Source organism: Pagrus major, chromosome 20, assembly GCF_040436345.1.
Source record: "Pagrus major chromosome 20, Pma_NU_1.0".
In the NCBI taxonomy this organism is placed as follows: Eukaryota; Metazoa; Chordata; class Actinopteri; order Spariformes; family Sparidae; genus Pagrus; species Pagrus major.
The window spans coordinates 8,282,511-8,354,599 of NC_133234.1; the positions used below are offsets into that span (position 1 = coordinate 8,282,511).

At 38.7% G+C, this 72,089-nt stretch overlaps 1 protein-coding gene and 7 long non-coding RNA genes across 8 annotated transcripts; 1 reads left to right on the forward strand and 7 right to left on the reverse strand.

Annotated features, from left to right (window-relative positions):
- The first annotated feature begins 237 nt into the window (after nucleotides 1-237).
- cox19 (cytochrome c oxidase assembly factor COX19) lies at nucleotides 238-2,152 on the forward strand. Its single transcript, XM_073489909.1, has 3 exons — nucleotides 238-401; nucleotides 1,626-1,737; nucleotides 1,863-2,152. Exons 1-3 carry the CDS (start codon nucleotides 320-322, stop codon nucleotides 1,954-1,956), a joined length of 288 nt encoding a protein of 95 aa, XP_073346010.1. The 5' UTR covers nucleotides 238-319; the 3' UTR covers nucleotides 1,957-2,152.
- A 1,464-nt stretch (nucleotides 2,153-3,616) lies between these two features.
- LOC141015414 (uncharacterized) lies at nucleotides 3,617-6,229 on the reverse strand. The gene is made up of 4 exons (XR_012180557.1): nucleotides 6,065-6,229; nucleotides 4,819-4,972; nucleotides 4,321-4,402; nucleotides 3,617-4,099 (listed from the first exon to the last, which is right to left on the reverse strand). It is a non-coding gene; the product is annotated as an uncharacterized lncRNA (long non-coding RNA).
- A 6,213-nt stretch (nucleotides 6,230-12,442) lies between these two features.
- On the reverse strand, nucleotides 12,443-14,723 carry LOC141015054 (uncharacterized). Its single transcript, XR_012180535.1, has 4 exons — nucleotides 14,612-14,723; nucleotides 13,846-13,993; nucleotides 12,939-13,017; nucleotides 12,443-12,669 (listed from the first exon to the last, which is right to left on the reverse strand). It is a non-coding gene; the product is annotated as an uncharacterized lncRNA (long non-coding RNA).
- Nucleotides 14,724-22,269: 7,546 nt separating this feature from the next.
- Nucleotides 22,270-23,499, reverse strand: LOC141015134 (uncharacterized). The gene is made up of 3 exons (XR_012180542.1): nucleotides 23,376-23,499; nucleotides 22,449-22,527; nucleotides 22,270-22,351 (listed from the first exon to the last, which is right to left on the reverse strand). It is a non-coding gene; the product is annotated as an uncharacterized lncRNA (long non-coding RNA).
- Nucleotides 23,500-33,273: 9,774 nt separating this feature from the next.
- Nucleotides 33,274-35,474, reverse strand: LOC141016060 (uncharacterized). The gene is made up of 4 exons (XR_012180573.1): nucleotides 35,389-35,474; nucleotides 34,622-34,769; nucleotides 33,700-33,778; nucleotides 33,274-33,434 (listed from the first exon to the last, which is right to left on the reverse strand). It is a non-coding gene; the product is annotated as an uncharacterized lncRNA (long non-coding RNA).
- Nucleotides 35,475-37,834: 2,360 nt separating this feature from the next.
- On the reverse strand, nucleotides 37,835-38,684 carry LOC141015102 (uncharacterized). The gene is made up of 3 exons (XR_012180540.1): nucleotides 38,539-38,684; nucleotides 37,993-38,071; nucleotides 37,835-37,895 (listed from the first exon to the last, which is right to left on the reverse strand). It is a non-coding gene; the product is annotated as an uncharacterized lncRNA (long non-coding RNA).
- Nucleotides 38,685-57,315: 18,631 nt separating this feature from the next.
- Nucleotides 57,316-58,276, reverse strand: LOC141015090 (uncharacterized). Its single transcript, XR_012180539.1, has 3 exons — nucleotides 58,130-58,276; nucleotides 57,584-57,662; nucleotides 57,316-57,486 (listed from the first exon to the last, which is right to left on the reverse strand). It is a non-coding gene; the product is annotated as an uncharacterized lncRNA (long non-coding RNA).
- A 4,323-nt stretch (nucleotides 58,277-62,599) lies between these two features.
- On the reverse strand, nucleotides 62,600-63,834 carry LOC141015136 (uncharacterized). The gene is made up of 3 exons (XR_012180543.1): nucleotides 63,744-63,834; nucleotides 62,817-62,895; nucleotides 62,600-62,719 (listed from the first exon to the last, which is right to left on the reverse strand). It is a non-coding gene; the product is annotated as an uncharacterized lncRNA (long non-coding RNA).
- Nucleotides 63,835-72,089: the final 8,255 nt, after the last annotated feature.

Genomic DNA, 72,089 nt, shown 5'->3' on the forward strand with positions numbered 1-72,089 from the left:
CTGAGACGGCCCAGAAACAATAAATTCATATTTAAAAAAAATATTAATTCATAAAGACAAAATGAAAAGCGAACTGTTAGGATTTGTTTTTTCTAATCGTGACTTGTGTCTTTGTAAAATTATTGGGACTTAAAATCGAAAACCTGATCGATGATCAGTGCGATTTGCTCGACTACTAATGTCTGTCTGCTGAGACGGCCCTGAAACAAAACGTCATATTTACGCGACACCAGGGTCAAGGCTTCTGCTGTTGACATCTCACCGGAGAACCACAGGACTAGCAGCTCGATAAAAATTGCGTCTTCAAACTCAGAAAAAGATGTCAACTGCCATGAACTTCGGGTCGAAGAGTTTCAAACCTCGGGCTCCTGATAAAGGCTCGTTCCCTCTGGATCATTTCGGTAAGCTAACACACTCGTCTCACGCCACATCTCCTTTATGTTTAGCAGGGCAGCAAATAACACTGGGTGATTAAAAAACTGCCCCTCTTATCTCACAACATTCGACATTTTTGTTATATTTTACTCCAGATATATCTCGCTTTTACCTAGCAACTGCTAATTGAGCCCCTGTTTGTTTCTCCTGTTTATTAGCATTACATTCAAGTGACATTGGTAACCACACGTTTCTCAAAAAAGATGTATACTGTTTAAAAACCAAGAAAGTGGTTTAATAGCACTTGGTTTACAATCCAGATTTGATGAGTCTAAGTATAGTGGTTTTTGATCTGGGCCTGTTCTCGTGTGGTCTAGACATGAAAAAGCGGTGAAATAGCCCTTTTTTTTTGTATTTTGACAAATAGAATAAAGGTTTTTAGGGCAACAGGAGATAAATGATACAGTAAAAATAAATAAAAGTCAGGATTATCAAACGCTGCGATGTCCCCTCTCATATTGGAGTATTGGTTTCTTGAGGCTTTTTGATACTGAGCAGGTAGAACCACAGCAAATGGGTAGGAATAGAATAAAAATCAGTTTACCATGAGCAAGGTCAATAAGAAAAAATAATGTTAAAATGATCAAAACTTGTACAAGTGAATCCAAATTTAAAAGGCAATATTATTTGTTTTATTATTATTAGTGATATCTTGCACTTTGTTTATACGTATGTTTTTCCTGTTATACAAAATGAGTAGGGGGACATTCCTGGACAGGACATATCGTCACAATTTTATGGACAGATTATTTTTTTCATCCGTATGGTTCGGAAAGTGTTTGAGGATTCTCGGTAAACCTTCAGAGCAGCAGGAAGTGTCTTTTAACTACCTTCAGGTCGTTATGTGTTTGGAAAAACACATGCTCGACTCTTTTATTTCCTGATGGAAGAATTAGCGAGAAACAGCACAAAGTTGTTTTTTTAATCACACAAAGTAAAACACAATAGTTTGTGTGGTACAATAGAATCAAACTGACTTGGTGTGTGTTGTCAAAGAAATTATCTCGTGTGGTTACAACCAAGCCCTGCTCAGGTAAATAACAATATCTTAACAATAAATTAGAAATGTAGTAATATTTTCAATTACACCTTGAGGAATAATGTCTGAGTATATGCCAAGCTGCGACATATCTAAGCATAAACCTATATGGCTGGACCTTCATGCTGAAAGTGTCTTGTTGATATTCCAGGAGAGTGTAAAGCCTTCAAGGAGACGTTTATGAAATGCCTGAGGGACAACAGCTTCGACAACTCCAAGTGCCGACTGCAGTCCAAAGAATACCTGCAGTGCCGCATGGACAAGTAAGAAACCTCATCAGTCATACAGCTCACACTCCTCATACTCCCTAAATCTATTGACTGGAGGGTTTTTTTATACTGCTTCTCATCAGATCTGGATAATTCCCTTGTTCTCTTGTGTTTTCCAGTCAGCTGATGACCAAGGAGCCTATGGAGAAACTGGGATTCAGGGACCTGATAGATCCTCCTCCCAGCCAAGCAGACGGGGACACTAAACCCTGACCTGCTATAGTAACGCAGCTGCTGTTTCAAAACTGCAAGGATGGTGTTGCTGTGGACTTGAAGTGTCATACAGTTTGTTGGTAATGAGCTGACGGCACAAGTCCTGCAAAAGCATATTAAAGGCAAAGTGCTGTGAGAGTGAAGCTGAGGATGATGATTGCTTCAAAGACTTTGAAGATGCAGGAGCTTCAGGAAGACATTGTGCTGCATTGTGGCCTTAGTTTGAGGTTTCTGAGTACTAATTGTATCAACCCTTTGTGTACATAAGATAAAATGTATAATATATGGAGATGCTATTTTGGCATTCCAATAAATATTTTTTATTTAAAATAAACTGCGTAGATGTATTCATTTTTTTCTCCCCTGCTGGAAGCTCAACACATTACGTGCATTGTTTTTTCTTATTTTGAAGGACCAAGAGAGTAGATCCAGTAAAGAGCTGGCCACTATTTAAAAATGAATTAAAAAACGGTTGTTTTTTGGATTAAAACAAGTTCTGTTAGCTGATGATGGGCCAACTGAAGCTTTCTGAATCAGGCATTTGAGCTGCAAACATTAATTGTTTTAAAGCATTTGATGCAGTCACAATAGCGCCATCTGCTGGCAAATTCTTGGTATTACGTCTGCATGAAAAGACTAAAGGGTAACTCATTAAAGTGTGTTTACAGGTCTTGGAGGTGTGCAGGTCTTGCATATGTGAAACATTAGTATAAATCCTTTCATGGCTCCTGAGGAAGCTGCATATAATCTAACAAATTGCCTCCAGAGATGTCACTCAGTGGCTAATTGCATTGTGGGTAATGTGGGAACCAGGTTTTAATAAGGAAAAAAATCATGGAATAAAAAATGTGATCTCTCTGGTTCTGCTGTATTCATTTTGATCATTTGTTGTTAAACTCTAACAGAGTCCAACAGTGTTATAGGAATGCAGTGCTAGACCAGTGGACTGCATTTCACAGCCTGTTGCCTACATTACCCACAATGCAACTTAGCCACTGAGTGATATAACTGGAGGCAATTTATTAATTTACTCTACTCAATTTGATCTGTAAAACTGGTGGAGTTACCCTTTAAATCCACTATGAAAGAGGCAGGAATTAAAGTGGTCTTAACTGCTTTAATTCTTTTGTAGTTTAATGTAGTTTAACACTTTTGTCCAAAGCGACTTACAGTAATTCATACACTGATGGCGGTGGCTGCCATGCAGGGTGCCAACCAGCACATCAGGAGTGGTTCTGGGTTCAGTATCTTGCCCAAGGACACTTTGACATGCAGACTAGGGGAATCAAACCAGTGACCTTCCGATAACAAGATGCTGGCTCTACCCCTGAGCCACAGCCACTACACCTTTTATAGATGTAAAATTAACAGCAATTTTTTTCATGCTCTGATCATGTGTGTAGTTTATCAATTTGTTACATGCCAATGTGTCAAAATCACATTTCTGTATCTCTATATCAAATCTCATTTTCAATGACTCATCTTGAACTCAGAGGCAGTAAATGTATCTACTGTAATGTGACTTGGTGACCGGCTAACCTGGGCCATCATGTAAAACAGTAGGTTACATGTCCATTAGCTATAGACAGTGTTGGGAACAAGCAGTGCTTAGAGCTATTTGGATGTCAGCTGGCAAAAAAACACTGAAATTTGCAAAGAATATGTCTGCAGTGTAATTTATTTCTTTCACCAACATGAAGGAACACCCAGTGCAACAGCTGGCCTCACTTAAGTGTCTTTAATAATTATAATAATTTTGGACAACAATAGATATTTCACTTTGTTTGTTTAAGGCACGATACACTAAAAGGCCTCTTTTGCAGTGAAAATGTTAAAACTTCTGCATAATCTGTCATCTAAACATTGTTTACTAAACATAACACATTTATTATACTTTACTTAATGTCAAAATCCTCCACAGATTTTCAAGGTTTGTGTAAATAGCTATATATCCACAGTAACATAAGTTCAAAGTCATAGTTAATATCTTGGTATGTAATAAAAAACAAAGTAAATAGAACAAAGTTGTACATTAATTTTCCAAAATGTGTAAACGTGAAGATTTCTGCTCCGAAGGTCACGTTGCATCATCTTCATGTTGGCTGTTAAAGGCCTTTCAGAGTTGGTAGCAACATATCTGTCTCTGTGGAGAGAAACAAGTTAGCTTCATCGATGGAAAATTAGAAATGAATTCACATTGACCCATTCATGCTTTATCTGATTTGCCACATATGTTAAAAGGGCTATTGTTATTATGGGAGCAGGGAATATAGAACTACAATAAAATAAATAAAAAGGAATATAAATAAAAAAACAAATTTAAAAAAAATGTAAAACAGAATCTGTACCATGACATTAGCCTACCCTTTGTAACTTTTCAAATCTTGTTCTGAGCCATGTGGCTGCTGGATCCACACAGTGGTGTGTTTTGTTCACAGTGGTGAAACTGTACAGTTAAAAAGACAAATAAAAGACACAAACAATTATGTTTTCTTATTTAAAAAAATGCCGATCATAAAAACAATATTTTGGGGTAATGACATCCTGTAAAGAGCATTGTCATCAGTGTGTTCTAAGACATGAAAAAAGCACAGTAGCACAAAGGTCCATGAACATCATCTCCAAAATGATCATCGATCAGTGAGGTCCTGAAGGTGCAGCCAGACTGGACTTCTCTCTTTGCAGCTGTAAGTCTATGTGACGCCGCCTAGAAAGATTGAGCAACTTAAAACTGCTTCATAGTCATAGCTGATTCCTGGTTTGTCTGCTCATGACGAGCTTTGCACGACACTCCGTTTGGCACGCAACACCCGAACACAGACAGAAAATGAGACATATGTTTGAGCGAATACTTTTCCTTACATGAATGCGTGTATTCTACAGTGACGAAATGTGCTTTCTCTCTGTTCCATGCAGGAAACAATGGGTTCTTTAATGTGGGCCTTTGAGACTCTCATACAGCAGGAGGGAGTAGGTCCCGGACCCCTGGGCATGAGGTTGTAACACTGAGGACGCCCTGAAATGCAACACAAACACACAGAATGAACAGAAATACATTAGTAACATATGGAAACCCATTTCTGCTAGTTAGAGGTCATACTGATAACATTTTGATGCAGACAAATCATATTTTGAAAAATAATGAGCTCATAAAAAGATGCAAGTTAAAAGTATCTCATCCCCCTTAAAACATTATTGTGATTGTTCATTTATTTTTTAAATATTTTATATTGATTTTTATAAGTATAACAGACAGTCAGACAAATTGACTGTTTTGTTTATGTCTGGGTTAGAATTCCGACAGTTGGTTCCAGCTTCCAACAAGGTTTGTGGGCCAATAGTGTAACTCACGCTGTTTGTATCACGTGGCGTCTGTGTTTCATCAGCAATCGACAGTCTGCCCTAACATGAGCTAGCTAGTGTTAGCAATGTTAACGTCAGCTAGCAGGCCTTGATATATATATATATATATGTATATATATATATATGTATATATATATATATGTATATATATATATATATATATATATATATATATATATACATATATATATATATATATGTATATGGCAGCAATGGGCTTCCATAGTAACATTAGTAACACTGCCTGAGGGGAAAACATTCTATGCAGAAACGTTTTGATTTAGTGGATCAGAGTTTTTCAGAAGATGAATATAAACAGGGAAAGTAATTTTTTAATGTTTACATCGTCGTCTACCCGAATATCTCCCCATGCTCAAGTGTGTTTAGTCTGACAAGGACATTTATTTTCACCCTGCATCATTCGTGCAAATCTGACCACTGGACCCTGTGTGTTTATTTGCCACAAACTGCCCAATGTGCCGACTGTACGGGCGTTGACTCTAAGCTAGTTCAGCTCAGGCTGTGGGTGAACTCATCAGAAACTCTGGTTCTTCCTGTTATGCCTATTTGATCTCCTTCATCATTTAAATTAGATGAGTTGAAAATGATGACAGTGATAACTGCAGTGATACAATGGTATTAAATCATATCTGTGCCTTAATAAATACTATTTCACACTCAGTTTACTTTTCTCAGCTGTCCTTAAATCACTCTAGAGGTCACTAGTAGTGAAAGTTACACTCACCTTGTTCAGGGAGGATCAGCAGTATAGTTAAATACATGAGACGCACTCCAAACCTAACGGAGAAAGGCATGCTGGGCACAGTTATGATAACGAAGAGCCGATCCTGGAAACTCACTGAACAAACTTTGGTTGAATCATGTGTATGAGGACAGTTGTAAAGGCGGAGTGTTTGTTATAGAGGGAATGTGTGCTCAGGGAGATGAGATAAGATGATCTGCAGGGAGCCACAGCGCAGCTGCAGAGAGGGATGGCCAAAACATCTGGATTAGCTGTCCTAGGTCCTTAAGCCTGAGCTTAAACAATATGTAACCCACCCCCAAAATCAAAATAATAAAAATAAAGACCAAACCAGAAGGTGTTCTGTAGCCTGACATTTATTAGTAACAGATATGAGATCATTTGTCTCACTATCATTTATAATACATTGTACCAAATACTAGAGAGGATTTGTTTCCTCCAGACAGATGTGCCAAAGTACACTGGTAAATATCAAAACAGGTTGGGGTCGTTGAAAGTGCTTAAAGGATAAGTTTCCCTAAAAAAGAAAATTCAGTCATTATCTACTCACCCCCCATGCTGATGGAAGGTGGGGTGAAGCTTCGTAGTCCACAAAACATTTCTGGAGCTTCACAGCAAAACAGCATTGCGGCGTTCTCCTAAACATCTGATGTAGATGGGGACTTGTTTTAAAATGTCAGGCTCAGGCCTTACAGAGACTTGGATCAGGTCAGACAAGCTATATGGAAACATTTAAGTTTTTTGTTTTGTTTTGCTTTGAAGCTCCAGAAATGTTTTCTGGACTACGATTCTTTACCGTCACTTTCCATCAGCATCGGGATAAGTACATTATGTCAGAATTTTTATTTTTGGGTGAACATTTCCTTTAAAGCCCTCTGTTTTGTGTTCCACTTGCCCACGGGCCAGGCTGTAGGTAAGTTATAGTTTTACACACAGCTGATCTGGCTGACTCTTATAGGCACAACAGGGCTTTGAGCTGAATGCTCAAGCAAACCCGAACCGATCTTAACTCCTCATGTCTTAACCTAACCAACCCAACCAATGACAGAGCAGGGCAGGTCTTAGCAAGAATCACCCATATGAAGTCAAAGTATCTGCTATTAAATGTACTGAATGTATAAAAAGTAGTTTTCTGGCATTAAATGTACTCGAGCATCAAAAGTAGCAGTCAAAGTAAATTAGACATACAGTATATTTACATGTGTATTATAGACTATGTAATTACCCGCCTGGCCGATTATCAGATTCAATAATTAGCATTTTTCTGATTAGCAGATATAAAAATACAGTATTTGCCGCCAAAATGCAGTGGAATGGAAGTATAATGTGGCAGAAAGTGATAAAAACAAGTACAATAAGTACAAACACCTTTAAATTGTACTTAAGTTGAGCGATTGAGTAGATATACTTAGTTACATTCTTGACTGTTAATATTTCAGATTACTGTGTTGCTAACAACAAGCTAACCCACAAACAGCACTACATACACAGCACAGTTTAGGCTGAGGGGAATGTCAGTATTTGTATGACCTGATGATGCTGGATGACAAAAAAAAAATGAGGAGGGGACATGAAAGTGCGTATCAAAGTTCATGGAAATCCCTCCCGTAATTGTTGTGAAATCGCGGACTATAAGTCGGGACTGACCGACGTTGCTATCTCTAGAGCCACACCAAAAAGCATGTGTCTATTATGAGACAACCAGAACACATGACTATCCAACAACCATGTCTGAAACAGTTTGGAAGACTTATGACTTTCAGAAGTCTGGTGAAATCTTCAGTCCTATTTTGAGTTACCGACTAAAACATTTTAAATTAATCTAAAAGTGATTTAAAACTTTACAAGGTATCGAGACATCGCTTGCTGCAGACATTAAGGCTTTTTTATTCAGTATTTTCCTTGACATCTATGAGAGATTTATACCCTAATATAAACTGTGAATACATTATTGGGACAGAGACAACAATGGTTAAAAAGATCGTAAAGATTCTTACAAAAATATTATTAACATAACAAAATGTACCTATAAACAGAGAAAGTTGATAATTTGCTCTACATTATTAGAGAAACAAAGAAGAAGACAGTGTCAACATTTCTGTGTAGAAGGTCGTGATGTGCTGTCCTTGGTGTGGCTGTCGAAAACCCGTCAGAGGATTATGCAACATATTCCTCTCTGGGGAGAAGAATTGAAGTTAAAAGTCCCATATTGTAGGAATTAAAATGTCTTTATTTATGCTGCATTTGATTTGAAGTCAAAACCTTGAGTTCCTAAATACTAAGAAGTAAGACAAGATAACTCACAACAGACTGTGTTACGGCATAAACTCATCAAGAGTATTTGTATTTGTAAACTGATAGATTAAAGAGGAAAAAAAATAAATCTAAAAATGAAAACAAAATTTGGACTTACTTGTTCTAATCTCTTGAGTCTTTGGGGGATCCACCAGGCTCCTGGGTCCACACAAAAATCACGTTCCTTAGTGCGAAGGCTGTAGGGTTGAAAAGACCAAAAGAACCCAACATTACAGCCAATCATCAGTCATGTGCAAGTGAAGTGCTCATTTAATGGCCTTCTATGTATGCATGCTGAGATTATTGTCAGAAAACTAATCCATCACTTGCGTAAATACTATTTTTTCAATCACTTTATTTAATAATCATCGTACACACTCTTTTTGTGATCTCTTCGGAAGTAGAATAATCTCAGTTTCCTTCCAGACATTTGGATGAGCCCTATTAATTAGACATTGATTTCAAAGATGACACAATGGAGTAATAACAGGGTTGACTAAAGGTTTGAGCATTTTGCTTATCCATGCCAGGGGAGACTTGTGACATAATTAATCCCATAACTTCCATTTCTCTGTTCGGCAGTTTTTGTCCTCTGTAACCCCTTTCCAAATCAATGTGTGTGATAGTGAGCCATCGCTGCATTGCATGCCACCTCTTCATGTATCAACTTTACTCTTGAAGGCAACGTTATTTAACTTTTCTACCTTAAAATAACAGCTTCAAAATCATGTTGATGGTACAGTGTCTTGTAGTAGAGTGAATGGTGTCTCTATCACTTGTTTCTGCACTATGTACCTTCAGTGAGAGCGTAGGATCACAGTGTTACATACATGTTTACTTTAAGATACAAGTTTTCAACACATAACATTGTTATGTTATAACAATCATTATGAGTTCCATCCCTCTAGCCATGGAGCACTTTTCCGCCTCACAGTACATTTTTTAAAATGCCCATCTGCTATTTCTATGAACACTTTCATAAATATGTCCGAGTGCTAATTCAGGATGTTCTTCATTGCACACAACCAACCAGTCTATTTGTTCTACTTCATTTACAAACACTTCCTTACATAAGTGTTTATACGATCTTCTAAGGATGTCCTTATTAACTCCTTTAGGGGTTTTGGTCTTCCTCGACAAATCAAACAAATTATGATCATTTAATCAGACTAGGCTAGGGAGACATCACCTCCTGACTTAGCAAACAAACATTAACTATTCCAATTTGCTAGCCCAGCTAAATTTCTCCTGGCATAAGCCGCACATTCAGCACACATGCACAAAAGTGATACTGATCTTCTCATCTAACTCTGAAAGAAAGCCAATAAGAGTCTTTCCCAGCATGTCAAGCTATCACTGTTGTGCCAAAGTTTCTCTCTCGCTCATATTATTCTTTGTTGTCTGCTCATGATCAGCTGTGTCGGCTAGGTGACACCGCCTAACACACCATGAGATAATGGACACCAGATAAAGCTTGTGTTAGTGTAATCTACTACCCTATACTTACATATAAGCATGTACTTTACAGCCCGGAATTGTGTGCTCCTTTTGTTCAAAGCAGGAGGTGACAGGTTGGTTAATGGTGGCTTTTGAGACATTCGTACAGCAGGTGGGAGCAGGTCCTGGACTTCTGGGCCGAGCCATGAAACACTGAGGATGCACTGCAATGAACAGAGCAACAAATGTTTTTAAGTCGTGGCAGAGATTAATATTCTTTCAGGACAGCTATATAGAGCAAAAATCTGTTAAATGTTGCTAGTTTTATTTCCCGCCAAAAGTTACATTTTCAGTATTCATAAAGAAATAAAAATAGAAGTCTTGAGTAGCAGTTAGGAATAAAGGTATACCATTGTAATTAGTGAGTTGTAGAGGTGCCAGTAGGCCAATTTAAATGGAGCCAGGCTAGCTTTCAGCTAGTTCGTGCTAAGCTAAGCTAACCAGGCTGCTAGCCGTGGCATCATATTGACTGTACAGTACAGACATGAGAGTGGTATTGATCTTCTCTGCCAACTCAGAGCAATAAGGTGAATAAACACGTCCTACAAAATGTTGAAACGAACCCTAATTAGCCATCATATAAAGCAACTGTTGATCAGAAATACCCACCACCACACATCAGCAGGTGTTCTCAATGCTCCCGCACTCCAAAGCAAGACAAAATGTTTTTTTCCTTGTATGTATATATTTTTCTCTGTGGAAGCCTGCACCCACTAACTAGTACAGTGCAGCTGCTAGCCTGTATCAGATATCCTTCAGCAGCATCAGATCTTCATTTGCCTCAAAGATCTTAAATATAAAGATGAAGGGCACTCCAAAATGCAAAGAAACAAAAAAAGCCTTCTCTAATAACATTCAATACAAAATGATAATTTCCTGTGCCCAAAATATTAACTTTTAGGAATAAGTGATACAACTTTCCTTTCGTCAGTGACCAGTGTATTATCCAATTTATATTCAGTTCAGTTCTAAAAGTCATTAGTAGTTGTAAACACACCTTGTGCGATGAGGAAAAGCAGCATGGTTAAAAGCACAACAGTCTGTCCACAGCGAATGGAGAAAGGCATCCTGGGTCTCAATATGACAGCTATGCAGTAGATATCTGGTTATAGCGAATAATTGAGAGTCTTATCCAGAACTCTCACTGGTCCACTCCTCGTAGTAAACAGTAATGCTCTGATCAGCAAGAAGAAACCTCCTTGGTATAAATGAGTCAAGCTTGTGGTAACACACACCCCCTCATTCCAGAGAAAGAGGAACAAGACACGTGTCATTTTTTTTTAATGGTTAACCAATTATTTTTTAAGTATCTTTTCTCCCTATGGGGATTTTAAAAAAAATGTCTGTAGCTGGATTCATTGTCTTCAGTACTTGTGTGATGGGATGAAGTCACTGAGAGACACATTAATCGAAGTCACAAGCAAACTAACAGATCGAGGCAGCGGCTCCCGCGTGCCGCTGAGATAAAATTAGTCAATGGAGTCTGGCAGCTTTTAAGAAAGCAATATAATGGTTTCAGTTCCCCATCAGAAGGGTGTAATGGCTGGGTAAAGCAGTGACAATATTCTAAATAAAGTGTACACTTCAGCTGATTTTGATTTGATTAATGACACAAAATGAAGTTAAACATCTAAGACTTTCCGTGCTCAGAAAAGGCTTATTATGCTCACATTTTTAGCAGAAATATATATTAAAATCTGTGTAAGTGAGCACTTCTTTATAAGTTAATCCATCCATGTAGCATATAAAGATTCTGACTGAACAACACGATTATTATAATGTCCAAAATTGAATTAAATATTAATTTGACTACCATACGCCATAACTGTCTCAACTGTTGTTTCTGAGAATTTGGCGGTACATCCAACTGGCCTCACATCCGGCTTCTTCACTTGCAAGATTGTCTGAGACAAGCCACCCAGACAGCTGTAGCAACAGTTGGATTGCAACACTAAAGAATACATGCACGACTGGCTCAGGCGAAGCCTATCTGCGTCATCCGCACCAGGGTCTTGACCTGACTGCTGTTCATTACTGGAACCAACTTGAGTGGGCAAACGCTCACCTTGAAGCAACGGCCTCTTTGGAGAAGCGTTCGCTTGTCAGAGGAATCCTGGTTTTCACTGTACCAGGCTGACAGCAGATACCATGAAGAGATCCAGAGGCCCATTGTTATGCATTTCATCCTCCGTCATCAGCTTGTGTTGCATTATTATGCACGGCCCCATGTAACAAGGATCCCCAACCCCCGGACCAGCCTTTTATTGTGACCAGTCCGAAGCCCACCTGTGTAATAATCATGCTGTTCAATCAGCATCTTGATATGCCACACTGTAGGCTTGCATCATCATCTGCTTTTGATTTGCCCAAAACAAAACAATAACATACTGAGCACTCCTTTTTGGACTGTATTACCCTTTTTATTTTGTATATGATTATGTCATATGATCTTCTTAATAATTTAAATTTAGTGAATTTAAAATGACCAAAGGTTTTCAGATGACAGTGATATAGCTGCAATGATTCGTTTTTTTTCACTTACTGTAAATACATATACAATACAGCGACAACAGTGGTCAAAACTCTTTATTAGGTTAGAAGACAGTAAAAATCCATACAAAGATATTATTACCATATCTAAATGAACCTATAAGCAGAGAAAGTTGATAATTTGCTCTAAATTATTAGAAAACAAGAGGAAAACATTGTCAAGATTTCTGCGTAGAAGGTCGTGATGCATTATCTTCAGTGTGGCTGTTGAACACCCGTCAGAGGATTTGGCACTGTATTCCTCTCTGGGGGAGAAGAATTTAAGGTGAAAGTCCCATATTGTAGGAATTAAAATGTTTATTTATACTGTATCTGATTTGAAGTCAAAAGCTTGAGTTCCTAAATACTTACTAAGAAGTAAGACAAACAAAACTCCCAACAGACTGTATTACCACATAAACTCATCAAGAGCATTTCTTAGAGAGAACTGATAGAAATTAAGGAGGAAAAAACAAAATATAAAAATGAAAACAAATATTGTGATATCATGAACAGGTTGTGAAATTGGACTTACTTGTTCTAATCTCTTGAGTCTTTGGGGGATCCACAAGGCTCCTGGGTCCACACACAAATCCTTTGTCTCAGTGCGAAACCTTTAGGGTTGAAAAGACAGGAAAGAATAAAAAATCAAACAAAGCAAAAACAGTATGTAGACCTATAGCAAGAACAGAAAAGACTTCTTTTTTTTTTATCAAATATGATCAATGTGCCTTAAACAAAAATATCTACAATAACAAAATGGTGAATTTAGTAGATGTCACAAAGGTCTGTGTTAATTTAAGGATCCCCATTAGAAGCACATGGATGTGACTCTTGTCTTCCTGGGGTCCCGAACATGAAAATACAATATTGACATGCAATTACAAAGTATTTAAACAATGCAGCTCCCACTTGTTATCCATGCTTGTTAGCCAATATGACGTTGTTACCTCCTTTCAGGATTTTGGTCTTTCTCGACAAAGCAACCAAATTATGATCACGTAATCCAACTGGGCTACTAGGGAGACCAGAACAGTGTTCCCAAGAGATGTTGAAAAAAAGGTCTAGACATATAGAAGAAGTAGCTATTTCCCCACTGCTACCAATCTTCATGAGAAGCATCACCTCCAGACTTAGCAAACAAACATTACCTAGCAAATAAGCTAGCCCAGCCAAATTTCTTCCATCATAAGCCACACATTTAGCACACATACGAAAGTGGTATTGATCTTCTCATCTAACTCTCTGAAAAAAAGCCAGTAAGTATATATCCCAGCATGTCAAAATATCACTGTTGTGCCAAAGTTTCTCTTTCGTTCATATTTTTCTTTGTTGTCTGCTCATGATCAGCTGTGTTGGCTAGGTGTCGCCGCCTAACACACCATGAGATAATGGACACAACATGAAGCTTTTGTGAATGTAATCTACTACCCTATACTTACATATAAGCATGTACTCTACAGCCCGGAATTGAGTTCTCCTTTTGTTCAAAGCAGGCGGTGACAGGTTCGTTAAAGACGCCCTTTGAGGCTGCCATACAGCAGTCGGGAACAGGTCCTGGTTGTCCGTGCGCGACCTTGTTAGAAATCACTGCAATGCACAGAACAACAGCCATACTATTATAAAGTCTAGGAATAGGAAAATATTCTTTCATGACAGCTTTTTATTAAGAGCGAAAATCTGTTAAGTGTTGCTAGTTTGATTCCCTGCCAAAGTTAGATTTTAGTATTTATGAAGAAGAACAAACAAACAAAATGTGAGAGTGGTTTTGATCTTCTCATATAACTCTCAGCAATAAAGTCAATTAACATATTTCCCAAAATGCTGAACAAACCTTTACTGACAATCTTTTAAAGCAATTATGGGACCAGAACACCAACACCCAGTGCCTCGACAGAAAAACTTAGCCTAGCCTACATCTGTTCTCACCTGTTAACTAGTACAGTGTGAAATCATAGGCTTGATATCGTAATATCACAGACTACTCTGAAATGCAAAGGAATAAAAAACTTTCTCCATTTATTATACAATACAAAATTAAAACTTGCTTTTCCTAAAATATTAACATTTCAGAATAAGAGATACAACTTTCTTTTCATCACTGATGAGTGTATTATTCAATTTCTATACAATACAATTCAATAGATTCTCCTAATCATTTAAATTACACATCAAGAACTCTAAAAGTCATATTAGTCTTTAACACACCTTGTGCATGGAGGAAAGGCAGCATGGTCAAACACAAAAGTGTCGGGCCACAGCGAATGGAGAAAGGCATCCTGGGTCCCAATATGACAGTGAGTGAATAATTAATAGCGTTATTCTGAACACTCACTGGTCCAACCCTTGGTGTGAACAGTGATGCTCTGTCTTGCAAGAAGAAACCTCCTTGGTATAAATGAGGTGAAAGAGTGCACTGTCACTCCAAAGAAAGAGGAACAAGAGTGTGTGAGTCACTGAGAGACACTGGGCAATGATCCCAAAGGTCACAAAGCGTTCACCAAGATCGTTTTTTTTTAACAAATTTCTGCTCAGAATAATAATAATATATAAGGGGATAAGTTGCATTTATATTTTTATAGAGTATATGTTTTGCTGCTGACCATTAGCTTCCTTCTGCTTTTATTTCTGCTGCTTCTCCAAACTGGGGGCGTGCTGACTGCCAACTACTGTAGGCGTTACATTGACCATGGATAAGTACCTGATATGACCCCACTTCAAAAACCCAACTAACCTTTTAAGTAACAGGTGAATCATATATTTTCGTAAAATGTACAACTGTTAATCTCTCACACTGCAGACACTTGTAAACTCATTAAAGAGTAAAATAATAACGGAAATGTAAATGTTGCTTTGTGTCAAAAGGTAATGACAGGTAATTAATGTGTAATAAGCTGTTAGTTAATGCTTATCACTGTATCAACTAATATTAATGGCATATATTGTTAACAGTTAATTAACTGTTATTGTAGACTCTCACTGGTAAACACTTGCAGTAAACAGTGATGCTCTGACTTGCAAGAAGAAACTTCCTTGGTTACAAACGAGGTGAGTTTGAAGGGTCAAACACACACTCATTCCAGAGAAAGAGGAACAACACAAACACTTAGTCTTTTTGTTTTTTTGAGAGGCTACCCAATTATTTTGTGATGTTTTCTCCCTATAAGGATAACAAATATAACTGAAGGTAGATATATTGTCTTCAGTAATTGCGCGATGTGTTGAAGTCACTGAAAGACACTGTTTTGGTTTGGATTTACCAAAGTCACACAATCACACAAACAAACAGGTCAAGGCCGCGGCAGAGCAGCAACTCCAATGTCCGGCTGAGATAAAATTATTGTTTTTGTCAAAGGAGTCTGGTGGCCTGACAGCAGCCGACATAATGGTTTCAGTTCCACGTTGAAAAAGGTCTGAAGGCAAGATAAAAGAGTGAACATGTCTCACACCTTTTGTGTAAGAAAAAACAAAAGTCTTGAAGTCATGAAAAGTATTGCGTTTATATTTTTGTTGAGTACATTGCTTCGGCTCCGACACCAGTACTCTGACTGCTTCTACAAACTGGGTGGGTGCCGACTGCTATCAACTGTAGGTGATACATTGACTGTAGATATGACCCTACTTCAAAAAACCTGAACTAATCCTTGAGACAAATGTAGTTTTCAATGTATAGCTGAGGAATACCTGATTCTTTCACACTGCAGTAAACTCATAAAGAGTAAAATATTAACTGAAATGTAAATGTCACTTGAGGTCAAAATCAGCAAAGAAGGATGACAGAGAGCAGAGACCTGAGAGCCCAACACCCAAACCCACAAAGGTCTAGATGGGCCGGCTCGCCAGAAAAATTACGAAGGTGAAGCCGCCAAGGTAAACAGCATTTTTATTCACATTACTTTTTTTTTGTGTTGGCATTAGATGTATAGAGGAACATCACAACATGTTAGGTGTATTTAACACAATTAAAAGTAACAGACAAACAGTCAGGCACAGCACAGAACTTTTTTCAGTTTTGTGAGTAGATTATTTGTAGTGCAGTTTTTGCTGCTTTTTCTCAAATATCTTAAAATAACAGTGCAAGATTATGACATGGTGTCAGACCCTACTGCTGAGATAAAAATAAATTACTCTATTTGTCAATGGAGTCACTGCCAGAAAGGCCTGACTGCAAGGTAAAATAAGTGAAAATATTAGAAATAGTCACTTTAACTGTCTGCGATGAGCTGGCGACTCATCCAGGGATATACCCTGGCCTCCGCCCTATGTGAACTGGATTTGGCCCCAGTAACCCGCAATCCCCTGAAAGGGGCGATAAAGCGGCAACATCTCCGCGACCCTCACGGAAAAGCGGTAGATAATGAACTGAACTGAACTGAATGAACACTTTAACTGATGGCTAAGATTTACTCAACAAAAACACTTTTTTGCTCCCATTTCTCATTCAAACCAATATTCAAATGACGTGATCCGGCCCACACCAGACAGACTGGCCCAAATTCAGAATTGGGCCAGTTCTGATGTATTGGGTTCGCTCTTGGCTGACGTGGTCATGTTATGGCTCAGATTTGGAAAACAGGAGTGGAGCCACCCAAATACCATCATTCCATGCGGTATGTGTATGTGTGTATGTGCTATTTCATTCAGTATTTTCTTCACTGTGAATACATTATCAGCACAGAGAAAACAATGATCAAAACTCTTTATTAGTTTAGAAGACAGTAACGATTCATGCAAAGATATTATTGACATATCTAACATGTTTGACATGTCAACATTTCTGCGTAGAAGCTCTTGATGCATTATCTTCAGTGTGGCTGTTGAACACCCGTCAGACGATTTGGCAACGTATTCCTCTCTGGGGGAGAAGAATTTTTGTTAAAAGTCCCATATTGTAGGAATTAAAATGTCTTTATTTGTGCTGTATCTGATTTGAAGTCAAAACCTGGACTTACTTCCTCTAATCTGTTGAGTCTTCGGGGGATCCACCAGGCTCCTGGGTCCACACACCAATCATTTGTCTCAGTGCGAAAGCTTTAGGGTCGAAAAGACAGTAAAGAGTAAAAAACAAGCAAAACAAAAACAGTATGTAGGCCTATAGCAAGAACAGAAAAAAGAAAGAAATTATCAAATATGACATAAACAAATATCAACAGTAGCAAAATGGTGAATTTAGGCCCACAAAGTAGATGATACAGATGTTTATGTTTATTTAAGGATCCCCATTAGAAGCAAATGGATGAGCACATTTAGCAAATGTACAAGAAAGTGGTATTGATCTTCTCATCTAACTCTGAAAGAAAGCCAATAAGTGTCTTTCCCAGCATGTCAAACTATCACTGTTGTGCCAAAGTTTCTCTTTCGTTCATATTATTCTTTGTTGTTTGCTCATGATCAGCTGTGTCGGCTAGGTGACACCGTCTAACACACCATGAGATAATGGACACAAGATGAAGCTTTTGTGAATGGAATCTACTACCCTATACTTACATATAAGCATGTACTCTACAACCCGGAATTGTGTTCTCCTTTTGTTCAAAGCAGGCGATGACGGGTTTGTTAATGGTGCCTTTTGAGACTTCCACACAGCAGGGGGGACCAAGTATTGGGATTATGCCCAGACTCTTGGAAACCTGAGGGACCACTGCAATGCACAGAACAACAGAGAATACTATTATTAAGTCTAGGAATAGGAACAAATTCTTTCGGGACAGCTTTATTTTTAAGAGTAAAAATCTGTTAAATGTTGCTAGTTTGATTGAATTTGAAGTTAAATTTGAGTATTTACGAAGAAAAACAAATATAAGGCTTAAATAGCACTTCTGATACAGATATAACCTGTTAATAAGTGAGTTGTACAGACATGAGAGTGTCTCAGCAACTCTCAGCAATAAGTGAATAAACATATTTCCCAAAATGCTGAACAAACCCTTGCTAACAATCTTTTAAAGCAATTGTGGGACCAGAACACCCACACCCAGTGCCTCGACAGAAAAACTTAGCCTAGCCTACATCTGTTCTTGACCCTTAGCTAGTACAGTGCAGCTGAAAGCCTGTAGAAGACCAAATATCCTACAGCAGAATCAGATCTTTATTTGCCTCAAAGGTCATAGGTTAAATATCGTAATATCACAAGCTACTCCAAAATGCAAAGAAATATAAAAGCTTAGTCCATTATTATACAATACAAAATGAAACTAACTTCCTGTTCCTAAAATATTAACTCTTCAGAATAAGAGATACAACTTTGTTTTCATCACTGATGAGTGTATTATTCAATTTCTATGCAATACAATTCAATAGATTCTCCTAATCATTTAAGTTACACATCAAGGACTCTAAAAGTCATATTAGTCATTAACACACCTTGTGCATGGAGGAAAGGCAGTATGGTCAAACACAAAAGTGTCGGGCCACAGCGAATGGAGAAAGGCATCCTGGGTCCCAATATGACAGTGAGTGAATAATTAATAGCGTTATTCTGAACACTCACTGGTCCAACCCTTGGTGTGAACAGTGATGCTCTGTCTTGCAAGAAGAAACCTCCTTGGTATAAATGAGGTGAGCATGAGGGAAAGAGTGCACCGTCAGAGAAAGAGGAACAAGAGTGTGTGATGTGTTGAAGTCACTGAGAGACACATTCATCGAAGTCACTGAATAACACAAACAAACTAACAGATGGAGGCTCCTGTGTCTGGTGGGTATGAATTTGACAGGTGGTCAATTCATACATATTGCACCATTTAAAATGACAATGAGTTTTTTTTAGGTGGCTAAAGTACACTCAACAAAATATAGACAACCAGTTTGTACTGCAGATAGTGTGTATGGTCTTGTGTTGGCGAGTGGTTTGCTAATTTCAATGTTGATGATGGGCATAACAGGGTGCCCATGGTGGTCATCAGGTTATGTTACAGGCAGGCAGAAGCTATGGAGAACAAACACAGGAGCATCTTATTGATGTCAATGTGAATTCACAGATGAGGCCCATTGTCGTGCATTTCATCCACCGCCATCACCTCATGTTGCATCATAATGCACGGCCCCATGTCGCAATGATACCAAAGGTCCTAACGTGTTCACCAACATCGAGTTTGACAAATTTCTTCTGCTTTTACTTCTGCTTCTCCTCCAAACTGGGGGCGTGCTGACTGCAATCTACTGTAGGCGTTACACTGACCATGGATAAGTACCTGATTTAACCCCACTTTAAAAGACCCGAACTAACCCTTTAAGCAACAGGTGAATCATTTATTTTCAGAAAATGTATAACTGATAATCTCTCACATTGCAGTATCTGGTCATTGTGAATAATTAAGAGCCTTATTCTAGACTCTTACTGGTAAACACTTGCAGTAAACAGTGATGCTCTGACTTGCAAGAAGAAACTTCCTTTATTACAAATGAGGTGAGCTTGAAGGGTCAAACACACACTCATTCCAGAGAAAGAGGAACAAGACAAACACTTTTATTTTTTGGGTGACTACTCAATTATTTTGTGATTATCTTTTCTCCCTATAGGGATAAAACATATATCTGTAGGTAGATATATTGTCTCTAGTGATTGTGAGATGTGTTGAAGTCACTGAGAGACACTGTTTTAAAGGGTTGGTTTGGATTCACCAAAGTCACACAATCACACAAACAAACAGGTCGAGGCCGCAGCAGAGCAGCAACTCCCATGTCATGCTGAGATAAAATCATCGTTTTTTGCAATGGAGCCTGGTGGCTTTAAAGAAAGCAACACAATGACTGCAGTTCCACATTTGAAAAGGTCTGATGGCAAGACAGAAGAGTGAAAATATGTCACACCTTCTGTGTGAACAAAAAAAGTCTCAGATCTTTAACTTCAAGTCATGAAAAGTGTTGCATTTATATATTTTTGCTTTGGCTCCTACACCAGTACTCCTGCTGCTTCTACAAACTGGGTGGGGGCTGCTATCCGACTGCTATCAACTGTAGATAAAACATTGACTGTAGATATGAACCCACTTCAAAAAACCTGAACTAACCCTTGAGGCAAATGGTGTTTTAAATGTATGGCTGAGGAATATCTGATTCTCTCACACTGCAGTAAACTCATTAAAGAGTAAAATAATAACTGAAATGTAAATGTCACTCGAGGTCATAATCAGCAAAGGATGACAGAGAGCAGAGACCTAAGAGCCCAACACCCAAACCCACAAAGCTCTGGATTTGGGCCGGCTCGCCAGAAATGTTATGAAGGTGAAGCCATCAAGAAACATCACAACATGTTAGGTGTTTTTGCTGCTTTTTCTCAAATATCTTAAAATAATAGTGCAAGATTATGACATGGTGTCAGACCCTGCTGAGATAAAAAAAAGAATGACTGTTTTTGTCAATGGAGTCTGGTGGCTTTGAAGAAAGCAGCTTAATGGCTTCAGTTCTCTGCCAGAAAGGCCTGACTGCAAGGTAAGGCAGTGAAAATATTAAAAAAGGTCACTTTATCTGATGGCTAAGATTTACTCAACAAAAACACTTTTTTGCTCCCATTTCTCACTCAAACCAAAATCTGGCGTACGTCTAACAATGCGCAATTTCCTTTTATAAATCCCAAATCAACCTGGAAATGTGCACACATGGATCTGCCTCCTATACCGCCCTCTCCACACCCACATTCAACCATAAATGGTCAATGCAAAGTGCCTCATGAATGTTAATGCCTGGAAATGAGCCGCTGATCGATGGTTCTTTACAGTGAATCATGGGCACGGCGAGAGAAAAGACAAAGAAAATACATATTTCTGGCACAGAGAACGAGGTGTATACCACAGTATTCATGTGTACAGTGATCAGACTGACTGTTCCACTTGACAAAATGATCAGTGTTATCCCAAACCCCCACCCGATGATAATTTGGTCATCGAACAGTCCGGGCTTCTCTGCTGCACTCCAGGGGAGGGAATGTGATGGTGAGAGAGGCCTGAGGAAATGTGATTTCAGATTTGAGTTGGCTTATATCTTTTACAATTTAGTTTCTGGTTGCTGGTTTGGTTTATGATAATGTGGATCATTAAATAACATTTGCTATGAAGTGAAATCAATTGTGAGATGTATTATTATGCACAGAATGCCTCTCATGTTTAATTTCTACTATCTGCTTCAATTCAGCACCTCACCATTCGTGTCGCCAATTCCCCTCGCCTCCAAAATGTTCGTAGGCATGGGTCAGAGTTTGCTTACAGCGTGCATTCTCCCATCAAGTTTGTTTCTATAGATCACAACATTTGCGTGGGAAGTGGCGCACGCCTCTTTCAAGCCCAATTCTGTGCGTAGGCAAGCTTTATAAATGAGAGCCCTGATCTGGCCCACACCAGACAGATTCAGAAGATTCAGATTCAAATTTGGACCAGTTCTGGTTTATTCGGTTCACTCTTGGCTGACATGTGGTCATGGTATGGCTCAGATTTTGGACAACAGGAGTGGGCCGCCCAAGTGCCATCATTCCATGCGGTATGTGGGCTGCATTATCTGGGACATTGCTACCAAGAAGCAGACATGGCCATTATGAAAATGATGTAAAGACTTTTTTAATGACATTTTCATTACTATCATGGAGTCCTATTTTAATTTACCAATTAAACATTTAAATGTATTTAAGTAATTTTAAAACTGTACCAGGTGTCAAGATATTATGTGCTCCAGACATTAAAGATATTTTATTCATGTATACTGTAAATACATTAATACACAGCACAGAGACAACGATGGTCAAAAATCTTTATTAGCTTGGAAGACAATAAAAATCCATACAAAGATATTATTACCATATCTAAATGTACCTATAAGCAGAGAAAGTTGATAATTCGCTCTAAATTATTAGAAAACAAGTGGAAAAAAGTGTCAACATTTCTGCGTAGATGGTCATAATGCATTATCTTCAGTGTGGCTGTTGAACACCCGTCAGATGATATGGCAACGTACTCCTCTCTGTGGGAGAAGAATTAAAGGTAAAAGTCCCATATTGTAGGGAGGAAATTTTCTTTATTTATGCTGTATCTGATTTGAAGTCAAAACCTGGACTTACTTGCTCTAATCTCTTGAGTCTTCGGGTGATCCACCAGGCTCCTGGGTCCACACACCAATCGTTTGTCTCAGTGCGAAAGCTTCAGGGTTGAAAAGACAGGAAAGAGTAAAAAAACAAGCAAAACAAAAACAGTATGTAGACCAATAGCAAGAACAATAAAAAGGAAAACATGTATCAAATATGATCAATGTGCCTTAAACACAAAAATATCTACAGTAACAAAATGGTGAATTTAGGCCCACAAAGTAGATGATACAGATGTTTATGTTTATTTAAGGATCCCCATTAGAAGCACAAGGCTGTGCCTCTTGTCTTCCTGGGGTCCTCAACATAAAAATACAATACCGACATGCAATAAGAAAGCACGAAGTCTATTTAAACATCACAGCTCCCACTTGTTATCGATGCTTGTTAGTCAAGATGACGTTGTTACCTCCTTTCAAGATTTTGGTCTTCCTCGACAAACCAACCGAATCATGATCACGTAATCCAACTGGGCTACTAGGGAGACCAGAACAGTGTTCCCAAGAGTTGTTGAAAACAAGGTCTAGACATGTACGAGAAGAAGCTATTTCCCCACTGCTACCAATCTTCATGCTATGCATCACCTCCTGACTTAGCAAACAAACAGTACCTAGCAAATAAGCTAGCCCAGCTAACCTTATCCTGGCTTTAGTCACACATTTAGCACACATACACAAAAGCGGTATTGATATTCTCATCTAACTCTCTGAAATAAAGCCAATAAGTGTCTTTCCAAGCATGTCAAACTATCACTGTTGTGCCAAAGATTCTCTTTCGTTCACATTATTCTTTGTTGTCTGCTCATGATCAGCTGTGTTGGCTAGGTGACACCGCCTAACACACCATGAGATAATGGACACAACATGAAGCTTTTGTGAGTGTAATCTACTACCCTATACTTACATATAAGCATGTACTCTACAGCCCGGAATTGAGTTCTCCTTTTGTTCAAAGCAGGCGGTGACAGGTTCGTTAAAGACGCCCTTTGAGGCTGCCATACAGCAGTCGGGAGCAGATCCTGTTCGTCCATACTTGCCCTGGGCACATGGAGAGATCACTGCAATGCACAGAACAACATCAATACTATTATTAAATCTAGGAATAGGAAAAAGTTCTTTCAGGACAGCTTTACTTATAAGAGTAAAAATCTGTTAAATGTTCCTAGTTTGATTCCCCGCCAAAGTTAAATTTGAGTATTTACGAAGAAAAACAAAGAGAAGGCTTAAATAGCACTTCTGATACAGATATAACCTGTTAATTAGTGAGTTGTACAGACATGAGAGTGGTTTTGATCTTCTCATATAACTCTCAGCAATAAGTGAATAAACATAGTTCCCAAAGTGCTGAACAAACCCTAACCATCAATCTTTAAAAGCAATTGTGGGAGCAGAACACCAACACCCAGTGCCTCGACAGAAAAACTTAGCCTAGCCTACATCTGTTCTCACCCGTTAACTAGTACAGTTGATACTACAGCTAATAGCCTGTAGAAGACCAAATATCCTACAGCAGCATCAGATCTTCATTTGCCTCAAAGGTCATAGGCTAAAAATTGTGATATCACAAGCTACTCCAAAATGCAAATAAATATAAAAACGTCCTCTATTATTATACAATACAAAATTGAAACTTCCTGTGCCTAAAATATTAACTTTTTTCGGAATAAGAGATACAACTTTCTTTTCATCACTGATGAGTGTATTATTCAATTTCTATACAATGCAACTCAATAGATTCTCCTAATCATTTAAGTTACATATCAAGGACTCTAAAAGTCATTATTAGTCATTAACACACCTTGTACAAGGAGCAAAGGCAGCATGGTTAAACACCCACGTGTCGGGCCACAGCGAATGGAGAAAGGCATCCTGGGTCCTGGGTGAGTGAATAATTAATAGCGTTATTCTGAACACTCACTGGTCCAACCCTTGGCGTAAACAGTGATGCTCTGTCTTGCAAGAAGAAACCTCCTTGGTATAAATGAGGTGAGAGAGTGCACTGTCACTCCAGAGAAAGAGGAACAAGAGTGTGTGATGTGTTGAAGTCACTGAGAGACACATTCAGCGAAGTCACTGAATAACACAAACAAACTAATTGATCAAGGCAGTGGCCTTTTTAGGCAGGCATAAACTATGGACATCAAACCCAGGATTTTTTTGATGTCAATGTGAATTCACAGATGAGGCCCATTGTCGTGCATTTCATCCGCTGCAATGATAAACATTAACTAACATTTAATTGACAGTACTCTGACTGCTTCTTCCAAACTGGGTGGGTGCTGACTGCTTTAAACTGTATGTAATACATTGACTGTAGATATGACCCCACTTCAAAGAACCTGAACTAACCCTTGCAGCAAATGGTGAACCATGTACACTGCTCAAAAATTATCACAGCATAACACCTAGTCAGTTAAACTTCAGGGATTTCAATCTGCCCATTTAGGAAGCACAAGTGATTGTGAATCAATTTCACCTGCTTTGGTGCAAATGAAAGTGACAACAGGTGCCATGGAGAGGCAAAAGCAAGACAACCCCCAAAAAGGGAATGGTCAATGGAGTCTGGTTGCTTTGAAGAAAGCAGCATAAAGGCTTCAGTTCCCTGCCAGAAAGGCCTGACTGCAAGGTAAAATAGGTGAAAATATTAGAAATAGTCACTTTAACTGATGGCTAAGATTTACTCAACAAAAACACTTTTTTGCTCCCATTTCTCATTCAACCCAATATTTAAATGACATGATCCGGCCCACACCAGACAGATTCAGCAGATTTAAAATTTAGAATGGGGCCAGTTCTGATTTATTGGGTTCGCTCTTGGCTGACGTGGTCATGTTAGGGCTCAGATTTGGAAAACAGGAGTGGAGCCACCCAAATACCATCATTCTATGCAGTATGTGTGTATGTGCTATTTCATTCAGTATTTTCTTCACTGTAAATACATTATCAGCACAGAGAAAACAATGGTCAAAACTCTTTATTAGTTTAGAAGACAGTAACGATTCATGCATAGATATTATTGACATATCTAACATGTTTAACATGTCAACATTTCTGCGTAGAAGGTCGTGATGCATTATCTTCAGTGTGGCTGTTGAACACCCATCAGATGATTTGGCAACGTATTCCTCTCTGTGGGAGAAGAATTTTAGTTAAAAGTGCCATATTGTAGGAATTAAAATGTCTTTATTTGTGCTGTATCTGATTTCAGTCAAAACCTTGAGTTCCTCAATATTTACTAAGAAGTGAGAGAAAAAAACTCCCAACAGACTGTATTATGGCATAAACTCATCAAGAGGATTTGTTAGAGAGAAATGATAGAAATTAAGGAGGAAAAATTGAAATGTAAAAATGAAAACAAGTATTGTGATATCATGAACAAGTTGTGAAATTGGACTTACTTGTTCTAATCTCTTGAGTCTTCGGGGGATCCACCAGGCTCCTGGGTCCACACAAAATTCATTGTTGTTCTCAGTGTGAAAGCTTTAGGGTTGAAAAGACAGGAAAGATTAAAAAATGACACATTTCTAGTCACCTGCTCACTTCTGCCTGCCAAGTCAACCAGCCACCCCCACCTAATCAAACCAGCTCTGCTCACCTGGTCTCACAGCTGCTCCCGATCACCTGTTAACCCAGTATATATACCCCAGCCTCACTGATACTCTGTTCCTTGTTTCCATGTTTCCTTATTGCGCTTGTGTTTTTGCTAACGGGACTTTTATTTCTCCTATGTACCCGCCAACCATCCACCACGTGAGCTCTTATGAAATCATCACTAAGCTATCCTGCTGTCTCACCTTTTCTTCTGCATTTGGGTCCAACCCCTGTTGCTCACTTACCAGACGTTACACCAAGTGCCAAACGAGCTGCTCTATTTTGAGCAACCTGCAGCTTTTTCTGGTCGGATTTTGAAGCTGATGACCAGATTACAGGGCGGTATTCTAGGTGAGACAGGATCGGTCAATGAATGAGTGATTTGATTATTGTGGGAGGGATGATTCCTCTTCCCATCTTAATGACTACATTATTTATATATTCAGACCAGGATAGTGAGCTATCAGGAGTTACACCCGGAAGTTTTAATGTGTTTACTTGTTTAATATTATTGGTGCCTATTGCCAGTTTTCTAAACCCACTTGTATACTGTATGTCTCTCAGGGCTTTAGCTGGAGAACCAGTTAAATCTTGGTCCGATATTGTGGCACTGTACGAAGTGGAGTCATCAGCATACATTGATGTTTTTTGCGTACACTGGCAGGTCATTGGTGAAGATGGAATATAACAAAGTCCCCAGGCAGCTGCCTTGTGGAGTCCCACGTAGCATCAGATCTTAGTTTGCCTCAAAGGTCATAGGTTAAATATCGTAATATCACAAGCTACTCCAAAATGCAAAGAAATATAAAAGCTTTCTTCAATGTTTTACAATACAAAATTAAAACTTCCTGTTCCTAAAATATTAACTTTTCGGAATAAGAGATACAACTTTGTTTTCATTGCTGATGAGTGTATTATTCAATTTCTATACAATACAATTAATAGATTCTCCTAATCATTTAAGTTACACATCAAGGACTCTAAAAGTCATATTACTCATTAACACACTTTGTACAAGGAGGAAAGGCAGCATGGTTAAAAACCCACATGTCGGGCCACAGCGAATGGAGAAAAGCATCCTGGGTCCAAATATGACAGTGAGTGAATAATTAATAACGTTATTCTGAACACTCACTGGTCCAACTCTTGGTGTGAACAGTGATGCTCTGTTGTAAAAGAAGAAACTTCCTTGATATAAATGAGATGAGCATGAGGGAAAGAGTGCACCATCATTCCAGAGAAAGAGGAACAAGAGTGTGGCCTGAAAGCAACCGAGGTAGTAGCTTCAGTTCCACGTTCAAAAACGTCTGAAGGCAAGATAAAAGAGTGAACATGTCTCACACCTTTTGTGTAAAAAAAAAGTCTTGAAGTCATGAAAAGTATTGCGTTTATATTTTTGTTGAGCACATTGCTTCGGCTCAGACACCAGTACTCTGACTGCTTCTACAAACTGGGTGGGTGCCGACTGCTATCAACTGTAGGTAATGCATTCACTGTGACCCTACTTCAAAAAACCTGAACTAACCCTTGCAGCAAATGGTGAACCAACATAAACAGAATTTTTTGAGTAGTGTATCACTGCTCAAAAAATTAAGGGAACACTTAATCATCACAGTATCACACTAAGTCAGTTAACTTCAGGGATGTGAATCAATTTCACCTGCTTTGGTACAAATGAAAGTGACAACAAGTGCAATGGAGAGGCAAAAGCAAGACAACCTCCACAAAGGGAATAGTTTTGCATATGTGTCTCTGTAAACACTTGCAGTAAACAGTGATGCTCTGACTTGCAAGAAGAAACTTCCTTGGTTACAAACGAGGTCAACTTGAAGGGACAAACACACACTCATTTCAGAGAAAGAGGAACAAGACAAACACTTTTATTTTTTGGGTGACTACTCAATTATTTTGTGATTATATTTTCTCCCTATAGGGATAAAACATATATCTGTAGGTAGATATATTGTCTCTAGTGATTGTGTGATGTGTTGAAGTCACTGAGAGACACTGTTTTAAAGGGTTGGTTTGGATTCACCAAAGTCACACAATCACACAAACAAACAGGTTGAGGCCGCCACAGAGCAGCAACTCCCATGTCCTGCTGAGACAAAATGACTGTTTTTTGCAATGGAGTCTGGTGGCTTTAAAGAAAGCGACACAATGACTACAGTTCCACATTTGGAAAGGTCTGATGGCAAGACAGAAGAGTGAAAATATGTCACACCTTTTGTGTTCAAGTCATGAAAAGTGTTGCGTTTGGAGACCATGTGGAGAAGATAATGCCAATAAATGCCATGTTGTTTGGGAATGACCCTCTATTATACCTTACTCGATTTTGTCGAGTAATAATACTGTATCCTATAAATCCCTTGGTTCTCGCTACAGACTTTAAATTGTTCATTTGTTCACATGATCATAAGTGTTTGGATGTCCTCCATTAGGAGGAAAAGGACTCTGATAACTGGAAAAAAGAAAACAAACCTGGACTTGTCTTCGAGTATTCCTGCTGTATGACTATAAATGAGATCACATAGGGTTTGCATCTGTGGTACGGAGTTCTTGGACTGCATTGTATGTCTAGAAGACATTATACAGGATGTAATTTGTGGAAGGAATTATGTATTTTGATATCATACCCATACATATTGCCAGTTTTCTCAACCCACTCATATGCTGTATGTCTCTCAGGGCTTTAGCTGGAGAACCAGTTAAATCTTGGCCTGATATTGTGGCACTGTATGAAGTGATGTCATCAGCATACATTGATATTTTTTGCACACACTGGCAGGTCATTGGTGAAAATGGAGTATAACAAAGTTCCCAGGCAGCTGCCTTGTGGAATCCTAAAGTCAGTGACAGTCCAGTATGAGAAGCTGGTATTAAAAAAGACTTTCTCCCTAAGAGATCATTTTTGAACCATGAATTTACATTGGATGTAAAACCATAACAGTGTAACGTGCCAATAAGCAAGGTTGGTTCTATCAGGTTGAATGCCGCACTAAAATCCAACATTACAGCTCCCACTTGTTATCCATGCTTGTTAGCCAATATGACGTTGTTACCTCCTTTCAGGATTTTGGTCTTCCTTGACAAAGCAATCAAATTATAATCACGTAATCCAACTGGGCTACTAGGGAGACAGTTTGAGAACAGTATTCCCAAGAGTTGTTTAAAACAAGGTCTAGACATGTAGAAGTAGCTATTTCCCCACTGCTACCAATCTTTATGCAAAGCATCACCTCCTGACTTAGCAAACAAACATTACCTAGCAAATAAGCTAGCCTAACTAAATTTCTTCCATCATAAGCCACATATTTAGCACACATACACTAAAGTGGTATTGATCTTCTCATCTAACTCTGAAAGAAATCCAAGAAGTGTCTTTCCCAGCATGTCAACTATCACTGTTGTGCCAAAGTTGCTTTCATTCATATCATTCTTTGTTGTCTGCTCATGATCAGCTGTGCCGACTAGGTGACACTGCCTAACACACCATGAGATAATGGACACAAGATGCAGCTTTTGTGAATGTAATCTACTACCCTATACTTACACATAAGCATGTACACCACAACCCCAAATTGTGTTCTCCTTTTGTTCAAAGCAGGCAGTTCGTTCGTTTGAGGCTGCCATACAGCAGTCAGGAGCAGGTCCTAGAGGTGCCTCCTGATTCACGATGAGCACAGGAATCACTGCAATGCACAGAACAACAGTGAATACTATTATTAAATGTATGTATAGGAAAATATTCTTTCAGGACAGCTTTTTTATTAAGAGCAACAATCTGTTAAATGTTTGTAGGTTGATTCCCCGCCAAAAGTTACATTTTTAGTATTTACAAAGAAATAGAAATTACTTAAATAGCACTTCTGATACAGATATATCCTGTTAATTAGTGAGTTGTACGGACATAAGTGGAGTTTGCTGAACCAAACCTAACTAACAATCTTTTAAGGCAATTGTGGGACCAGAACACCCACACCCAGTGCCTCGACAGAAAAACTTAGCCTAGCCTACATCTGTTCTCACCCGTTAACTAGTACAGTGCTAAATCATAGGCTTGATATCGTAATATCACCAGCTACTCCAAAATGCAAAGAAATAAAAAAAACTTTCTTCATTACTATACAATACAAAATTAAATAAAATTTGCGGAATACGAGATACAAATTTCTTTTCATCACTGATGAGTGTATTATTCAATTTCTATGCAATATATTTCAATAGATTCTCCTAATCATAATCAACGTATTTCCCTCCAAACTATTTCTTTAAATGGGCTCTATGTAACAATTTGTAGCACATAGTACATGTATTAATCACTTTCTTATTGCCCATATGTGAGTGTATTGCAACATGACATGAAAAATGAGACCTTCCCAGCCCGTGGACGATACGTTAGAGTTATTTAAATGCTGCTGGACTGTCTCTGTCCCTTTGTAAGGTTTTCAGTTTTCAGTTTCCTTACTTTATGCAAATTCTCTCACATGCCTCCCTGCTAACATAAACTAACGACCAGCACAACACGGACATTTCACAGAGCCCCTTTAACTGGAACGTACAGGTGATTTAGACTGGAACATGATTCTGAACCAGCTTTGCATCATTACCATGTTGGCAGTATCATGCAAATGAAACTACTTTGCCTTCACCCAGAACCCTCCACTCTTTTGCCAGCAAAAATCCTCCAAAAAAAAGTCAAAACGCATCATCTGGAGGAATTTATGGCTGTTGTAAGTGCTATTATGGTTAAACAAGTATTTTTTAAGTATCTTTTCTCCCTATGGGGATTTAAAAAAAATGTCTGTAGCTGGATGCATTGTCTTCAGTACTTGTGTGATGGGATGAAGTCACTGAGAGACACATTAATCGAAGTCACAAGCAAACTAACAGATCGAGGCAGTGGCTCCCGCGTGCCGCTGAGATAAAATTAGTCAATGGAGTCTGGCAGCTTATAGAAAGCAATATAATGGTTTCAGTTCCCCATCAGAAGGGTGTAATGGCTGGGTAAAGCAGTGACAATATTCTAAATAAAGTGTACACTTAAGCTGATTTTGATTTGATTAATTACACAAATTGAAGTTAAACATCTAAGACTTTCCGTGCTCAGAAAAGGCTTATTATGCTCACATTTTTAGCAGAAATATATATTAAAATCTGTGTAAGTGAGCACTTCTTTATAAGTTAATCCATCCATGTAGCATATAAAGATTCTGACTGAACAACACGATTATTATAATGTCCAAAATTGAATGAAATATTCATTTGACTACCATACGCCATAACTGTCTCAACTGTTGTTTCTGAGAATTTGGCGGTACATCCAACTGGCCTCACATCTGGCTTCTTCACTTGCAAGATCGTCTGAGACAAGCCACCCAGAGAGCTGTAGCAACAGTTGGATTGCAAAACTAAAGAATACATGCACGACTGGCTCAGGCGAAGCCCATCTGCGTCATCCACACCAGGGTCTTGACCTGACTGCTGTTCATTACTGGAACCGACTTGAGTGGGCAAACGCTCACCTTGAAGGCGTCGGGCTCTTTGGAGAAGCATTCGCTTGTCAGAGGAATCCTGGTTTTCACTGTACCAGGCTGACAGCAGATACCATGAAGAGATCCAGAGGCCCATTGGTCTGCATTTCATCCTCCGTCATCAGCTTGTGTTGCATTATTATGCACGGCCCCATGTAGCAAGGATCCCCAACCCCCGGACCAGCCTTTTATTGTGACCAGTCCAAAGCCCACCTGTGTAATAATCGTGCTGTTCAATCAGCATCTTGATATGCCACACTGTAGGCTTGCATGATCATCTGCTTTTGATTTGCCCAAAACAAAACATAACATACTGAGCACTCCTTTTTGGACTGTATTACCCTTTTTATTTTGTATATGATTACGTCATATGATCTTCTTAATAATTTAAATTTAGTGAATTTAAAATAACCAAAGGTTTTCAGATGACAGTGAAATAGCTGCAATGATGAACACTGTACTTTTTCAAATTCAGTTTACTTTTCTCAGCTGTCCTTAAATAACTCTAGAGGTCGCTAGTAGTGAAAGTTACACTCACCTTGTTCAGGGAGGATCAGCAGTATAGTCAAATACATGAGACGCACTCCAAACCAAACGGAGAAAGGCATGCTGGGCACAGTTATGATAACGAAGAGCCGGTCCTGGAAACTCTCTGAACAAGCTTTTGTTGAATCATGTATATGAAGACAGTTGTAAAGGCGGAGTGTTTGTTATAGAGGGAATGTGTGCTCGGGGAGATGAGATAAGATGATCTGCAGGGAGCCACAGCGCAGCTGCAGAGAGGGGAAAACATCTTGCTTGGCAGTCCAAGGCACTAAAGCTAATTCAAAATAATATAAATAAATAGATCTGATGGGAAGGTGTTCTGTAGCCTGACATCTATTAGAGACAGATATGAGATCATTTGTCTCATAATCAGACACAATACATTGTATCAAATACTTGGTTGATGAAGTGCTGGAGTGACATAACCAGACGTGTTTTGTAAATACAATGGTATCATCCAAGTCTCCAGAACATGGCAGCCCGAAATTTATTTGAAAATAAGTTATTTACACCCTTTTAGGTGAAACCTTCACTGTAATGACTAATCTATCTGTCTGTCTGTCCGTCCGTCCGTCCGTCCGTCTATCTATCTATGACTGAAATGTGCTTGATGTGGAAGCATTTCGAGATGTGATTGACTTTAGCTTACTAATTGCATTAGTTGTGCACTATTAGATGAATCCCCTGCTTCACTGCTCCCCCGCACCAGTAGTGAGAGCTGAGGTCCAGAGGTGAAGATTTGGGCCTGTTCTGGTTTATTGGGCTCGCTCATGGCTGACATGTGGTCATAGTATAGGTGGTCATGGTATGGGTCATAGCTGGGTGTTTTGGGACACTGCGACCAAAAAGCAGACATGGCCATTATGAAAATGATGTAAAGGCTTGATTAAATTTTAATTACTATCATTGAATCCTATTTTAATTTGACTATCAAAACATTTTAAATTAATTCTAAAAGTAATTTTATAATTGAACCAGGTATCAAGATATTATGTGCTCCAGACATTAAGGATATTTTATTCGTTTTTTTTTCACTTACTGTAAATACATATACAATACAGAGACAACAGTGGTCAAAACTCTTTATTAGGTTAGAAGACAATAAAAATCCATACAAAGATATTATTACCATATCTAAACGAACCTATAAGCAGAAAAAGTTGATAATTTGCTCTAAATTATTAGAAAACAAGAGAAAAACAGTGTCAAGATTTCTGCGTAGAGAGTCGTGATGCATTATCTTCAGTGTGGCCGTTGAACACCCGTCAGAGGATTTGGCAATGTATTCCTCTCTGGGGGAGAAGAATTTAAGGTAAAAGTCCCATATTGTAGGAATTAAAATGTTGTTTATGCTGTATCTGATTTGAAGTCAAAAGCTTGAGTTCCTAAATTCTTATTAAGAAGTGAGACAAACAAAACTCACAACAGACTGTATTACCACATGAACTCACTAAGCATTCTTAGAGAGAACTGATAGAAATTAAGGAGGAAAAAACAAAATATAAAAATGAAAACAAATATTGTGATATCATGAACAGGTTGTGAAATTGGACTTACTTGTTCTAATCTCTTGAGTCTTTGGGGGAGCCACAAGGCTTCTGGGTCCACACACAAATCCTTTGTCTCAGTGCGAAACCTTTAGGGTTGAAAAGACAGGAAAGAATAAAAAATCAAGCAAAACAAAAACAGTATGTAGACCTATAGCAAGAACAGAAAAGACTTCTTTTTTTTATCAAATATGATCAATTGCCCTAAACAAAAATATCTACAGTAACAAAATGGTGAATTTAGGCCTGTGAAAGTAGATGTCACAAATGTCTGTACTAATTTAAGGATCCCCATTAGAAGCACATGGATGTGAATCTTGTCTTCCTGGGGTCCCGAACATGAAAATACAATATTGACATGCAATTACAAAGTACAAAGTGTTTAAACAATGCAGCTCCCACTTGTTATCCATGCTTGTAAGCCAATATGACGTTGTTACCTCCTTTCAGGATTTTGGTCTTTCTCGACTAAGCAACCAAATTATGATCACGTAATCCAACTGGGCTACTAGGGAGACCAGAACAGTGTTCCCAAGAGATGTTGAAAACAAGGTCTATACATGTAGAAGAAGTAGCTATTTCCCCACTGCTACCAATCTTTATGATAAGCATCACCTCCAGACTTAGCAAACAAACATTACCTAGCAAATAAGCTAGCCCAGCTAAATTTCTTCCATCATAAGCCACACATTTAGCACACATACGAAAGTGGTATTGATCTTCTCATCTAACTCTCTGAAATAAAGCCAGTAAGTGTATATCCCAGCATGTCAAACTATCACTGTTGTGCCAAAGTTTCTCTTTCATTCATATTATTCTTTGTTGTCTGCTCATGATCAGCTGTGTTGGCTAGGTGTCGCCGCCTAACACACCATGAGATAATGGACACAAGATGAAGCTTTTGTGAATGTAATCTACAACCCTATACTTACATATAAGCATGTACTCTACAACCCCGAATTGAGTTCTCCTTTTGTTCAAAGCAGGCGGTGACAGGTTCGTTAAAGGCGCCCTTTGAGGCTGCCATACAGCAGTCGGGAACAGGTCCTGGTTCTCCGTGCGCGCCCTTGTTAGAAATCACTGCAATGCACAGAACAACAGCCATACTATTATAAAGTCTAGGAATAGGAAAATATTCTTTCATGACAGCTTTTTATTAAGAGCGAAAATCTGTTAAGTGTTGCTAGTTTGATTCCCTGCCAAAGTTAAATTTTAGTATTTATGAAGAAAAACAAACAAACAAAATGTGAGAGTGGTTTTGATCTTCTCATATAACTCTCAGCAATAAAGTCAATTAACATATTTCCCAAAATGCTGAACAAACCTTTACTGACAATCTTTTAAAGCAATTATGGGACCAGAACACCAACACCCAGTGCCTCGACAGAAAAACTTAGCCTAGCCTACATCTGTTCTCACCTGTTAACTAGTACAGTGTGAAATCATAGGCTTGATATCGTAATATCACAGACTACTCTGAAATGCAAAGGAATAAAAAACTTTCTCCATTTATTATACAATACAAAATTAAAACTTGCTTTTCCTAAAATATTAACATTTCAGAATAAGAGATACAACTTTCTTTTCATCACTGATGAGTGTATTATTCAATTTCTATACAATACAATTCAATAGATTCTCCTAATCATTTAAGTTACACATCAAGGACTCTAAAAGTCATTAGTAGCCATTAACACACCTTGTGCATGGAGGAAAGGCAGCATGGTCAAACACAAAAGTGTCGGTCCACAGCGAATGGAGAAAGGCATCCTGGGTCCCAATATGACAGTGAGTCAATAATTAATAGCGTTATTCTGAACACTCACTGGTCCAACCCTTGGTGTGAACAGTGATGCTCTGTCTTGCAAGAAGAAACCTCCTTGGTATAAATGAGGTGAAAGAGTGCACTGTCACTCCAGAGAAAGAGGAACAAGAGTGTGTGAGTCACTGAGAGACACTGGGCAATGATCCCAAAGGTCACAAAGCGATCACCAAGATCGTTTTTTTTTTTTTTTTACAAATTTCTGCTCAGAATAATAATAATATATAAGGGGATAAGTTGCATTTATATTTTTATAGAGTATATGTTTTGCTGCTGACCGTTAGCTTCCTTCTGCTTTTATTTCTGCTGCTTCTCCAAACTGGAGGTGTGCTGACTGCCAACTACTGTAGGCGTTACATTGACCATGGATAAGCACCTGATATGACCCCACTTCAAAAACCCAACTAACCTTTTAAGTAACAGGTGAATCATATATTTTCGTAAAATGTATAACTGTTAATCTCTCACACTGCAGACACTTGTAAACTCATTAAAGAGTAAAATATCAACTGAAATGTAAATGTCACTTGAGGTCAAAAGGTAATGACAGGTAATTAGTGTGTAATTAGCTGGTAGTTAATGCTTGTCACTGTATCAACTAATATTAATAGCATATATTGTTAACAGTTAATTAACTGTTATTCTAGACTCTCACTGGTAAACACTTGCAGTAAACAGTGATGCTCTGACTTGCAAGAAGAAACTTCCTTTGTTACAAACGAGGTGAGTTTGAAGGGTCAAACACACACTCATTCCAGAGAAAGAGGAACAACACAAACACTTTTTTTGTTTTTTTGAGAGGCTACCCAATTATTTTGTGATGTTTTCTCCTCATAAGGATAAAAAATATATCTGTCGGTAGATATATCGTCTTCAGTAATTGCGCGATGTGTTGAAGTCACTGAAAGACACTGTTTTGGTTTGGATTTACCAAAGTCACACAATCACACAAACAAACAGGTCAAGGCCGCGGCAGAGCAGCAACTCCAATGTCCGGCTGAGATAAAATTATTGTTTTTGTCAAAGGAGTCTGGTGGGCTGAAAGCAGCCGACATAATGGCTTCAGTTCCACGTTCAGAAAGGTCTGAAGGCAAGATAAAAGAGTGAACATGTCTCACACCTTTTGTGTAAGAAAAAACAAAAGTCTTGAAGTCATGAAAAGTATTGCGTTTATATTTTTGTTGAGCACATTGCTTCGGCTCCGACACCAGTACTCTGACTGTTTCTACAAACTGGGTGGGTGCCGACTGCTATCAACTGAAGGTAATACATTGACTGTAGATATGACCCCACTTCAAAAAACCTGAACTAACCCTTGAGGCAAATGGTGTTTTAAATGTATAGCTGAGGAATACCTGATTCTCTCACACTGCAGTAAACTCATTAAAGAGTAAAATATTAACTGAAATGTAAATGTCACTCGAGGTCAAAAACAGCAAAGAAGGATGACAGAGAGCAGAGACCTGAGAGCCCAACACCCAAACCCACAAAGATCTAGATGGGCCGGCTCGCCACAAATATTATGAAGGTGAAGCCGCCAAGGTAAACAGCATTTTTATTCACATTACTTTTTTTTATGTTGGCATTACATGTATGGAGGAACATCACAACATGTTAGGTGTATTTAACACAATTACAAGTAACAGACAAACAGTCAGGCACAGCACAGAACTTTTTTCAGTTTTGTGAGTAGATTATTTGTAGTACAGTTTTTGCTGCTTTTTCTCAAATATCTTAAAATAATAGTGCAAGATTATGACATGGTGTCAGACCCTACTGCTGAGATAAAAATAAATTACTGTATTTGTCAATGGAGTCTGGTGGCTTTGAAGAAAGCAGCATAATGGCTTCAGTTCCCTGCCAGAAAGGCCTGACTGCAAGGTAAAATAAGTGAAAATATTAGAAATAGTCACTTTAACTGATGGCTAAGATTCACTCAACAAAAACACTTTTTTGCTCCCATTTCTCATTCAACCCAATATTCAAATGATGTGATCCGGCCCACACCAGACAGACTGGCCCAAATTCAGAATTGGGCCAGTTCTGATGTATTGGGTTCGCTCTTGGCTGATGTGGTCATGTTATGGCTCAGATTTGGAAAACAGGAGTGGAGCCACCCAAATACCATCATTCCATGCGGTATGTGTATGTGTGTATGTGCTATTTCATTCAGTATTTTCTTCACTGTGAATACATTATCAGCACAGAGAAAACAATGGTCAAAACTCTTTATTAGTTTAGAAGACAATAACGATTCATGCATAGATATTATTGACATATCTAACATGTTTGACATGTCAACATTTCTTCGTAGAAGGTCGTGATGCATTATCTTCAGTGTGGCTGTTGAACACCTGTCAGACGATTTGGCAACGTATTCCTCTCTGGGGGAGAAGAATTTTAGTTAAAAGTCCCATATTGTAGGAATTAAAATGTCTTTATTTGTGCTGTATCTGATTTGAAGTCAAAACCTGGACTTACTTCCTCTAATCTGTTGAGTCTTCGGGGGATCCACCAGGCTCCTGGGTCCACACACCAATCCTTTGTCTCAGTGCGAAAGCTTTAGGGTTGAAAAGACAGGAAAGAGTAAAAAACAAGCAAAACAAAAACAGTATGTAGGCCTATAGCAAGAACAGAAAAAAGAAAGAAATGATCAAATATGATCAATATGACATAAACAAATATCTACAGTAGCAAAATGGTGAATTTAGGCCCACAAAGTAGATGATACAGATGTTTATGTTTATTTAAGGATCCCCATCAGAAGCACATGGATGAGCACATTTAGCAAATGTACAAGAAAGTGGTATTGATCTTCTCATCTAACTCTCTGAAATAAAGCCAATAAGTGTCTTTCCCAGCATGTCAAACTATCACTGTTGTGCCAAAGTTTCTCTTTCGCTCATATTATTCTTTGTTGTCTGCTCATGATCAGCTGTGTCGGCTAGGTGACACCGTCTAACACACCATGAGATAATGGACACAAGATGAAGCTTTTGTGAATGGAATCTACTACCCTATACTTACATATAAGCATGTACTCTACAGCCCGGAATTGTGTTGTCCTTTTGTTCAAAGCAGGCAGTGACAGGTTTGTTAATGGTGCCTTTTGAGACTTCCACACAGCAGGGGGGACCAAGTATTGGGATTATGCCCAGACTCTTGGAAACCCGAGGGACCACTGCAATGCACAGAACAACAGAGAATACTATTATTAAGTCTAGGAATAGGAACAAATTCTTTCGGGACAGCTTTATTTTTAAGAGTAAAAATCTGTTAAATGATGCTAGTTTGATTGAATTTGAAGTTAAATTTGAGTATTTACGAAGAAAAACAAATATAAGGCTTAAATAGCACTTCTGATACAGATATAACCTGTTAATAAGTGAGTTGTACAGACATGAGAGTGTCTCAGCAACTCTCAGCAATAAGTGAATAAACATATTTCCCAAAATGCTGAACAAACCCTAACTAACAATCTTTTAAAGCAATTGTGGGACCAGAACACCCACACCCAGTGCCTCGACAGAAAAACTTAGCCTAGCCTACATCTGTTCTTGACCCTTAACTAGTACAGTGCAGCTGAAAGCCTGTAGAAGACCAAATATCCTACAGCAGCATCAGATCTTTATTTGCCTCAAAGGTCATAGGTTAAATATCGTAATATCACAAGCTACTCCAAAATGCAAAGAAATATAAAAGCTTAGTCCATTATTATACAATACAAAATTAAAACTTCCTGTGCCTAAAATATTAACTCTTCAGAATAAGAGATACAACTTTGTTTTCATCACTGATGAGTGTATTATTCAATTTCTATGCAATACAATTCAATAGATTCTCCTAATCATTTAAGTTACACATCAAGGACTCTAAAAGTCATATTAGTCATTAACACACCTTGTGCATGGAGGAAAGGCAGCAGGGTCAAACACAAAAGTGTCGGGCCACAGCGAATGGAGAAAGGCATCCTGGGTCCCAATATGACAGTGAGTGAATAATTAATAGCGTTATTCTGAACACTCACTGGTCCAACCCTTGGTGTTAACAGTGATGCTCTGTCTTGCAGGCAGAAACCTCCTTGGTATAAATGAGGTGAGCATGAGGGAAAGAGTGCACCGTCAGAGAAAGAGGAACAAGAGTGTGTGATGTGTTGAAGTCACTGAGAGACACATTCATCGAAGTCACTGAATAACACAAACAAACTAACAGATCGAGGCTCCTGTGTCTGGTGGGTATGAATTTGACAGGTGGTCAATTCATACATATTGCACCATTTAAAATGACAATGAGTTTTTTTAGGTGGCTAAAATACACTCAAAAAAATATAGACAACCAGTTTGTACTGCAGATAGTGTGTATGGTCTTGTGTTGGCGAGTGGTTTGCTAATTTCAATGTTGATGATGGGCATAACAGGGTTCCCATGGTGGTCATCAGGTTATGTTACAGGCAGGCAGAAGCTATGGAGAACAAACACAGGAGCATCTTATTGATGTCAATGTGAATTCACAGATGAGGCCCATTGTTGTGCATTTCATCTGCCACCATCACCTCATGTTGCATCATAATGCACGGCCCCATATCGCAATGATACCAAAGGTCCTAACGTGTTCACCAACATCGAGTTTGACAAATTTCTTCTGCTTTTACTTCTGCTTCTCCTCCAAACTGGGGGCGTGCTGACTGCAATCTACTGTAGGCGTTACATTGACCATGGATAAGTACCTGATTTAACCCCACTTTAAAAGACCCGAACTAACCCTTTAAGCAACAGGTGAATCATTTATTTTCAGAAAATTTATAACTGATAATCTCTCACATTGCAGTATCTGGTTATTGTGAATAATTAAGAGCCTTATTCTAGACTCTCACTGGTAAACACTTGCAGTAAACAGTGATGCTCTGACTTGCAAGAAGAAACTTCCTTTATTACAAATGAGGTGAGCTTGAAGGGTCAAACACACACTCATTCCAGAGAAAGAGGAACAAGACAAACACTTTTATTTTTTGGGTGACTACTCAATTATTTTGTGATTATCTTTTCTCCCTATAGGGATAAAACATATATCTGTAGGTAGATATATTGTCTCTAGTGATTGTGTGATGTGTTGAAGTCACTGAGAGACACTGTTTTAAAGGGTTGGTTTGGATTCACCAAAGTCACACAATCACACAAACAAACAGGTCGAGGCCACAGCAGAGCAGCAACTCCCATGTCCTGCTGAGATAAAATCATCGTTTTTTGCAATGGAGCCTGGTGGCTTTAAAGAAAGCAACACAATGACTGCAGTTCCACATTTGAAAAGGTCTGATGGCAAGACAGAAGAGTGAAAATATGTCACACCTTCTGTGTGAACAAAAAAAGTCTCAGATCTTTAACTTCAAGTCATGAAAAGTGTTGCATTTATATATTTTTGCTTTGGCTCCTACACCAGTACTCCTGCCGCTTCTACAAACTTGGTGGGTGCTGCTATCCGACTGCTATCAACTGTAGATAAAACATTGACTGTAGATATGGACCCACTTCCAAAAACCTGAACTAACCCTTGAGGCAAATGGTGTTTTAAATGTATGGCTGAGGAATATCTGATTCTCTCACACTGCAGTAAACTCATTAAAGAGTAAAATAATAACTGAAATGTAAATGTCACTCGAGGTCATAATCAGCAAAGGATGACAGAGAGCAGAGACCTAAGAGCCCAACACCCAAACCCACAAAGCTCTGGATTTGGGCCGGCTCGCCAGAAATGTTATGAAGGTGAAGCCGTGAAGAAACATCACAACATGTTAGGTGTTTTTGCTGCTTTTTCTCAAATATCTTAAAATAATAGTGCAAGATTATGACATGGTGTCAGACCCTGCTGAGATAAAAAAAAGAATGACTGTTTTTGTCAATGGAGTCTGGTGGCTTTGAAGAAAGCAGCTTAATGGCTTCAGTTCTCTGCCAGAAAGGCCTGACTGCAAGGTAAGGCAGTGAAAATATTAAAAAAGGTCACTTTATCTGATGGCTAAGATTTACTCAACAAAAACACTTTTTTGCTCCCATTTGTCACTCAAACCAAAATCTGGCGTACGTCTAACAATGCGCAATTTCCTTTTATAAATCCCAAATCAACCTGGAAATGTGCACACATGGATCTGCCTCCTATACCGCCCTCTCCACACCCACATTCAACCATAAATGGTCAATGCAAAGTGCCTCATGAATGTTAATGCCTGGAAATGAGCCGCTGATCGATGGTTCTTTACAGTGAATCATGGGCACGGCGAGAGAAAGACGAAGAAAATACATATTTCTGGCACAGAGAACGAGGTGTATACCACAGTATTCATGTGTACAGTGATCAGACTGACTGTTCCACTTGACAAAATGATCAGTGTTATCCCCAACCCCCACCCAATGATAATTTGGTCATCGAACAGTCCGGGCTTCTCTGCTGCACTCCAGGGGAGGGAATGTGATGGTGAGAGAGGCCTGAGGAAATATGATTTCAGATTTGAGTTGGCTTATATCTTTTACAATTTAGTTTCTGGTTGCTGGTTTGGTTTATGATAATGTGGATCATTAAATAACATTTGCTATGAAGTGAAATCAATTGTGAGATGTATTATTATGCACAGAATGCCTCTCACGTTTAATTTCTACTTTCTGCTTCAATTCAGCACCTCACCATTCGTGTCGCCAATTCCCCTCGCCTCCAAAATGTTCGTAGGCATGGGTCAGAGTTTGCTTACAGCGTGCATTCTCCCATCAAGTTTGTTTCTATAGATCACAACATTTGTGTGGGAAGTGGCGCACGCCTCTTTCAAGCCCAATTCTGTGCGTAGGCAAGCTTTATAAATGAGAGCCCTGATCTGGCCCACACCAGACAGATTCAGAAGATTCAGATTCAAATTTGGACCATTTCTGGTTTATTCGGTTCACTCTTGGCTGACATGTGGTCATGGTATGGCTCAGATTTTGGAAAACAGGAGTGGGCCGCCCAAGTGCCATCATTCCATGCGGTATGTGGGCTGCATTATCTGGGACATTGCTACCAAGAAGCAGACATGGCCATTATGAAAATGATGTAAAGACTTGTTTAATGACATTTTCATTACTATCATGGAGTCCTATTTTAATTTACCAATTAAACATTTAAATGTATTTAAGTAATTTTAAAACTGTACCAGGTGTCAAGATATTATGTGCTCCAGACATTAAAGATATTTTATTCATGTATACTGTAAATACATTAATACACAGCACAGAGACAACAATGGTCAAAAATCTTTATTAGCTTGGAAGACAATAAAAATCCATACAAAGATATTATTACCATATCTAAATGTATCTATAAGCAGAGAAAGTTGATAATTCGCTCTAAATTATTAGAAAACAAGAGGAAAAAAGTGTCAACATTTCTGCGTAGATGGTCATAATGCATTATCTTCAGTGTGGCTGTTGAACACCCGTCAGATGATATGGCAACGTAGTCCTCTCTGTGGGAGAAGAATTTAAGGTAAAAGTCCCATATTGTAGGGAGGAAATTTTCTTTATTTATGCTGTATCTGATTTGAAGTCAAAACCTGGACTTACTTGCTCTAATCTCTTGAGTCTTCGGGGGATCCACCAGGCTCCTGGGTCCACACACCAATCGTTTGTCTCAGTGCGAAAGCTTCAGGGTTGAAAAGACAGGAAAGAGTAAAAAAACAAGCAAAACAAAAACAGTATATAGGCCTATAGCAAGAACAGAAAAAAGGAAAACATGTATCAAATATGATCAATGTGCCTTAAACACAAAAATATCTACAGTAACAAAATGGTGAATTTAGGCCCACAAAGTAGATGATACAGATGTTTATGTTTATTTAAGGATCCCCATTAGAAGCACAAGGCTGTGCCTCTTGTCTTCCTGGGGTCCCAAACATAAAAATACAATACCGACATGCAATAAGAAAGCACAAAGTCTATTTAAATATCACAGCTCCCACTTGTTATCGATGCTTGTTAGTCAAGATGACGTTGTTACCTCCTTTCAAGATTTTGGTCTTCCTCGACAAACCAACCGAATCATGATCACGTAATCCAACTGGGCTACTAGGGAGACCAGAACAGTGTTCCCAAGAGTTGTTGAAAACAAGGTCTAGACATATACGAGAAGTAGCTATTTCCCCACTGCTACCAATCTTCATGCTATGCATCACCTCCTGACTTAGCAAACAAACATTACCTAGCAAAAAAGCTAGCCCAGCTAACCTTCTCCTGGCTTTAGTCACACATTTAGCACACATACACAAAAGTGGTATTGATATTCTCATCTAACTCTCTGAAATAAAGCCAATAAGTGTCTTTCCAAGCATGTCAAACTATCACTGTTGTGCCAAAGATTCTCTTTCGTTCACATTATTCTTTGTTGTCTGCTCATGATCAGATGTGTTGGCTAGGTGACACCGCCTAACACACCATGAGATAATGGACACAACATGAAGCTTTTGTGAGTGTAATCTACTACACTATACTTACATATAAGCATGTACTCTACAGCCCGGAATTGAGCTCTCCTTTTGTTCAAAGCAGGCGGTGACAGGTTCGTTAAAGACGCCCTTTGAGGCTGCCATACAGCAGTCGGGAGCAGATCCTGTTCGTCCATACTTGCCCTGGGCACATGGAGAAATCACTGCAATGCACAGAACAACATCAATACTATTATTAAATCTAGGAATAGGAAAAAGTTCTTTCAGGACAGCTTTACTTATAAGAGTAAAAATCTGTTAAATGTTCCTAGTTTGATTCCCCGCCAAAGTTAAATTTGAGTATTTACGAAGAAAAACAAAGAGAAGGCTTAAATAGCACTTCTGATACAGATATAACCTGTTAATTAGTGAGTTGTACAGACATGAGAGTGGTTTTGATCTTCTCATATAACTCTCAGCAATAAGTGAATAAACATAGTTCCCAAAATGCTGAACAAACCCTAACCATCAATCTTTAAAAGCAATTGTGGGAGCAGAACACCCACACCCAGTGCCTCGACAGAAAAACTTAGCCTAGCCTACATCTGTTCTCACCCGTTAACTAGTACAGTTGATACTACAGCTAATAGCCTGTAGAAGACCAAATATCCTACAGCAGCATCAGATCTTCATTTGCCTCAAAGGTCATAGGCTAAAAATTGTGATATCACAAGCTACTCCAAAATGCAAATAAATATAAAAACGTTCTCTATTATTATACAATACAAAATTGAAACTTCCTGTGCCTAAAATATTAACTTTTTTCGGAATAAGAGATACAACTTTCTTTTCATCACTGATGAGTGTATTATTCAATTTCTATACAATGCAACTCAATAGATTCTCCTAATCATTTAAGTTACATATCAAGGACTCTAAAAGTCATTATTAGTCATTAACACACCTTGTACAAGGAGCAAAGGCAGCATGGTTAAACACCCACGTGTCGGGCCACAGCGAATGGAGAAAGGCATCCTGGGTCCTGGGTGAGTGAATAATTAATACTGTTCTTCTGAACACTCACTGGTCCAACCCTTGGCGTAAACAGTGATGCTCTGTCTTGCAAGAAGAAACCTCCTTGGTATAAATGAGGTGAGAGAGTGCACTGTCACTCCAGAGAAAGAGGAACAAGAGTGTGTGATGTGTTGAAATCACTGAGAGACACATTCAGCGAAGTCACTGAACAACACAAACAAACTAATTGATCAAGGCAGTGGCCTTTTTAGGCAGGCATAAACTATGGACATCAAACCCAGGATTTTTTTGATGTCAATGTGAATTCACAGATGAGGCCCATTGTCGTGCATTTCATCCGCTGCAATAATAAACATTAACTAACATTTAATTGACAGTACTCTGACTGCTTCTTCCAAACTGGGTGGGTGCTGACTGCTTTAAACTGTATGTAATAAATTGACTGTAGATATGACCCCACTTCAAAGAACCTGAACTAACCCTTGCAGCAAATGGTGAACCATGTACACTGCTCAAAAATTATCACAGCATAACACCTAGTCAGTTAAACTTCAGGGATTTCAATCTGCCCATTTAGGAAGCACAAGTGATTGTGAATCAATTTCACCTGCTTTGGTGCAAATGAAAGTGACAACAGGTGCCATGGAGAGGCAAAAGCAAGACAACCCCCAAAAAGGGAATAGTCAATGGAGTCTGGTGGCTTTGAAGAAAGGCTTCAGTTCCCTGCCAGAAAGGCCTGACTGCAAGGTAAAATAAGTGAAAATATTAGAAATAGTCACTTTAACTGATGGCTAAGATTTACTCAACAAAAACACTTTTTTGCACACATTTCTCATTCAACCCAATATTTAAATGACATGATCCGGCCCACACCAGACAGATTCAGCAGATTTAAAATTTAGAATGGGGCCAGTTCTGATTTATTGGGTTCGCTTTTGGCTGACGTGGTCATGTTAGGGCTCAGATTTGGAAAACAGGAGTGGAGCCACCCAAATACCATCATTCCATGCAGTATGTGTGTATGTGGTATTTCATTCAGTATTTTCTTCACTGTGAATACATTATCAGCACAGAGAAAACAATGGTCAAAACTCTTTATTAGTTTAGAAGACAGTAACGATTCATGCATAGATATTATTGACATATCTAACATGTTTGACATGTCAACATTTCTGCGTAGAAGGTCGTGATGCATTATCTTCAGTGTGGCTGTTGAACACCCATCAGATGATTTGGCAACGTATTCCTCTCTGTGTGAGAAGAATTTTAGTTAAAAGTCCCATATTGTAGGAATTAAAATGTCTTTATTTGTGCTGTATCTGATTTCAGTCAAAACCTTGAGTTCCTCAATATTTACTAAGAAGTGAGAGAAAAAAACTCCCAACAGACTGTATTATGGCATAAACTCATCAAGAGGATTTGTTAGAGAGAAATGATAGAGATTAAGGAGGAAAAATTGAAATGTAAAAATGAAAACAAGTATTGTGATATCATGAACAAGTTGTGAAATTGGACTTACTTGTTCTAATCTCTTGAGTCTTCGGGGGATCCACCAGGCTCCTGGGTCCACACACAGTTCATTGTTGTTCTCAGTGTGAAAGCTTTAGGGTTGAAAAGACAGGAAAGATTAAAAAATGACACATTTCTGCATTTCTAGTCACCTGCTCACTTCTGCCTGCCAAGTCAACCAGCCACCCCCACCTAATCAAACCAGCTCTGCTCACCTGGTCTCACAGCTGCTCCTGATCACCTGTTAACCCAGTATATATACCCCAGCCCCACTGATACTCTGTTCCTTGTTTCCATGTTTACATATTGCGCTTGTGTTTTTGCTAACCGGACTTTTATTTCTCCTATGTACCTGCCAACCGACCACCACTTGAGCTCTTATGAAATCATCACTAAGCTATCCTGCTGTCTCACCTTTTCTTCTGCGTTTGGGTCCAACCCCTGTTGCTCACTTACCAGACGTTACACCAAGTGCCAAACGAGCTGCTCTATTTTGAGCAACCTGCAGCTTTTTCAGGTCGGATTTTGAAGCTGATGACCAGATTACAGGGCGGTATTCTAGGTGAGACAGGATCGGTCAATGAATGAGTGATTTGATTATTGTGGGAGGGATGATTCCTCTTCCCATCTTAATGACTACATTATTTATGTATTCAGACCAGGATAGTGAGCTATCAGGAGTTACACCCGGAAGTTTTAATGTGTTTACTTGTTTAATATTATTGGTGCCTATTGCCAGCTTTCTAAACCCACTTGTATACTGTATGTCTCTCAGGGCTTTAGCTGGAGAACCAGTTAAATCTTGGTCCGATATTGTGGCACTGTACGAAGTGGAGTCATCAGCATACATTGATGTTTTTTGCGTACACTGGCAGGTCATTGGTGAAGATGGAATATAACAAAGTCCCCAGGCAGCTGCCTTGTGGAGTCCCACGTAGCATCAGATCTTAGTTTGCCTCAAAGGTCATAGGTTAAATATCGTAATATCACAAGCTACTCCAAAATGCAAAGAAATATAAAAGCTTTCTTCAATGTTTTACAATACAAAATTAAAACTTAATGTTCCTAAAATATTAACTTTTCGGAATAAGAGATACAACTTTGTTTTCATTGCTAATGAGTGTATTATTCAATTTCTATACAATACAATTAATAGATTCTCCTAATCATTTAAGTTACACATCAAGGACTCTAAAAGTCATATTACTCATTAACACACCTTGTACAAGGAGGAAAGGCAGCATGGTTAAAAACCCACATGTCGGGCCACAGCGAATGGAGAAAGGCATCCTGGGTCCAAATATGACAGTGAGTGAATAATTAATAACGTTATTCTGAACACTCACTGGTCCAACTCTTGGTGTGAACAGTGATGCTCTGTTGTAAAAGAAGAAACTTCCTTGATATAAATGAGATGAGCATGAGGGAAAGAGTGCACCATCATTCCAGAGAAAGAGGAACAGGAGTGTGGCCTGAAAGCAACCAAGGTAGTAGCTTCAGTTCCACGTTCAAAAACGTCTGAAGGCAAGATAAAAGAGTGAACATGTCTCATACCTTTTGTGTAAAAAAAAAGTCTTGAAGTCATGAAAAGTATTGCGTTTATATTTTTGTTGAGCACATTGCTTCGGCTCCGACACCAGTACTCTGACTGCTTCTACAAACTGGGTGGGTGCCGACTGCTATCAACTGTAGGTAATGCATTCACTGTGACCCTACTTCAAAAAACCTGAACTTACCCTTGCAGCAAATGGTGAACCAACATAAACAGAATTTTTTGAGTAGTGTATCACTGCTCAAAAAATTAAGGGAACACTTAATCATCACAGTATCACACTAAGTCAGTTAACTTCAGGGATGTGAATCAATTTCACCTGCTTTGGTACAAATGAAAGTGACAACAGGTGCAATGGAGAGGCAAAAGCAAGACAACCTCCACAAAGGGAATAGTTTTGCATATGTGTCTCTGTACAGTATCTGGTTATTGTGTATAGTAAAGAGCCTTATTCTAGACTCTCACTGGTAAACACTTGCAGTAAACAGTGATGCTCTGACTTGCAAGAAGAAACTTCCTTGGTTACAAACAAGGTCAACTCGAAGGGACAAACACACTCATTTCAGAGAAAGAGGAACAAGACGAACGCTTTTATTTCTTGGGTGACTACTCAATTATTTTGTGATTATATTTTCTCCCTATAGGGATAAAACATATATATGTAGGTAGATATTGTTTCTTTAGTGATTGTGTGATGTGTTGAAGTCACTGAGAGACACTGTTTTAAAGGGTTGGTTTGGATTCACCAAAGTCACACAATCACACAAACAAACAGGTTGAGGCCGCCACAGAGCAGCAACTCCCATGTCCTGCTGAGACAAAATGACTGTTTTTTGCAATGGAGTCTGGTGGCTTTAAAGAAAGCGACACAATGACTACAGTTCCACATTTGGAAAGGTCTGATGGCAAGACAGAAGAGTGAAAATATGTCAAACCTTTTGTGTTCAAGTCATGAAAAGTGTTGCGTTTGGAGACCATGTGGAGAAGATAATGCCAATAAATGCCATGTTGTTTGGGAATGACCCTCTATTATACCTTACTCGATTTTGTCGAGTAATAATACTGTATCCTATAAATCCCTTGGTTCTCGCTACAGACTTTAAATTGTTCATTTGTTCACATGATTATAAGTGTTTGGATGTCCTCCATTAGGAGGAAAAGGACTCTGTCAAATAACTGGAAAAAAGAAAACAAACCTGGACTTGTCTTCGAGTATTCCTGCTGTATGACTATAAATGAGATCACATAGGGTTTGCATCTGTGGTACGGAGTTCTTGTACTGCATTGTATGTCTAGAAGACATTATACAGGATGTAATTTGTGGAAGGAATTATGTATTTTGATATCATACCCATACCTATTGCCAGTTTTCTCAACCCACTCATATGCTGTATGTCTCTCAGGGCTTTAGCTGGAGAACCAGTTAAATCTTGGCCTGATATTGTGGCACTGTACGAAGTGATGTCATCAGCATACATTGATGTTTTTTGCGCACACTGGCAGGTCATTGGTGAAGATGGAGTATAACAAAGTTCCCAGGCAGCTGCCTTGTGGAATCCCAGTCAGTGACAGTCCAGTATGAGAAGCTGGTATTAAAAAAGACTTTCTCCCTAAGAGATCATTTTTGAACCATGAATTTACATTGGATGTAAAACCATAACAGTGTAACGTGCCAATAAGCAAGGTTGGTTCTATCAGATTGAATGCCGCACTAAAATCCAACATTACAGCTCCCACTTGTTATCCATGCTTGTTAGCCAATATGACGTTGTTACCTCCTTTCAGGAGTTTGGTCTTCCTTGACAAAGCAATCAAATTATAATCACGTAATCCAACTGGGCTACTAGGGAGACAGTTTGAGAACAGTATTCCCAAGAGTTGTTTAAAACAAGGTCTAGACATGTAGAAGTAGCTATTTCCCCACTGCGACCAATCTTTATGCAAAGCATCACCTCCTGACTTAGCAAACAAACATTACCTAGCAAATAAGCTAGCCTAACTAAATTTCTTCCATCATAAGCCACATATTTAGCACACATACACTAAAGTGGTATTGATCTTCTCATCTAACTCTGAAAGAAATCCAAGAAGTGTCTTTCCCAGCATGTCAACTATCACTGTTGTGCCAAAGTTGCTTTCATTCATATTATTCTTTGTTGTCTGCTCATGATCAGCTGTGCCGGCTAGGTGACACTGCCTAACACACCATGAGATAATGGACACAAGATGCAGCTTTTGTGAATGTAATCTACTACCCTATACTTACACATAAGCATGTACTCCACAACCCAGAAATTTGTTCTTTTGTTCAAAGCAGGCAGTGACAGGTTCGTTGAAGGTGCCTTTTGAGGCTGCCATACAGCAGTTGGGAGCAGGTCCTAGAGGTGCCTCCTGATTCACGATGAGTACAGGAATCACTGCAATGCACAGAACAACAGCGAATACTATTATTAAATGTATGTATAGGAAAATATTCTTTCAGGACAGCTTTTTTATTAAGAGCAACAATCTGTTAAATGTTTGTAGGTTGATTCCACGCCAAAAGTTACATTTTTAGTATTTACAAAGAAATAGAAATTACTTAAATAGCACTTCTGATACAGATATATCCTGTTAATTAGTGAGTTGTACAGACATATGTGGAGTTTGCTGAACCAAACCTAACTAACAATCTTTTAAGGCAATTGTGGGACCAGAACACCCACACCCAGTGCCTCGACAGAAAAACTTAGCCTAGCCTACATCTGTTCTCACCCGTTAACTAGTACAGTGCTAAATCATAGGCTTGATATCGTAATATCACCAGCTACTCCAAAATGCAAAGAAATAAAAAAAACTTTCTTCATTATTTTACAATACAAAATTAAATAAAATTTGCGGAATAAGAGATACACATTTCTTTTCATCACTGATGGGTGTATTATTCAATTTCTCTGCAATATATTTCAATAGATTCTCCTAATCATAATCAACGTATTTCCCTCCAAACTATTTCTTTAAATGGGCTCTATGTAACAATTTGTAGCACATAGTACATGTATTAATCACTTTCTTATTGCCCATATGTGAGTGTATTGCAATATGACATGAAAAATGAGACCTTCCCAGCCTGTGGACGATACGTTAGAGTTATTTAAATGCTGCTGGACTGTCCCTTTGTAAGGTTTTCAGTTTTCAGTTTCCTTACTTTATGCAAATTCTCTCACATGCCTCCCTGCTAAAATAAACTAACGACCAGCACAACACGGACGTATGACAGAGCCCCTTTAACTGCAACGTACAGGTGATTTAGACTGGAACATGATTCTGAACCAGCTTTGCATCATTACCATGTTGGCAGTATCATGCAAATGAAACTACTTTGCCTTCACCCAGAACCCTCCACTCTTTAGCCAGCAAAAATCCTCCAAAAAAAAGGCAAAACGCATCATCTGGAGGAATTTATGACTGTTGTAAGTGCTGTTATGGTTAACCAATTATTTTTTAAGTATCTTTTCTCCCTATGGGGATTTAAAAAAAATGTCTGTAGCTGGATGTATTGTCTTCAGTACTTGTGTGATGGGATGAAGTCACTGAGAGACACATTAATCGAAAGCAAACTAACAGATCGAGGCAGCGGCTCCCGCGTGCCGCTGAGATAAAATTAGTCAATGGAGTCTGGCAGCTTTAAAGAAAGCAATATAATGGTTTCAGTTCCCCATCAGAAGGGTGTAATGGCTGGGTAAAGCAGTGACAATATTCTAAATAAAGTGTACACTTAAGCTGATTTTGATTTGATTAATTACACAAATTGAAGTTAAACATCTAAGACTTTCCGTGCTCAGAAAAGGCTTATTATGCTCACATTTTTAGCAGAAATATATATTAAAATCTGTGTAAGTGAGCACTTCTTTATAAGTTAATCCATCCATGTAGCATATAAAGATTCTGACTGAACAACACGATTATTATAATGTCCAAAATTGAATTAAATATTCATTTGACTACCATACGCCATAACTGTCTCAACTGTTGTTTCTGAGAATTTGGCGGTACATCCAACTGGCCTCACATCCGGCTTCTTCACTTGCAAGATTGTCTGAGACAAGCCACCCAGAGAGCTGTAGCAACAGTTGGATTGCAACACTAAAGAATACATGCACGTCTGGCTCAGGCGAAGCCCATCTGCGTCATCCGCACCAGGGTCTTGACCTGACTGCTGTTCATTACTGGAACCGACTTGAGTGGGCAAACGCTCACCTTGAAGGCGTCGGGCTCTTTGGAGAAGCATTCGCTTGTCAGAGGAATCCTGGTTTTCACTGTACCAGGCTGACAGCAGATACCATGAAGAGATCCAGAGGCCCATTGGTCTGCATTTCATCCTCCGTCATCAGCTTGTGTTGCATTATTATGCACGGCCCCATGTAACAAGGATCCCCAACCCCCGGACCAGCCTTCTATTGTGACCAGTCCGAAGCCCACCTGTGTAATAATCATGCTGTTCAATCAGCATCTTGATATGCCACACTGTAGGCTTGCATCATCATCTGCTTTTGATTTGCCCAAAACAAAACATAACATACTGAGCACTCCTTTTTGGACTGTATTACCCTTTTTATTTTGTATATGATTATGTCATATGATCTTCTTAATAATTTAAATTTAGTGTATTTAAAATGACCAAAGGTTTTCAGATAACAGTGATATAGCTGCAATGATTCGGTTTTTTTTCACTTACTGTAAATACATATACAATACAGAGACAACAGTGGTCAAAACTCTTTATTAGGTTAGAAGACAGTAAAAATCCATACAAAGATATTATTACCATATCTAAATGAACCTATAAGCAGAGAAAGTTGATAATTTGCTCTAAATTATTAGAAAACAAGAGGAAAACATTGTCAAGATTTCTGCGTAGAAGGTCGTGATGCATTATCTTCAGTGTGGCTGTTGAACACCCGTCAGAGGATTTGGCACTGTATTCCTCTCTGGGGGAGAAGAATTTAAGGTGAAAGTCCCATATTGTAGGAATTAAAATGTTTATTTATACTGTATCTGATTTGAAGTCAAAAGCTTGAGTTCCTAAATACTGACTAAGAAGTGAGATAAACAAAACTCACAACAGACTGTATTACCACATAAACTCATCAAGAGCATTTCTTAGAGAGAACTGATAGAAATTAAGGAGGAAAAAACAAAATATAAAAATGAAAACAAATATTGTGATATCATGAACAGGTTGTGAAATTGGACTTACTTGTTCTAATCTCTTGAGTCTTTGGGGGATCCACAAGGCTTCTGGGTCCACACACAAATCCTTTGTCTCAGTGCGAAGCCTTTAGGGTTGAAAAGACAGGAAAGAATAAAAAATCAAACAAACAAAAACAGCATGTAGACCTATAGCAAGAACAGAAAAGACATTTTTTTTTTAATCAAATATGATCAATGTGCCCTAAACAAAATTATCTACAGTAACAAAATGGTGAATTTAGGCCTGTGAAAGTAGATGTCACAAATGTCTGTGCTAATTTAAGGATCCCCATTAGAAGCACATGGATGTGACTCTTGTCTTCCTGGGGTCCCGAACATGAAAATACAATATTGACATGCAATTACAAAGTACAAAGTATCTAAACATCACAGCTCCCACTTGTTATCAGTGCTTGTTAGCCAATATGACATTTACCTCCTTTCAGGATTTTGGTCTTTCTCGACAAAGCAACCAAATTATGATCACGTAATCCAACTGGGCTACTAGGGAGACCAGAACAGTGTTCCCAAGAGATGTTGAAAACAAGGTCTAGACATGTAGAAGAAGTAGCTATTTGCTTTTTTTCCCCACTGCTACCAATCTTCATGAGAAGCGTCACCTCCAGACTTAGCAAACAAACATTACCTAGCAAATAAGCTAGCCCAGCTAAATTTCTTCCATCATAAGCCACACATTTAGCACACATACGAAAGTGGTATTGATCTTCTCATCTAACTCTCTGAAATAATGCCAGTAAGTGTCTTTCCCAGCATGTCAAACTATCACTGTTGTGCCAAACTTTCTCTTTCGTTCATATTATTCTTTGTTGTCTGCTCATGATCAGCTGTGTCGGCTAAGTGATGCCGCCTAACACACCATGAGATAATGGACACAAGATGAAGCTTTTGTGAGTGTAATCTACGACCCTATACTTACATATAAGCATGTACTCTACAGCCCGGAATTGAGTTCTCCTTTTGTTCAAAGCAGGCGGTGACAGGTTCGTTAAAGGTGCCCTTTGAGGCTGCCATACAGCAGTTGGGAACAGGTCCTGGGGGTCCACGCCCGAGCTTCTTAGGAATCACTGCAATGCACAGAACAACAGCCATACTATTATAAAGTCTAGGAATAGGAAAATATTCTTTCATGACAGCTTTTTATTAAGAGCGAAAATCTGTTAAGTGTTGCTAGTTTGATTCCCTGCCAAAGTTAAATTTTAGTATTTATGAAGAAAAACAAACAAACAAAACGTGAGAGTGGTTTTGATCTTCTCATATAACTCTCAGCAATAAGGTGAATAAACATATTTCCCAAAATGCTGAACAAACCTTTACTGACAGTCTTTTAAAGCAATTATGGGACCAGAACACCCACACCCAGTGCCTCGACAGAAAAACTTAGCCTAGCCTACATCTGTTCTCACCTGTTAACTAGTACAGTGCTAAATCATAGGCTTGATATTGTAATATCACAGACTACTCTGAAATGCAAAGGAATAAAAAACTTTCTCCATTTATTATACAATACAAAATTAAAACTTGCTTTTCCTAAAATATTAACATTTCAGAATAAGAGATACAACTTTCTTTTCATCACTGATGAGTGTTTTATTCAATTTCTATACAATACAATTCAATAGATTCTCCTAATCATTTACGTTACACATCAAGGACTCTAAAAGTCATTAGTAGTCATTAACACACCTTGTGCATGGAGGAAAGGCAGCATGGTCAAACACAAAAGTGTCGGTCCACAGTGAATGGAGAAAGGCATCCTGGGTCCCAATATGACAGTGAGTCAATAATTAATAGCGTTATTCTGAACACTCACTGGTCCAACCCTTGGTGTGAACAGTGATGCTCTGTCTTGCAAGAAGAAACCTCCTTGGTATAAATGAGGTGAAAGAGTGCACTGTCACTCCAGAGAAAGAGGAACAAGAGTGTGTGAGTCACTGAGAGACACTGGGCAATGATCCCAAAGGTCACAAAGCGATCACCAAGATCGTTTTTTTTTTTTTTACAAATTTCTGCTCAGAATAATAATAATATATAAGGGGATAAGTTGCATTTATATTTTTATAGAGTATATGTTTTGCTGCTGACCGTTAGCTTCCTTCTGCTTTTATTTCTGCTGCTTCTCCAAACTGGGGGCGTGCTGACTGCCAACTACTGTAGGCGTTACATTGACCATGGATAAGCACCTGATATGACCCCACTTCAAAAACCCAACTAACCTTTTAAGTAACAGGTGAATCATATATTTTCGTAAAATGTATAACTGTTAATCTCTCACACTGCAGACACTTGTAAACTCATTAAAGAGTAAAATATCAACTGAAATGTAAATGTCACTTGAGGTCAAAAGGTAATGACAGGTAATTAGTGTGTAATTAGCTGTTAGTTAATGCTTGTCACTGTATCAACTAATATTAATAGCATATATTGTTAACAGTTAATTAACTGTTATTCTAGACTCTCACTGGTAAACACTTGCAGTAAACAGTGATGCTCTGACTTGCAAGAAGAAACTTCCTTTGTTACAAACGAGGTGAGTTTGAAGGGTCAAACACACACTCATTCCAGAGAAAGAGGAACAACACAAACACTTTTTTTGTTTTTTTGAGAGGCTACCCAATTATTTTGTGATGTTTTCTCCTCATAAGGATAAAAAATATATCTGTCGGTAGATATATCGTCTTCAGTAATTGCGCGATGTGTTGAAGTCACTGAAAGACACTGTTTTGGTTTGGATTTACTAAAGTCACACAATCACACAAACAAACAGGTCAAGGCCGCGGCAGGGCAGCAACTCCAATGTCCGGCTGAGATAAAATTATTGTTTTTGTCAAAGGAGTCTGGTGGCCTGAAAGCAGCCGACATAATGGCTTCAGTTCCACGTTCAGAAAGGTCTGAAGGCAAGATAAAAGAGTGAACATGTCTCACACCTTTTGTGTAAGAAAAAACAAAAGTCTTGAAGTCATGAAAAGTATTGCGTTTATATTTTTGTTGAGTACATTGCTTCGGCTCCGACACCAGTACTCTGACTGTTTCTACAAACTGGGTGGGTGCCAACTGCTATCAACTGAAGGTAATACATTGACTGTAGATATGACCCCACTTCAAAAAACCTGAACTAACCCTTGAGACAAATGTAGTTTTAAATGTATAGCTGAGGAATACCTGATTCTTTCACACTGCAGTAAACTCATTAAAGAGTAAAATATTAACTTAAATGTAAATGTCACTTGAGGTCAAAAACAGCAAAGAAGGATGACAGAGAGCAGAGACCTGAGAGCCCAACACCCAAACCTACAAAGGTCTAGATGGGCCGGCTCGCCAGAAAAATTACGAAGGTGAAGCCGCCAAGGTAAACAGCATTTTTATTCACATTACTTTTTTTGTGTGTTGGCATTACATGTATGGAGGAACATCACAACATGTTAGGTGTATTTAACACAATTACAAGTAATAGACAAACAGTCAGGCACAGCACAGAACTTTTTTCAGTTTTGTGAGTAGATTATTTGTAGTACAGTTTTTGCTGCTTTTTCTCAAATATCTTAAAATAATAGTGCAAGATTATGACATGGTGTCAGACCCTACTGCTGAGATAAAAATAAATTACTGTATTTGTCAATGGAGTCTGGTGGCTTTGAAGAAAGCAGCATAATGGCTTCAGTTCCCTGCCAGAAAGGCCTGACTGCAAGGTAAAATAAGTGAAAATATTAGAAATAGTCACTTTAACTGATGGCTAAGATTCACTCAACAAAAACACTTTTTTGCTCCCATTTCTCATTCAACCCAATATTCAAATGATGTGATCCGGCCCACACCAGACAGACTGGCCCAAATTCAGAATTGGGCCAGTTCTGATGTATTGGGTTCGCTCTTGGCTGACGTGGTCATGTTATGGCTCAGATTTGGAAAACAGGAGTGGAGCCACCCAAATACCATCATTCCATGCGGTATGTGTATGTGTGTATGTGCTATTTCATTCAGTATTTTCTTCACTGTGAATACATTATCAGCACAGAGAAAACAATGGTCAAAACTCTTTATTAGTTTAGAAGACAATAACGATTCATGCAAAGATATTATTGACATATCTAACATGTTTGACATGTCAACATTTCTGCGTAGAAGGTCGTGATGCATTATCTTCAGTGTGGCTGTTGAACACCTGTCAGACGATTTGGCAACGTATTCCTCTCTGGGGGAGAAGAATTTTAGTTAAAAGTCCCATATTGTAGGAATTAAAATGTCTTTATTTGTGCTGTATCTGATTTGAAGTCAAAACCTGGACTTACTTCCTCTAATCTGTTGAGTCTTCGGGGGATCCACCAGGCTCCTGGGTCCACACACCAATCCTTTGTCTCAGTGCGAAAGCTTTAGGGTTGAAAAGACAGGAAAGAGTAAAAAACAAGCAAAACAAAAACAGTATGTAGGCCTATAGCAAGAACAGAAAAAAGAAAGAAATGATCAAATATGATCAATATGACATAAACAAATATCTACAGTAGCAAAATGGTGAATTTAGGCCCACAAAGTAGATGATACAGATGTTTATGTTTATTTAAGGATCCCCATCAGAAGCACATGGATGAGCACATTTAGCAAATGTACAAGAAAGTGGTATTGATCTTCTCATCTAACTCTCTGAAATAAAGCCAATAAGTGTCTTTCCCAGCATGTCAAACTATCACTGTTGTGCCAAAGTTTCTCTTTCGCTCATATTATTCTTTGTTGTCTGCTCATGATCAGCTGTGTCGGCTAGGTGACACCGTCTAACACACCATGAGATAATGGACACAAGATGAAGCTTTTGTGAATGGAATCTACTACCCTATACTTACATATAAGCATGTACTCTACAGCCTGGAATTGTGTTGTCCTTTTGTTCAAAGCAGGCAGTGACAGGTTTGTTAATGGTGCCTTTTGAGACTTCCACACAGCAGGGGGGACCAAGTATTGGGATTATGCCCAGACTCTTGGAAACCTGAGGGACCACTGCAATGCACAGAACAACAGAGAATACTATTATTAAGTCTAGGAATAGGAACAAATTCTTTCGGGACAGCTTTATTTTTAAGAGTAAAAATCTGTTAAATGTTGCTAGTTTGATTGAATTTGAAGTTAAATTTGAGTATTTACGAAGAAAAACAAATATAAGGCTTAAATAGCACTTCTGATACAGATATAACCTGTTAATAAGTGAGTTGTACAGACATGAGAGTGTCTCAGCAACTCTCAGCAATAAGTGAATAAACATATTTCCCAAAATGCTGAACAAACCCTAACTAACAATCTTTTAAAGCAATTGTGGGACCAGAACACCCACACCCAGTGCCTCGACAGAAAAACTTAGCCTAGCCTACATCTGTTCTTGACCCTTAACTAGTACAGTGCAGCTGAAAGCCTGTAGAAGACCAAATATCCTACAGCAGCATCAGATCTTTATTTGCCTCAAAGGTCATAGGTTAAATATCGTAATATCACAAGCTACTCCAAAATGCAAAGAAATATAAAAGCTTAGTCCATTATTATACAATACAAAATTAAAACTTCCTGTGCCTAAAATATTAACTCTTCAGAATAAGAGATACAACTTTGTTTTCATCACTGATGAGTGTATTATTCAATTTCTATGCAATACAATTCAATAGATTCTCCTAATCATTTAAGTTACACATCAAGGACTCTAAAAGTCATATTAGTCATTAACACACCTTGTGCATGGAGGAAAGGCAGCAGGGTCAAACACAAAAGTGTCGGGCCACAGCGAATGGAGAAAGGCATCCTGGGTCCCAATATGACAGTGAGTGAATAATTAATAGCGTTATTCTGAACACTCACTGGTCCAACCCTTGGTGTTAACAGTGATGCTCTGTCTTGCAAGCAGAAACCTCCTTGGTATAAATGAGGTGAGCATGAGGGAAAGAGTGCACCGTCAGAGAAAGAGGAACAAGAGTGTGTGATGTGTTGAAGTCACTGAGAGACACATTCATCGAAGTCACTGAATAACACAAACAAACTAACAGATCGAGGCTCCTGTGTCTGGTGGGTATGAATTTGACAGGTGGTCAATTCATACATATTGCACCATTTAAAATGACAATGAGTTTTTTTAGGTGGCTAAAATACACTCAAAAAAATATAGACAACCAGTTTGTACTGCAGATAGTGTGTATGGTCTTGTGTTGGCGAGTGGTTTGCTAATTTCAATGTTGATGATGGGCATAACAGGGTGCCCACGGTGGTCATCAGGTTATGTTACAGGCAGGCAGAAGCTATGGAGAACAAACACAGGAGCATCTTATTGATGTCAATGTGAATTCACAGATGAGGCCCATTGTTGTGCATTTCATCTGCCACCATCACCTCATGTTGCATCATAATGCACGGCCCCATATCGCAATGATACCAAAGGTCCTAACGTGTTCACCAACATCGAGTTTGACAAATTTCTTCTGCTTTTACTTCTGCTTCTCCTCCAAACTGGGGGCGTGCTGACTGCAATCTACTGTAGGCGTTACATTGACCATGGATAAGTACCTGATTTAACCCCACTTTAAAAGACCCGAACTAACCCTTTAAGCAACAGGTGAATCATTTATTTTCAGAAAATTTATAACTGATAATCTCTCACATTGCAGTATCTGGTTATTGTGAATAATTAAGAGCCTTATTCTAGACTCTCACTGGTAAACACTTGCAGTAAACAGTGATGCTCTGACTTGCAAGAAGAAACTTCCTTTATTACAAATGAGGTGAGCTTGAAGGGTCAAACACACACTCATTCCAGAGAAAGAGGAACAAGACAAACACTTTTATTTTTTGGGTGACTACTCAATTATTTTGTGATTATCTTTTCTCCCTATAGGGATAAAACATATATCTGTAGGTAGATATATTGTCTCTAGTGATTGTGTGATGTGTTGAAGTCACTGAGAGACACTGTTTTAAAGGGTTGGTTTGGATTCACCAAAGTCACACAATCACACAAACAAACAGGTCGAGGCCACAGCAGAGCAGCAACTCCCATGTCATGCTGAGATAAAATCATCGTTTTTTGCAATGGAGCCTGGTGGCTTTAAAGAAAGCAACACAATGACTGCAGTTCCACATTTGAAAAGGTCTGATGGCAAGACAGAAGAGTGAAAATATGTCACACCTTCTGTGTGAACAAAAAAAGTCCCAGATCTTTAACTTCGAGTCATGAAAAGTGTTGCATTTATATATTTTTGCTTTGGCTCCTACACCAGTACTCCTGCTGCTTCTACAAACTGGGTGGGTGCTGCTATCCGACTGCTATCAACTGTAGGTAATACATTGACTGTAGATATGAACCCACTTCAAAAAACCTGAACTAACCCTTGAGGCAAATGGTAAAACACCATTTGCCTCAAGGGTTAGTGTATGTATAGCTGAGGAATATCTGATTCTCTCACACTGCAGTAAACTCATTAAAGAGTAAAATAATAACTGAAATGTAAATGTCACTCAAGGTCATAATCAGCAAAGGATGACAGAGAGTGGAGACCTAAGAGCCAAACACCCAAACCTACAAAGCTCTGGATGGGCCGGCTCGCCAGAAATATTATGAAGGTGAAGCTGTCAAGAAACATCACAACATCTTAGGTGTTTTTGTTGCTTTTTCTCAAATATCTTAAAATAATAGCGCAAGATTATGACATGGTGTCAGATCCTACTGCTGAGATAAAAAAAAGAATGACTGTTTTTGTCAATGGAGTCTAGTGGCTTTGAAGAAAGCAGCTTAATGGCTCAGTTCCCTGCCAGAAAGGCCTGACTGCAAGGTAAGGCAGTGAAAATATTAAAAATGGTCACTTTAACTGATGGCTAAGATTTACTCAACAAAAACACTTTTTTGCTCCCATTTCTCACTCAAGCCAAAATCTGGCATACGTCTAACAATGCGCAATTTCCTTTTATAAATTTCCAAATCAACCTGGAAATGTGCGCACATGGATCCGCCTCCTATACCGCCCTCTCCACACCCACATTCAACCATAAATGGTCAATGCAAAGTGCCTCATGAATGTTAATGCCTGGAAATGAGCCGCTGATCGATGGTTCTTTACAGTGAATCATGGCCACAACGAGAGAAAGACAAAGAAAATACATATTTCTGGCACAGAGAACGAGGTGTTCGTTGGTGAGGTGGAGGTTACAAAACACATTTTGTATACGTTCATTCAAGTCATCCTCTAGCAGTGTGAGGACAGTGACAGTCCGCGCAGTCCATGCAGCGTTACACATGAGGGGCACCACAGTATTCATGTGTACAGCGATCAGACTGACTGTTCCACTTGACAAAATGATCAGTGTTATCCCCAACCCCCACCCGATGATAATTTCATCATCGAACAGTCCGGGCTTCTCTGCTGCGCTCCGGGGGGAGGGAATGTGATGGTGAGAGAGGCCTGAGGAAATATGATTTCAGATTTGAGTTGGCTTATATCTTTTACAATTTATTTTCTGGTTGCTATGATAATGTGGATCTATAAGTAACGTTTGCTATGAAGTGAAATCAATTGTGAGATGTATTATTATGCACAGAATGCCTCTCACGTTTAATTTCTACTATCTGCTTCAATTCAGCACCTCACCATTCGTGTCACCAATTCCCCTCGCCTCCAAAATGTTTGTAGGCATGGGTCAAAGTTTGCTTACAGGTGCGTGCATTCTCCCATCAAGTTTGTTTCTATAGATCACAACATTTGTGTGGGAAGTGGCGCACGCCTCTTTCAAGCCCAATTTTGTGCGTAGGCAAGCTTTATAAATGAGAGCCCTGATCTGGCCCGCACCAGACAGATTCAGAAGATTCAGATTCAGATTTGGACCTGTTCTGGTTTATTGGGTTCACTCTTGGCTGACATTTGGTCATGGTATGGCTCAGATTTTGGACAACAGGAGTGGGCCACCCAAAAGCTGTCATTCCATGCGGTATGTGGGCTGGATGATCTGGGACATTGCTACCAAGAAGCAGATATGGCCATTATGAAAATGATGTAAAGACTTTTTTAATGACATTTTCATTACTATCATGGAGTCCTATTTTAATTTACCAATTAAACATTTAAATGTATTCATAAGTAATTTTAAAACTGTACCAGGTGTCAAGATATTATGTGCTCCAGACATTAAAGATATTTTATTCATGTATACTGTAAATACATTAATACACAGCACAGAGACAACGATGGTCAAAAATCTTTATTAGCTTGGAAGACAATAAAAATCCATACAAAGATATTATTACCATATCTAAATGTACCTATAAGCAGAGAAAGTTGATAATTTGCTCTAAATTATTAGAAAACAAGAGGAAAAAAGTGTCAACATTTCTGCGTAGATGGTCATAATGCATTATCTTCAGTGTGGCTGTTGAACACCCGTCAGATGATATGGCAACGTACTCCTCTCTGTGGGAGAAGAATTTAAGGTAAAAGTCCCATATTGTAGGAAGGAAATTTTCTTTATTTATGCTGTATCTGATTTGAAGTCAAAACCTGGACTTACTTGCTCTAATCTCTTGAGTCTTCGGGTGATCCACCAGGCTCCTGGGTCCACACACCAATCCTTTGTCTCAGTGCGAAAGCTTCAGGGTTGAAAAGACAGGAAAGAGTAAAAAAACAAGCAAAACAAAAACAGTATATAGGCCTATAGCAAGAACAGAAAAAAGGAAAACATGTATCAAATATGATCAATGTGCCTTAAACACAAAAATATCTACAGTAACAAAATGGTGAATTTAGGCCCACAAAGTAGATGATACAGATGTTTATGTTTATTTAAGGATCCCCATCAGAAGCACAAGGCTGTGCCTCTTGTCTTCCTGGGGTCCCAAACATAAAAATACAATACCGACATGCAATAAGAAAGCACAAAGTCTATTTAAATATCACAGCTCCCACTTGTTATCGATGCTTGTTAGTCAAGATGACGTTGTTACCTCCTTTCAGGATTTTGTTCTTCCTCGACAAAGCAACCGAATCATGATCACGTAATCCAACTGGGCTACTAGGGAGACCAGAACAGTGTTCCCAAGAGTTGTTGAAAACAAGGTCTAGACATATACGAGAAGTAGCTATTTCCCCACTGCTACCAATCTTCATGCTATGCATCACCTCCTGACTTAGCAAACAAACATTACCTAGCAAATAAGCTAGCCCAGCTAACATTCTCCTGGCTTTAGTCACACATTTAGCACACATACACAAAAGTGATATTGATATTCTCATCTAACTCTCTGAAATAAAGCCAATAAGTGTCTTTCCAAGCATGTCAAACTATCACTGTTGTGCCAAAGATTCTCTTTCGTTCACATTATTCTTTGTTGTCTGCTCATGATCAGCTGTGTTGGCTAGGTGACACCGCCTAACACACCATGAGATAATGGACACAACATGAAGCTTTTGTGAGTGTAATCTACTACCCTATACTTACATATAAGCATGTACTCTACAGCCCGGAATTGTGTTCTCCTTTTGTTCAAAGCAGGCGATGACGGGTTTGTTAAAGGCCCCTTTTGAGGCTGCCATACAGCAGTCGGGAGCAGATCCTGTTCGTCCATACTTGCCCTGGGCACATGGAGAAATCACTGCAATGCACAGAACAACATCAATACTATTATTAAATCTAGGAATAGGAAAAAGTTCTTTCAGGACAGCTTTACTTATAAGAGTAAAAATCTGTTAAATGTTCCTAGTTTGATTCCCCGCCAAAGTTAAATTTGAGTATTTACGAAGAAAAACAAAGAGAAGGCTTAAATAGCACTTCTGATACAGATATAACCTGTTAATTAGTGAGTTGTACAGACATGAGAGTGGTTTTGATCTTCTCATATAACTCTCAGCAATAAGTGAATAAACATATTTCCCAAAGTGCTGAACAAACCCTAACTAACAATCTTTTAAAGCAATTGTGGGAGCAGAACACCCACACCCAGTGCCTCGACAGAAAAACTTAGCCTAGCCTACATCTGTTCTCACCTGTTAACTAGTACAGTTGATACTACAGCTAATAGCCTGTAGAAGACCAAATATCCTACAGCAGCATCAGATCTTCATTTGCCTCAAAGGTCATAGGCTAAAAATTGTGATATCACAAGCTACTCCAAAATGCAAATAAATATAAAAACGTTCTATATTATTATACAATACAAAATTGAAACTTCCTGTGCCTAAAATATTAACTTTTTTCGGAATAAGAGATACAACTTTCTTTTCATCACTGATGAGTGTATTATTCAATTTCTATACAATGCAACTCAATAGATTCTCCTAACCATTTAAGTTACATATCAAGGACTCTAAAAGTCATTATTAGTCATTAACACACCTTGTACAAGGAGCAAAGGCAGCATGGTTAAACACCCACGTGTCGGGCCACAGCGAATGGAGAAAGGCATCCTGGGTCCCAATATGACAGTGAGTGAATAATTAATAGCGTTATTCTGAACACTCACTGGTCCAACCCTTGGCGTAAACAGTGATGCTCTGTCTTGCAAGAAGAAACCTCCTTGGTATAAATGAGGTGAGCATGAGGGAAAGAGTGCACCGTCACTCCAGAGAAAGAGGAACAAGAGTGTGTGATGTGTTGAAGTCACTGAGAGACACATTCAGCGAAGTCACTGAATAACACAAACAAACTAATTGATCAAGGCAGTGGCCTTTTTAGGCAGGCATAAACTATGGACATCAAACCCAGGATTTTTTTGATGTCAATGTGAATTCACAGATGAGGCCCATTGTCGTGCATTTCATCCGCTGCAATAATAAACATTAACTAACATTTAATTGACAGTACTCTGACTGCTTCTTCCAAACTGGGTGGGTGCTGACTGCTTTAAACTGTATGTAATACATTGACTGTAGATATGACCCCACTTCAAAGAACCTGAACTAACCCTTGCAGCAAATGGTGAACCATGTACACTGCTCAAAAAATTATCACAGCATAACACCTAGTCAGTTAAACTTCAGGGATTTCAATCTGCCCATTTAGGAAGCACAAGTGATTGTGAATCAATTTCACCTGCTTTGGTGCAAATGAAAGTGACAACAGGTGCAATGGAGAGGCAAAAGCAAGACAACCCCCAAAAAGGGAATGGTCAATGGAGTCTGGTGGCTTTGAAGAAAGCAGCATAAAGGCTTCAGTTCCCTGCCAGAAAGGCCTGACTGCAAGGTATAATAAGTGAAAATATTAGAAATAGTCACTTTAACTGATGGCTAAGATTTACTCAACAAAAACACTTTTTTGCTCCCATTTCTCATTCAACCCAATATTTAAATGACATGATCCGGCCCACACCAGACAGATTCAGCAGATTTAAAATTTAGAATGGGGCCAGTTCTGATTTATTGGGTTCGCTCTTGGCTGACGTGGTCATGTTATGGCTCAGATTTGGAAAACAGGAGTGGAGCCACCCAAATACCATCATTCTATGCAGTATGTGTGTATGTGCTATTTCATTCAGTATTTTCTTCACTATAAATACATTATCAGCACAGAGAAAACAATGGTCAAAACTCTTTATTAGTTTAGAAGACAGTAACGATTCATGCATAGATATTATTGACATATCTAACATGTTTGACATGTCAACATTTCTGCGTAGAAGGTCGTGATGCATTATCTTCAGTGTGGCTGTTGAACACCCATCAGATGATTTGGCAACGTATTCCTCTCTGTGGGAGAAGAATTTTAGTTAAAAGTCCCATATTGTAGGAATTAAAATGTCTTTATTTGTGCTGTATCTGATTTCAGTCAAAACCTTGAGTTCCTCAATATTTACTAAGAAGTGAGAGAAAAAAACTCTCAACAGACTGTATTATGGCATAAACTCATCAAGAGGATTTGTTAGAGAGAACTGATAGAAATTAAGGAGGAAAAATTGAAATGTAAAAATGAAAACAAGTATTGTGATATCATGAACAAGTTGTGAAATTGGACTTACTTGTTCTAATCTCTTGAGTCTTCGGGGGATCCACCAGGCTCCTGGGTCCACACACAATTCATTGTTGTTCTCAGTGTGAAAGCTTTAGGGTTGAAAAGACAGGAAAGATTAAAAAATGACACATTTCTGCATTTCTAGTCACCTGCTCACTTCTGCCTGCCAAGTCAACCAGCCACCCCCACCTAATCAAACCAGCTCTGCTCACCTGGTCTCACAGCTGCTCCTGATCACCTGTTAACCCAGTATATATACCCCAGCCTCACTGATACTCTGTTCCTTGTTTCCATGTTTCCTTATTGCGCTTGTGTTTTTGCTAACCGGACTTTTATTTCTCCTATGTACCTGCCAACCGTCCACCACTTGAGCTCTTATGAAATCATCACTAAGCTATCCTGCTGTCTCGCCTTTTCTTCTGCGTTTGGGTCCAACCCCTGTTGCTCACTTACCAGACGTTACACCAAGTGCCAAACGAGCTGCTCTATTTTGAGCAACCTGCAGCTTTTTCAGGTCGGATTTTGAAGCTGATGACCAGATTACAGGGCGGTATTCTAGGTGAGACAGGATCGGTCAATGAATGAGTGATTTGATTATTGTGGGAGGGATGATTCCTCTTCCCATCTTAATGACTACATTATTTATGTATTCAGACCAGGATAGTGAGCTATCAGGAGTTACACCCGGAAGTTTTAATGTGTTTACTTGTTTAATATTATTGGTGCCTATTGCCAGTTTTCTAAACCCACTTGTATGCTGTATGTCTCTCAGGGCTTTAGCTGGAGAACCAGTTAAATCTTGGTCCGATATTGTGGCACTGTACGAAGTGGAGTCATCAGCATACATTGATGTTTTTTGCGTACACTGGCAGGTCATTGGTGAAGATGGAACATAACAAAGTCCCCAGGCAGCTGCCTTGTGGAGTCCCACGTAGCATCAGATCTTAGTTTGCCTCAAAGGTCATAGGTTAAATATCGTAATATCACAAGCTACTCCAAAATGCAAAGAAATATAAAAGCTTTCTTAAATGTTTTACAATACAAAATTAAAACTTAATGTTCCTAAAATATTAACTTTTCGGAATAAGAGATACAACTTTGTTTTCATTGCTAATGAGTGTATTATTCAATTTCTATACAATACAATTAATAGATTCTCCTAATCATTTAAGTTACACATCAAGGACTCTAAAAGTCATATTACTCATTAACACACCTTGTACAAGGAGGAAAGGCAGCATGGTTAAAAACCCACATGTCGAGCCACAGCGAATGGAGAAAAGCATCCTGGGTTCAAATATGACAGTGAGTGAATAATTAATAACGTTATTCTGAACACTCACTGGTCCAACTCTTGGTGTGAACAGTGATGCTCTGTTGTAAAAGAAGAAACTTCCTTGATATAAATGAGATGAGCATGAGGGAAAGAGTGCACCATCATTCCAGAGAAAGAGGAACAAGAGTGTGGCCTGAAAGCAACCGAGGTAGTAGCTTCAGTTCCACGTTCAAAAACGTCTGAAGGCAAGATAAAAGAGTGAACATGTCTCACACCTTTTGTGTAAAAAAAAAAGTCTTGAAGTCATGAAAAGTATTGCGTTTATATTTTTGTTGAGCACATTGCTTCGGCTCAGACACCAGTACTCTGACTGCTTCTACAAACTGGGTGGGTGCCGACTGCTATCAACTGTAGGTAATGCATTCACTGTGACCCTACTTCAAAAAACCTGAACTAACCCTTGCAGCAAATGGTGAACCAACATAAACAGAATTTTTTGAGTAGTGTATCACTGCTCAAAAAATTAAGGGAACACTTAATCATCACAGTATCACACTAAGTCAGTTAACTTCAGGGATGTGAATCAATTTCACCTGCTTTGGTACAAATGAAAGTGACAACAAGTGCAATGGAGAGGCAAAAGCAAGACAACCTCCACAAAGGGAATAGTTTTGCATATGTGTCTCTGTACAGTATCTGGTTATTGTGTATAGTAAAGAGCCTTATTCTAGACTCTCACTGGTAAACACTTGCAGTAAACAGTGATGCTCTGACTTGCAAGAAGAAACTTCCTTGGTTACAAACGAGGTCAACTTGAAGGGACAAACACACACTCATTTCAGAGAAAGAGGAACAAGACAAACACTTTTATTTTTTGGGTGACTACTCAATTATTTTGTGATTATATTTTCTCCCTATAAGGATAAAACATATATCTGTAGGTAGATATATTGTCTTTAGTGATTGTGTGATGTGTTGAAGTCACTGAGAGACACTGTTTTAAAGGGTTGGTTTGGATTCACCAAAGTCACACAATCACACAAACAAACAGGTTGAGGCCGCCACAGAGCAGCAACTCCCATGTCCTGCTGAGACAAAATGACTGTTTTTTGCAATGGAGTCTGGTGGCTTTAAAGAACGCGACACAATGACTACAGTTCCACATTTGGAAAGGTCTGATGGCAAGACAGAAGAGTGAAAATATGTCAAACCTTTTGTGTTCAAGTCATGAAAAGTGTTGCGTTTGGAGACCATGTGGAGAAGATAATGCCAATAAATGCCATGTTGTTTGGGAATGACCCTCTATTATACCTTACTCGATTTTGTCGAGTAATAATACTGTATCCTATAAATCCCTTGGTTCTCGCTACAGACTTTAAATTGTTCATTTGTTCACATGATTATAAGTGTTTGGATGTCCTCCATTAGGAGGAAAAGGACTCTGTCAAATAACTGGAAAAAAGAAAACAAACCTGGACTTGTCTTCGAGTATTCCTGCTGTATGACTATAAATGAGATCACATAGGGTTTGCATCTGTGGTACGGAGTTCTTGTACTGCATTGTATGTCTAGAAGACATTATACAGGATGTAATTTGTGGAAGGAATTATGTATTTTGATATCATACCCATACGTATTGCCAGTTTTCTCAACCCACTCATATGCTGTATGTCTCTCAGGGCTTTAGCTGGAGAACCAGTTAAATCTTGGCCTGATATTGTGGCACTGTACAAAGTGATGTCATCAGCATACATTGATGTTTTTTGCGCACACTGGCAGGTCATTGGTGAAGATGGAGTATAACAAAGTTCCCAGGCAGCTGCCTTGTGGAATCCCACAGTCAGTGACAATCCAGTATGAGAAGCTGGTATTAAAAAAGACTTTCTCCCTAAGAGATCATTTTTGAACCATGAATTTGCATTGGATGTAAAACCATAACAGTGTAACGTGCCAATAAGCAAGGTTGGTTCTATCAGGTTGAATGCTGCACTAAAATCCAACATTACAGCTCCCACTTGTTATCCATGCTTGTTAGCCAATATGACGTTGTTACCTCCTTTCAGGAGTTTGGTCTTCCTTGACAAAGCAATCAAATTATAATCACGTAATCCAACTGGGCTACTAGGGAGACAGTTTGAGAACAGTATTCCCAAGAGTTGTTTAAAACAAGGTCTTGACATGTAGAAGAAGTAGCTATTTCCCCACTGCTACCAATCTTTATGCAAAGCATCACCTCCTGACTTAGCAAACAAACATTACCTAGCAAATAAGCTAGCCTAACTAAATTTCTTCCATCATAAGCCACATATTTAGCACACATACACTAAAGTGGTATTGATCTTCTCATCTAACTCTGAAAGAAATCCAAGAAGTGTCTTTCCCAGCATGTCAACTATCACTGTTGTGCCAAAGTTGCTTTCATTCATATCATTCTTTGTTGTCTGCTCATGATCAGCTGTGTTGGCTAGGTGACACTGCCTAACACACCATGAGATAATGGACACAAGATGCAGCTTTTGTGAATGTAATCTACTACCCTATACTTACACATAAGCATGTACACCACAACCCAGAAATGTGTTCTTTTGTTCAAAGCAGGCAGTGACAGGTTCGTTGAAGGTGCCTTTTGAGGCTGCCATACAGCAGTCGGGAGCAGGTCCTAGAGGTGCCTCCTGATTCACGATGAGCACAGGAATCACTGCAATGCACAGAACAACAGCGAATACTATTATTAAATGTATGTATAGGAAAATATTCTTTCAGGACAGCTTTTTTATTAAGAGCAACAATCTGTTAAATGTTTGTAGGTTGATTCCCCGCCAAACATTACATTTTCAGTATTTACAAAGAAATAGATATTACTTAAATAGCACTTCTGATACAGATATAACCTGTTAATTAGTGAGTTGTACAGACATAAGTGGAGTTTGCTGAACCAAACCTAACTAACAATCTTTTAAGGCAATTTCTGCTCAGAATTTGAGAGAAATAAACCTTTTTGTTTCACACTTTTATTTCATAGAAAAAGTCTGAGATGTTTTACTTCACCTCAACCAATAAGGGGATAAGTTGCATTTATATTTTTATAGAGTATATGTTTTGCTGCTGCCGTTAGCTTCCTTCTGCTTTTACTCCTGCTGCTTCTCCAAATTAGGGGCGTGCTGACTGCCATCTATTGTAGGTGTTACATTGACCATGGATAAGTACCTGATATGACCCCACTTCAAAAACACAACTAACCCCTTAAGCAACAGGTGAATCATATATTTTCGTAAAATGTATAACTGTTAATCTCTCACACTGCAGACACTTGTAAACTCATTAAAGAGTAAAGTATCAACTGAAATGTAAATGTTGCTTTGGGTCAAAATCAGCAAAGAAGGATGACAGAGACCAGAGACCTAGGAGTCCAACATCCAAACCCACAAAGGTCTATCTGGACCGGCTGACCAAAACACGATATCAAGGTGATTATTTAAAGGCAAAAGGCAACACATGTAACAGAGCCCCAAACATATTTCCATTATTGGGAAACATTTCATAAGTTACTGCAATAATAAACATGAACTAACATTTAATTAATAGGCAATTAATGTGTAATTAGCTGTTAGTTAATTCTTCTTACTGTATCAACTAATATTAATAGCATCTTTATAGTTTTATTAATAATGTCTAAATTAATGCCTCAGTTAACATGAACACTATTAGTAAATCATGCTAGACACTTTAGTTAACTGTTGATTAACCGTTTTTCTAGACTCTCACTGGTTAACACTTGCAGTAAACAGTGATGCTCTGACTTGCAAGAAGAAACTTCCTTGGTTACAAATGAGGTGAGCTTAAAGGGACAAACACACACTCATTCCAGAGAAAGAGGAACAAAACAAACACTTTTATTTTTTGGGTGACTACTTAATTATTTTGTGATTATATTTTCTCCCTATAGGGATAAAACATATATCTGTAGGTAGATATATTGTCTCTAGTGATTGTGTGATGTGTTGAAGTCACTGAGAGACACTGTTTTAAAGGGTTGGTTTGGATTCACCAAAGTCACACAATCACACAAACAGGTTGAGGCCGCAGCAGAGCAGCAACTCCCATGTCCTGCTGAGACAAAATGACTGTTTTTTGCAATGGAGTCTGGTGGCTTTAAAGAAAGTGACACAATGACTACAGTTCCACATTTGGAAACGTCTGATGGCAAGACAGAAGAGTGAAAATATGTCACACCTTTTGTGTGAACAAAGAAAGTCTTAGATCTTTAACTTCAAGTCATGAAAAGTGTTGTGTTTATATATTTTTGCTTTGGCTCCTACACCAGTACTCCTGCTGCTTCTACAAACTGGGTGGGTGCTGCTATCGACTGCTATCAACTGTAGGTAATACATTGACTGTAGATATGACCCCACTTCAAAAAACCTGAACTAACCCTTGAGGAAAATGGTGTTTTAAATGTATAGCTGAGGAATACCTGATTCTCTCACACTGCAGTAAACTCATTAAAGAGTAAAATATTAACTGAAATGTAAATGTCACTCGAGGTCAAAATCAGTGACAAAGGA

What these genes read in the sequence shown, in the direction of transcription:
- cox19 (XM_073489909.1), top strand. Translation starts at nt 320, where the DNA reads ATGTCAACTGCCATGAACTTCGGGTCGAAGAGTTTCAAACCTCGGGCT. An exon ending in GTTCCCTCTGGATCATTTCG is followed by an intron (nt 402 to 1,625) that starts GTAAGCTAACAC and finishes TTGATATTCCAG; the next exon opens with GAGAGTGTAAAGCCTTCAAG. An exon ending in CTGCAGTGCCGCATGGACAA is followed by an intron (nt 1,738 to 1,862) that starts GTAAGAAACCTC and finishes TGTGTTTTCCAG; the next exon opens with TCAGCTGATGACCAAGGAGC.